We start from the raw sequence: 60,948 nt of genomic DNA, 5'->3' as shown, positions 1-60,948 counted from the left end.
AGTTCGTTTAGTGTTCTACTTCTACACTGTAGGTAATAACAGGCTATTTTCTACACTTACCTAAATTTTGCAATTTGAATAATAGGTAATGAGCAACTTATACCCGACATCACGAAAAAATATTGGCTCTCCCATAGAAAACATCGACATCTGATCAGCCAAAAATATTAATTTTTTTCGTGACTTCATTGATGGTCCCATAATAAAAGTTGCTCAGTATAACCTCTATTATTGATATATACTTGGTCAAGCAGATCTTGTCAGTAGAAAAAGGCGGCAAATTTGAAAAATGTAGGTAGTACCTATGTATTACAAACTTTTACTCAAATTGTCAATAAAGAAAGGATTTTCTTTCTATTGTAATCCAGCCCTAGTAGCACGGTCGCATTTTTATCATTTATCACCATGCCTGTCACGTTCTAACAAGTATGTAAGTGCGAAAGTGACGGGCATAGTGATAGTGGATAAAAAATGGAACCGTGCTGAGCCCCTGCACTAGCTATACGTTATAGTTTTCAGTATGAATAAATACGAATTGAGGATAAGCTCTCTATACCTGCTTCTTTGATGTGAACATTTGAATAGTGTGAGTGACAGAAAGTACCTAGTATAAGCCTTTTGGATTCATCCAATACCACATCACACTGTCAATATTAACATCTGTCACTTTATTTCAGGCAAAATCGCACCTATATTCTGGCACATTGCGTCTTACTTCAAATAAATGGTGTAGGTATACAACTTTTTAAGAGAGACAATATTTTATGATTATTTAGGACATAAAGTAAGTATTATACCTACAGTCAAAACATGCATTTATCGTTCAAAATCTACCTATGAAAATCTTAACAGTCATACAGTATTCATATCACATTGTTCAATCTTAACATACTTTCTACTTTCTAAAAGTACACGTTAAAACGATCCGTTATAATTTAAGGTAGCTTAAATAAAAGTGATATAGTGCATTTTATCTATTACTATCTGACATGGTCTAAGAGATATGAATAAACCGATCGGTACATAACCAACAGTAAATGAAATTTGTAGGCGGCGTAGAGGGCATTTGCCTACTAAGATCTACCCGCTTTAGTTATGGTGCTGCTAGATTTATTTCTATTTTCACTTAAATTTGAGCTAAAATTGTCCGTCTTGCTCTATATCTTCTAATGGGTTCGAAACTTGCAAATGTAAGAGTCTTCTAATGGGTTAGAAAATTAAATTGTTAGAACGAAAATGTTGGCTGGGAAGAGCGGGGTCTCCTGTCTCAGGTATATTATACTTACTAGGAGACTCTATTAACTGTATTGTTAAAACTAAACATTTACCTAGTCTATTTTTTTATTCGGTAGACTGACATGACAGTTAATAGTATGAAATGACATTTCATGTTCATACTATTAACTGTCATTTCAGTCTACCGAATAAATAAATAGACTTTAAATAAATAATTTTTCATTTTTTCATTTTCAGAAACTTGCAAATGACTAATGTAAGTGAACATTCTTACTACTACTCCGTGTCTGATTTATGAACATCAAAATAATAAAGAGTCAAATATTGCGTACCTTATTGGTTGTAACTGAGGCATATAAAATTTAAAAATATAAATTTATCAGTTACAAGACAATAGGCTCTGTATTCATAGATACAACACTCTTCGAGGATCGGCGGTGGAAACTCTTCTTCTTTGCAAACTTGGGTTTAGCGTACCAAGATGGTGGGCTTACGACACTGTCTTCGAAACTCTTCATGCTAACACTTCTCTGGGACCCTTCCCTCTCCGAAACCCTGGAGGAAATCGTCTTTACGGTGCTGGAAGGTGGTTTAGCACTTTCCTCCGTGTCATATGGAATATCCTTCATCTGGATCACTTCCACATCCGTGTCGCTAAAATCTTTACTCGTCCGTTTCATTTTCGTAGTCTCTGCCTCTGTATACCCGATCGTTTTAGTATAAGTACTCATGCGCCTGGATTTATCTCTGAATAGTAACTTCCTAAATTCCTTCCGGAACTTTGGATGGGTGATTATGTAAATGAAAGGGTTTATACAAGCGGCGGTCTTGCAGAACAATGCCGGAATCATAGAAGTTATCGGCGTAATTAAATCCTTCTTACCGAAGATGCCCATGAGCGCCACGATCGCGTAGGGGGTCCAAGATACGAAGAACAATGCAATTACAACTATCACTAGAGCCGCTAGTTTGATTTCGGCTTTACGTTTGACTTGTTCCTTGACGTGCCTGGAAGAGAGCCGTTGTTCTTGATTTTTGGTTTGAACATTTCTATTGCAGACGACAACGCAGAGTATTTTGAGATAGCAGAATGTGATGGTGAAGAAGGGTGCGACCCAGGCGGCGCAGAAGAATGTGAAGATGAAGTAGCGGGGTGGGATTTCGTCAGTCAGATAGTCAAAGCTGCAGCTGGTGAGGTAGCCTTCAGGGACGTAGCGGCCGTAGCCGATGTCCAGGGCGGGGATGGAGGCGAAGACGGCGGCGTAGAGCCAGGCGCCGACGGCGAGCAGGCGCGCGCGCACGGCGGTGAGCGCGCGCAGCGGCTCCAGCGGGCGCACCACGGCCCAGTAGCGGTCCAGCGCGATGGCGGCCAGCGTCGCGATCGACGTGGTGCCCGTCAGCCCGCCGACGAACCCGTAGATCACACATCCTGGGAACAATACCTCCAATAAAATATTTGTTTAAAATTTCAGTAGGTTGTGCGAGTTGCTGTCATTGGTTAACAGACTTTACTTATCTGATTATTGACAAAATCTTAACTTGACTTGTCTTATATGCACTTATTTACACTGGGTAATATTAAATCAAGTCAGGTTATAAAAGTTCTACTAGTCGTTCCTGACAAAATATTGACTCGAGTTGTATGACATACCGGACATAAAGTAAAACAAGCTTGTTTAACGCTTTTCGTACATGTTCATGAATATATTACACAAAGCCAACATGAAATGTTAACCTCATATATTTAATTCATTTTGAAATATATAATATGTCATTCGCGTAAAACAAACACTCGACTCCTTTTAGTATCGCACCAACCGTAAGAAGTACGCTTTCAACATTACTCTTTTCATTACTCTTTTTACTTGCGTGTAGGGTAATGACAGGAATTTTCCTGACATGTCAGGAATTTTGGCCTTTTGTCAGGAATGGGGACGGAACACGAAAATGTCAGGAATATTTTGAATTGTTAGACTTCTTTATAAAGTACCCTTTTATTTGTAAAACATTAATAAAACGCGGCGGCTATCGGCTCAATCGGGTGCCCATCGCTAACGGCATATCATCATATGTGAACTTACCGGTTTTCCCCAAAGCCGGTCCAAGATTGAACGAGTTGAATATGAAGACCGGCGTCTTAGCCAGCATGAAAAAGTCGCTATGCGGCAGATTTTCCATCAGGATGTTGCCTAAGCATATATGCATCCCTTTTATTCACACCGTACTTACATCTACACGTACGTTTCTTTCGTCAGAAAATGTCTATCGCTACTCCCTGCTTGCTTTAAATATCATATGTGAACTTACCGGTTTTCCCCAAAGCCGGTCCCAGGTTAAACGAGTTGAATATGAAGACCTGCGTCTTAGCCAGCGTGAAGAAGTCGCTAAGCGGCAGATTTTCCATCAGGATGTTGCCTAAGTATATGCATCCCTTTTATTCACACCGTACTTACATCTACACGTATGTTTCTTTCGTCAGAAAATGTCTATCGCTACTCCCTGCTTGCTTTAAATATCATATGTGAACTTACCGGTTTTCCCCAAAGCCGGTCCCAGGTTGAACGAGTTGAATATGAAGACCGGCGTCTTAGCCAGCATGAAGAAGTCGCTCAGCGCCAGGTTGGCCACCAGGATGTTGCCTGGAGTGCGCAGCGTGCGGCATCTGAAATGGGCTTGTTAATGTTACTTAAGACAGAAAATATTATGTTAATATTTTTTATTTGAAGCAGTCAAGTTTTTTTGATATGTTCTGCTGTGTGAGCTAGGGAATATCAATAACACAGACAGATTCTGTAAACACACTCGGAAGGCCGATTTTAATTCAACAATTCGTTTTGATCATGTTTTGATACGCTCCAAATGAAATCAGAGTCGTGTCATTAGGCATCTCACGCTCAGCGAGTGCGAGTGATCGTCAAGGTCGTATCAAAACGAGATCAAACCCATAACAAATGGTTAAATCAGAACCGGCATCCGTGTAACATTGGTTCGTAGATAGTCAATATCAAAATATGGTTTAATATCTAAAAATGCCGGCTTGATGTGATACAATTTTACATAATTATAGATTCAATGTACCTGTCTATAGAATCCAAAATACGTAATCAGGCCTCCTGGTGCACAAAAATAATTTCATTCGCCAATATATTATAAATATATCAATATTTACATAGTATTTTCTGCGATTTAAGAATGACTCACGTTAGACCGGGCCGTGTCCGGGCCGGAGCTTCGTTTTTTATGGAAAGCATCACGTAATCACCTGTCATCTGTCATAGAAAAGTAAGCGCGGGAAGCTCCGGCCTGGACACGGCCCGGTCTAACGTGAGTCATCCTTTATTACGTACCTATTTGACCTTTCGTAAGTACTTATCGTATAATTAAATACATTCGTTTCTCATGATAATTAAATGCTAATAACATCAGCATAAATCAATAATATTGAAATATTAGCCACTGCGATAATCTATATATATAAATGCAAGTGTCCTGACTGACTGACTGACTGACTGACTGACTGACTGACTGATTCATCAACGCAGAGCCGAAACTACAAAAGCTAGAAAGTTGAAATTTGCACACTAGGTTGAATTTATAAAGTGTACAAGAGATAAGAAGCGATTTTGAAAAATTCAAACCCTAAGGGGGTTAAAAAGGGGATGAAAGGTTGTATGGGGTGCAAGTTTTATTTTAAGCTAGGAATTTAAAACTTTGTAAAAATGTACTATATTAAAAAACAAGAAAACTAATTTCTACGTTTTCGAAAATTCATCCCCCAAGGTGGTGAAAAAGGGGTTGAAAGTTTGTATGGATATCAAATATTTTTGGGAGTGTTGGACTTGAAACTTTGTATATGGAGATATTATTATAAGACGGGAAAAGTAATTTCAGCGTTTTTGAAAATTCATCCCCTAACAGGGTTAAAAAGGGGTTGAAAGTTTGAACCCATTACAAATGCTTTGAAACTTCTTAGAAAGACATAATAGCCGATGACAAAAAAAAGGAATTGCGACGTTTTAGGTAATTGAACCCCTAAGGGGGTAAAAAAGGGGATGAAACTTTGTCCTGGGGTGCAAATTTTATTTTAAGCTAGGACCTTGAAACTTCGTAAAAAGGTACTAAATTAAAAAACAAGAAAACTAATTTCTGCGTTTTCGAGAATTCATCCCCCAAGGTGGTGAAAAAGGGGTTGAAAGTTTGTATGGAGATCAAATATTTTTGAGAGTGTTGGACTTAAAACTTTGTATATGGGGATATTATTATAAGACGGGAAAAGTAATTTCAGCGTTTTTGAAAATTCATCCCCCAAGGTGGTGAAAAAGGGGTTGAAAGTTTGTATGGAGATCAAATATTTTTGTGAGTGTTGGACTTGAAACTTTGTATATGGGGATATTATTATAAGATGGGAAAAGTAATTTCAGCGTTTTTGAAAATTCATCCCCTAACAGGGTTAAAAAGGGGTTGAAAGTTTGAATCCATTAAAAATGCTTTGAAACTTCTTAGAAAGACATAATAGCCGATGACAAAAAACAGGAATTACGACGTTTTAGGTAATTCAACCCCTAAGGGGGTAAAAAAGGAGATGAAACTTTGTCCTGAGGTGCAAATTTTATTTTAAGCTAGGACCTTAAAACTTCGTATAAAGGTAATTAATTAAAAAAACAAGAAAACTAATTTCAGCGTTTTTAAAACTTCTTCCCCCGAGGTGGTAAAAACGGGGTTGAAAGTTTGTACGGAGATCAAATATTTTTGAGAGTGCGGGACTTGAATCTTTGTATTTGGGGATATTATTAGAAGACAGGAAAAGTTATTTCAGGGTTTTGTAAAATTCATCCCCTAAAAGGGTTAAAAGGGGGATGAAAGTTTGTATGGAGTTCAAATTTTATTTTAAGTTAGGAACTTGAAACTTCGTAAAAATATATGTTATTAAAATACAAGAAAATTCATTTCAGCGTTTTTGAATTATCATCCCCTAAGGTGGTAAAAAGGGGGTTGAAAGTTTGTATGGATATCAAACATTTTTTCGAACGCGGGACTTGAATCTTTGTATTTCGGGATATTATTAAAATACAGGAAAAATAATTTCAGCGTTTTGTAAAATTCATCCCCCAACAGGATTAAAAAGGGGTTGAAAGTTTTAATCCATTACAAATGCTTTGAAACTTCTTAGAAAGCCATAATAGCCGATTACAAGAAAGTAATTGCTATTTTTTGGAAATTCAACCCCTAAGGGGGATAAAAAGAGGATGAAAGTTCGTCTTAGGGTGCAAATTTTATTTTAAGCTAGGAACTTGAAACTTTGCAAAAAGGTATTAAATTAAGATACAAGAAAACTAATTTCAGCGTTTTTGAAAATTCATCCCCTAAGGTGGTGAAAAAGGGGTTGGAAGTTTGTATGGATATCAAACATTTTTTCGAACGCGTGACTTGAATCTTTCTATTTGAGGATATTATTAGAAGACAGGAAAAGTTATTTTAGCGTTTTATAAAATTCATCCTCTAACAGGGTTAAAACAGGGGGTTGAAAGTTTGTATAGGGTTTAAATTTTATTTAAAGCTACAAACTTGAAACTTCGTAAAAATGTATTTTATCAAAAGAGAAGAAAACTAATTTCAGAGATTTTGATAATTCATCCCCCGAGGTGGTGAAAAAGGGGTTGAAAATTTGTTTGGAGGCCAAACATTTTTTTGAGTGCGGGACTTGAATCGTTGTATAAAGGAATATTATTAGAATACAAGAAAAATAATTTCAGCTTTTAAAAAATCATCCCCTAAAATGATTAAAAAGGGGTTGAAAGTTTGTATAGGGTTCAAATTTTATTTAAAGCTAGGAACTTCAAACTTCGTAAATAGGTAGTTAGGTAGTAGGTTTTATTAAATAGAGGACATGAAAATCTTCTAAGGGGGTTTAGAGGGATTATATCGAGGACAATTTTATTCAGTTAGGGGCTTGAAACTTCGTAGGTTGTGAAAGACAAAGTCTCATGCGTTGTATAATATTAATAATTAACAAATGATTAACCGTCCTACCGCAATCACTTGCTGCACAATGTTCTAAGCTAATGTAGAATATATAACCACCAATATACAAATCCACGCGTACGAAGTCGCGGGCAACAGCTAGTTATAAATAATTTTCTCTGCGAGTGCGGCAAACTTACAAAATTTTCCACTGCTTATTTGCTAAATATTTTTATTTTTCTCAAAAACATCTGCTGCATTTTTAATCTAGCTTAAGTAGGTACTTTCTTAACCCTTATACCGCTAAGTATAAGAACATGTTTGAGCCCAAAGATGATTTCGATAAGCGCCTTATGCTCATCCATTCTTATGTTGAAATAACAACCACTTTGCGGTATTACGTTCCATTACTGTACGGTTAAGCTTTGGATTCCTCCGAAAGCGGTGCCGTCATAAAGCGGCCGTCATATAGCGGCCGCAAAAAGACGGCCATCTTTACGGTGACGACATGTGGAAAGTACCACGGCGTCATAACACACCGTCAGCCACCAAGGTCAAACGAAACATATCCAGGAGAGAAAATGGACGACCTAAATCAAGGTCATCCATTTTCTCTCCTGGGTACGTTTCGTTTGACCAAAGCTTTAGGTATTTTTTGGGGCGATAAATTCATATAACTGTCTGTCGCTTTTCGGTGAAGGAAAACATCGTGAGGAAACCGGACTAATCCCAATACGGGCCTAGATTACCCTCTGGGTTGGAAGGTCAGATGGCAGTCGCTTTCGTAAAACTAGTGCCCACGCCAATTACTGGGATTAGTTGCCAAGCGGACCCCAGGCTCCCATGAGCCGTGGCAAAATGCCGGGACAACGCGAGGAAGATGAGATGATGAAATTCATATAACTGTGAGCTATATTTCTGGAAAGTGTTAACAGCTAAGTATTTTACTGTTTCGTTTGAAAAGCGAAGTATTTGATGTCGAAATGTATTGTTACTTAAGTACACAAAAAAGTAGGACGTGATCCGCCAAAACCCGAAATAAAAACTGTTAAAAACCTTAAGGTAAAATAACATCTGAATGCAAAATTTCTATTTTGTGCAACGTAGCTACTTCGTGACTTTATTTATCGCACACGGTGTGCTAATAATGTCAATCAATACATATGAATATCAATATAATCAATACATATTGTAAAACAAAGTGCTCTGCTGCGTCTGTCTGTCTGTATGTTCGAACTCAAAAACTACTGAACGATTTTCATTCGATTTTCACCTGTCAATAGAGTGATTCTTGAAAAAGTTAAGATGTATAATTTGTAAAGGTTTTGTGTATATTGGTTGAACTACCCGTACGAAGCCGGGGAGTCGCTAGTTAAGATATTCATGGAAATTTTACGATTAATACAAGCTTTTCGTCAATTAAATCTTTAAAGTCATACAGTTTTAGGAAAGTTTTAAGACGCAAGTCTTTCATTTGAAACCGAAAATAACTTCACGTGACGTAACTATTGATTACAACAAGTTAATTTAACACAATAAAACGTTTACTGCCAAGAGAGTAATTTATCGTTGTAACAGACTAACAGACGAAGTGTTATTACATCGTTTACTAAGTAAATACCTATGATGAAAAAAATGTCCCTTTACCAAATATTTTCTTGCGAATTGTAGTCAAGTAAATACGCGAATGAACGATACTCGTATTGGGTGAGATGACAATGTCAACGGCTTTCCAAGAACACGTAGGTAACTGTGATTCGTTTAGATACGAGTAACTATATTACCTAAACAGAATGCCTATGCTCCTATATAAGTAAATAAATGCTTTATTATTATAGGTACGGGCAAGGAGTACCTATATGCCATAAGTATATAGTTGTAACAGAGTTACTGCTCACCTGATGAAAGGAAACAACAAAGGACAGGACACAAATTACAGATGTAAAATGTCATTCAATAGAACTTGCAAACTATGTAAACAAAAGTTACTAGTAAATTGACATTCAGTGTCAATTTTAGTATGGCGGTTTGTTTACATAGTTAGCAAGTTCTATTGAATGACACTTTAAGAGTACATACTTACCATAAAATGTGCCTACTTTGCTCCAAAATTCGAAATTTATTTTAAATTTTAATATTAATAAAATGTTGATATATATCAGGGATGTTGCGAACATCCGCATCCGCATCTGCAACCGCGGAACTTCCGCATTATTTTCAATATCCGCATCCGCATCCGCATCCGCATAAAATCGATGCGGAGCTTATGCGGATGCCGATGTCGAACAAGTCGGTACTACAGGAACGTCTTAGCGGCGGCGTAAGTAATTTCGTCATTACCTATAACACAATCGTCTAGATCCAGAAAAGTCGGCGAAGTTACTGTTTATTAAATATAATGCACCTATATTCTTGCTCAAATACTAAACGTTTCGTTTTTTTTAATTAAAAAGTACTAAAAATGTAATATTTGACGTTTTTTAAGTACCTAATCTTGACATCCGCATCCGCATCCGCGGATGTGAGCCTTTAAATATCCGCATCCGCATCCGCATCCGCGGATGTCAAAAAATCTGCATCCGCAACATCCCTGATACATATGGTGATTTAAATTAGACCATACCTACTATCATCATGTTGTAACATAGGTAAATGTGGCTGTGCTGAAGTTTCATAATAGTTCCGATATACGATAACACAAAACCAAATTATTTGTGCAGGTAGGTAGTTATATTAATTAATGCCTAATCAAATACCAACCGAACATGTGATAGGTAGGTATATATAATTGTTATTGAGTAGGTAATTGACTTAAGCATAGCTATTTTATTTATACAGCTGTCTCTAAAAACGTACCTATAACGACTAACTTCCATTCTTCCATTGTTATTAGTCATTTCCATTCGATAAGTGGTCGCGTCTAAAGATGTGGAAGTACAATTTATTCGTAGTTTTAATATATCTGTGCGCAAGGGCTATAAGTTTTGAATTTTTTGACGATACAGATCTTGGGCCAGAAACATGTTGTGAAGAAGAGAATAAATCAGGGGTAGATTCATTGCCGAAAGTATTTGATGCAGTAATTAACGGTACCAAAAATGTTCTAGAAAGTGACCTATTGCCTGATTCAAATAGCAAAGGTAGGATTCATTTTTATTTATTTTTATTACAATACAAAATGAGTCACTTTATTATGGAAATTTCCATATAAAGTGACTGAAAGGCGACACTAAAATTGTCGTTCCTCTTCATTTTGTCTTTTTCTGAAAATGGCAAATAACAACAAACGAATAGTCGTTGATAGCAATGGCTGTTAGATTTGGCAGACATATAGGTATATGAATAGCGTCATTACATTATTTTGAGCACATCGTTCAAGTAGCTTCTTTAGCTTCTGACCGTACTTCAGCATTATAATTATCTTTAATACTTATCAACAAAAGTTTTATCAGACTGCTCATCAAAAAAGTACGCCGATTTTAACAAAAGCAATCCCAATTTCAGTTGTAAGTACCTAATTCACTATATTCTCTATCGGTGCTCTTAAAGATAAGAACGGAGCACATTTTAGGTAACCAGCCGTATACTTGAAGGCTATTTAAAATGCTCTCAGACTGCCAAATAGATTGTCAGAGAACAACATCTCTTATCTTTGTACTGTTAAGGAATTTGTATTTAACACCACAACATTTATGTTATTTTCGTACCTTGTCACAGTGTCAATAGTATGAGGTCCCTAATAGGGACTTTCATATTGATTGTCACTGTAACAAGGTATAAAATCGTACTGAAATTAAATTCCTTGACTGTAACAAGATGAGTATAATAACAGTTTTTTTATAGCGATAAATGGGCCATTTTATTTAAAGTTGTCCCCTCCACTTTTTTTTAATTTGTGAATTTCTATGTTATTTCTACTCAGAATCACGAGCTCTTTCTATCCTAATAGGAGAAAAAAAGTGTCCTAAGGTTTTTTCCCATTCCGTTACCATTTTTCATAGACTTTGTATGGCGGTCATGGAATGGGAAGATCGAAAAATGTATGGAAATTTTGGGACACCTTTTTTCTCCTATTAGGATCAAAAAAGCTCATTATTCTGAGTAGAAATAACATAAAAAATCTCAATTTTGAAAAAAAGTGTAGGGGACAACTTTAAATAAAATGGCCCAAATGTGGAAATCTATAATACCTATATTGGAAACGGATTTCTGGTCGATTAATCGTTTGCTGAAGCATGCGCTTAAATGCATTGATTACCGAAACCATCATATTTCCTAATTTTTTAAATAAGCATCGTAATCAAGATTTGTGATCCTATTTGAAAATTTGTCAATCTGTAAACAAAACAGACTTTCGGAAAGATAAGATAAGATAAGATAAGATAACGTTTATTTGCGTGAATTATGGTAATTAACAGATGTTAAATAGTTTATAGTCACGACATAATTCAGCCGAATAACGGCATGCAAATATTACAGCCTTAAACACTAATTATCAAGCTTATAAATCATACCATCAAACTATTCATCAAGAATTATCATTAGCATTTGGAAAGTTCACATAAAATAACAACAATGACAAATAATATTAAATGAAGCTATGTCAAGGTTAAAAAAAATAAAATTAATAAAATACATTCGTTCAATTGTCAGCATGCACAAAACAAAATGGAGATACATTAACTCAACATGCATTTAGGTAACTTATTTACATCTATATACAACCCATATTTTTTGTGTAATATTTGTTAAATCTGAAAAAAGTATGATAGCAAATATCTTTCTTATATTTATTTAAAAAGTAAATAATCATATAGAAATGACTGTACTCAGGACCGTTCCTTCAGGGACATATATAGACATATATATAGATATAGACTCTATAGTATAGAGGTATTAAAGTAGGTAACTGCGAAACAGAGTACCTAATATCAGGGATCGGATACCGGTATTTTTTGTATGGGAACGGAAACGGTATTTTTTCGTTCTTTGCTAATTACTTTATTTCTAATTGGGCAATCTAATAATACGAAGTCGTAACCTAAAAACACAACTGAGTCCTACATTTCGAGTATAAAATAATTCGAAAAATATGGTTATTTCTAAGTTTTTGCAAAAAACCGGTTCCGATCCCTGCCTAATATAATTTGTATAAAAAATCTTATTTTAAATGATAATGTAACTAATTATAATATTTACAATGCAGTAAAATGCCATCTAAATGAGGTGTGAAATAGGAACGTGAATTTAATGAAGCCATCAAAAGATTAGTTCAAAACTTTGTCAACTAAATAATAATCTTTCAAAGTTGTCGCAACAATTCCGTGGTTAAAGTTCGTGGTTAACAAGGTACGATAACGGTAGGACCCTCGTTAAGAACTCATTTCATCTGTTAAAACTTAAAACAGAGGGGCTACCGCGAAAAGCGAATATCGCAAATTGCGGGGATCTTTCTCTTTTACTCCAATGAAGGCGTAATTAGAGTGACAGAGAGAAATTCCCGCAGTTTGCGAAACTCGGTTTTCGCGGTAGCCCCTCAGATATTTTACATTCAATTTTACGACAAAATTCATAACCATGAAGCCGATTCTGTTTTAATAATTTGATATGGAGAATTGGGCTTATGGTTTCCATTTCATTTTGATACCTACAGCCTTGAGTCGACGTGCGCCATTGCACAAATTAGCATGAGTTGCTAAACTGAATGGTCTAACGCGAACACCGAAGTTCACAAATTGCGGACATCTCTCTCTGTCTCTCTAATTACGCCTTAATTGGAGTAAACGAGAAAGATGCCTGCAATTTGCAAACCTCGGTGTTCGCGGTAGACCCCCAGGAGTCGACTCGTATCAGGCATCTCGTCCACACTTGTTGGTGCACGTGAGATGCCTGGAAGCGTACACAGTTTGTAATCGTTTCTTTAACCAGAAATGTCTCTTTTGACACTGATCCATTTCAAATTCATAACGTGTTATTACAATCATAATAAGCATTATGATGACACGACTCAAGATAATAACAAAATAAGATCATAACCTTACAAAACTCTTAAGACTGTATTCAGTCTACAACAGAGTCTTCAACAGAGGCCTTCAACAGAGTTGTACACTGGCCCACAAAATTATCTAATGGATACATTTTACGCGCCCAAAGCATTTTACTCGTATTTGTGTCATTAAATTGAATAATCTCTTTATCTTTAGGTAAACATGACGAGTTGAAAAGCACCAAGTGTGTTGGTGACACACTTCTGGACTTCATACAATGCGAGGTGGCATCGAAGATAGAAAGTTTTCGGCATGATCATGGCAAGGTCTCGTTCCCCAAAACACGGCCTGGGGTCTTCAAGCGGCACGATTTAAACTCCAAGATCCAAGGCAGCCTTGAGGAGTGGATTAAGGAGTTTATCGAGAACATGGTTCCAGATACAAATTGTACATGTGATGAATAAACTATTTATGTATACTTATATAAATTGATATTAAATTGAACTTACCCATGTATATTTTATATATATGTAAGTAGTCAAGGTACCTACCTACGTCTGGTTGATTTTATTAAATATTGAAATGAATATACCTATCTACGAAATACACAAACTTTTGCAATATATAAAATTCAAAACACAAATTATCTCGGCTTTGAAAAGGTCTAAATAGAATAGCCCAAATTAAATTAAATTAAATTCCAAATTAAAAGAACACAAGTCGGCATCATTTCATACGACCGGTCTGGCCTTGTGGGTACCTAGTTAGTGTAGTTACCAGCAGATTTCTGCGGTGCCGCGCCGCTCGGCGGCAGCGGCGTCGCACCGCTGACATGTGGCTGGGCCCATAGATAGAGCTAATTGTTAAGGCTCCGTTAACGATTTTAAAGCCAAAATGTAAAATTGATAGATTTAGTCGTTGAAATTGTACTCCTTTTGTTACGTAATATCTAAATAACAAGTATTGGTTTCTGTTAACACGTCTTCTCATCTTGCCTTTTAATAATAAGGTCCCGAGCGTGCGTCACCGGCAATACGTGACGAGAAGGGGCAGTATTTAAAAATTCATCATAAAATTATAGTTATAAATTATAAAAAAATATGTATAAGAACAGTTTCAAGAAATGTTGTAGATTGTTTAAGTATCAATATTACGTTGAAATTAAGTCGATTTTCACGAAAAATGTTCACTTGTTTTGAAGTAATTTCTGGTGAAAATTGATTTCGTATAACTTTCATTTACTCTCGTTCAGTATCATATAACAAAAATGTAGTCTATGCAAGTTGGAGTATAGGATATGTGCAATGATCGGAATAGGTAGTGCCATTTGGGGTGAATGACCTCAAACATTGTACTGAACATGGATAAGACTCGGGATTCCTAGACTCTTGAATATTGCGTTTATGTATATAGTTGCTATACAATATTTTTTGGATAAAATGTAAGAAATTGAATGGTACCCTTACTTTTATCGTTTTTGGAAGTTAAAAAAAACTTAAATTTAAAATTTTCAGGTCCTGTATTTTTGTAACATTTCCGTATTTTATTTTAATATCCACATTATTATGATAAATTGCTCATTTGCTATCTATTTTACTAGATTTTGTTATAAAATTCAACATGTGTCATCATTACTCATCATCCCTATTGAAGTAGGTAATATGAAAACCCGGGGTGAAAAGGTATATCCATAATAAGCTTACGCACCGAAGTCCCGTGAAATGGCACTACCAATTCCGATCACTGGATATGTGTAATACAAAATTACCATTTTTAGCAGTCCAAACTTTACGAAATTTACAAATAAGATCGACTAGATCAGTACTTTACGCGCGTTTACCTAAACGTCCATCAGAAAAAATATCATTACTAATTTAGTGAGTCAGTTTTCAAAAAAATGATCTGTACAAATGCAAGATAAGAAGACGTGCTAATAGATACCAGTACTTGTTATTTCTATTACGTAACAAAAGGTGTACAATTTCATCGACTAAATCTATCAATTTTACATTTTTGCGACTAAAATCGATACCGGCCTCTTAAGATCCAATGTAACTCAGGCATATTATACTCGTAAAGTAACAATGCATTATTAATTTAAATTATCAACATTTTCATTGAAAAGAGTTTGCAATCGAAGTTAATTTCTTGGCAAAGTCACGGCGCTCTATTGTTAACTTATACCTTATTACTTATTCCGAGATTTTTATTCAAAATGTTCTCCAGAAATTTCCTTTCTAATTTCCTTTATCGTAGCTTCATCTCAGTATTGATTTCTGACATATTGTCAGTAACGAGGTCAACTGATAAACAATGCCTGCTAAATGGAAATTAGTTTTCAGCGACAATGGTGGGTATTTAATTATTGTCCTCGGGATCTTGCTTAAGATCGTCGGTCGTCATTTGTATTATCTATTTTACTGTCTCCACATCAACCTTATACATACCTACTCGTTTTCTGCAATTAATAATATTCTGTCAATGCCCCCTTGTTGTAAAATTGTAAAATGGCCCCTTAGTGGTAAGATTGGGTAGTTAAAATGTGACGTCCCACGGGTAAAGGTACCTTATGGCCGTTGGCGCTTACGCTATTATTAACGCCGCTCCGCCGCCGCGCGCTATTATTATTGCGGCGCTATGCGACGTAAGCGCCAAGTGCCATAAGGTACCTTTTGCCGTGGAACGTCACAAATAATGTTAATTAGGTGTCTCAGGGTATATATTAAGCTAAGGTACCTAGTTTATTTTTCCTTTTTTTGCTTCTAAAGAATATAATTTTCATTGTATATGCTTACTAAATAAAGCCAAGAAAAAAATCGTTCATTTATATAGTTTCAGAATAATTCATATCGAGGAAAACTCCGCAAATTAAAAATCTAATGACCGAGTCACACTAAGACGATTATCATTTCGCGCAGCCACCGTACTTATACCCAAAATAGAATTTCAGCACTTTCTAATTATAATCGTAATAAATTATAATGATTTACTGTAAGATATTTTTTTTAGTTTTATCATTCTCTTATTTTAGAAGTTACAGGGGGGGGGACACACATTTTACCACTTTGGAAGTGTCTCTCGCGCAAACTATTCAGTTTAGAAAAAAATGATATTAGAAACCTCAATATCATTTTTGAAGACCTATCCATAGATACCCCACACGTATGGGTTTGATGAAAAAAAAATTTTTGAGTTTCAGTTCGAAGTATGGGGAACCCCAAAAATTTATTGTTTTTTTTCTATTTTTGTGTGAAAATCTTAATGCGGTTCACAGAATACATCTACTTACCAAGTTTCAACAGTATAGTTCTTATAGTTTCGGAGAAAAGTGGCTGTGACATACGGACGGACAGACAGACGGACAGACGGACAGACGGACAGACGGACAGACAGACAGACAGACAGACAGACAGACATGACGAATCTATAAGGGTTCCGTTTTTTGCCATTTGGCTACGGAACCCTAAAAAGCGATTTTTAATAAACTGCAAATTCTGCGAAACGAAGGTATCAAATGAGATTAGCATTATTAACAAGACTGCATTGTGTATCATAATTTGTGTGAAAACAAAAGCCCAAAGGTAGATAGATACTCGTAAACGTTTTTGCTTTATATTTTTTACCAAAACATTCACGCTCTCGTTGACTAAACAAGCTAGCATAAAACTGAAAGGTGCTGGTACAGGCTAGTTAATAAATATATTAAATAAACCTTACTTGAAATCATGACGGTTACTTTAACAGAGTTTACTGACGATGCATCTAAAGATTCTTGGCGTTCAAAGGGTTAAGTTCTAAAATATTTTTGGCAAGATTGTTACTATTACCACATGAAATTAGTGCGCTTGTGTGATCTATTTAAATGTGTCTGTGGAGTGTGGATTGAGTTAGGTACGCTGTTCGATTTTCTGTTTCAATGAGTAGTAGTAGATTTTCTGTTTCAAATAAATGTAGTAGGGCTAAATTTAAAAATGAGTTAAAAAATACGTTATTAAAAAATATACCCTAATATTAAAACTGTACTTATTCATGAACCTTTACCTGAATTTTTTTTTGTTAAAATAATTTCAAATGTTATGACCTACTTGTCTTTTCGCTTTTTGGATAGGTAGTATGTATTTAAGTTTAGTATTTAGTGCATTAGTGCATAGCATAATATGTATATTTAAAACTTAAAAATGAGCGCGATCTCGCCAACAAACTGCAATCGCAGTTTGGCGAGGAATATATATTGTTAAAAATTGTTGTGTACTTTGTGATAAATAAATTAAAAAAAATTAAAAATAAACAAAAATAAAACCAAAATAAAATAACTTAATATTATATCTTTTTAAAAAAAAGGGAACCGCCTTCAAAAAACCAACCCACTGAAAAGTACAAAATAATTGTTATATGGCACCCCTTTACGTGTCCAGTCCCTATCCCACGGCGTAAAGCAATTTTTTGCCAAAAAGTAATTAATACCTAACAATAAGAAAATTAATAATCATCCGGGTAATTACTTAGTTTTTGAAGTCGGTGCCAAACCAAAATTTTTGAGAACCGATATTTTAGACAACGAAGAACGCTGTACTTACTTGCATTATAAAGACATACTTAGTTTACTCATTAATTTAGTTCTTGTAGGTACTACGTACTCGTATTGTTTTTCTGATTGATAGTAAAGACTGTTTTTGTTGGTTTGGCACCGCCTTCAAAAACTAAGTAATTACCCGGATGATTATTAATTTTCTTATTATTAGGTATTAATTACTTTTTGGCAAAAAATTGCTTTACGCCGTGGGATAGGGACTGGACACGTAAAGGGGTGCCATATAACAATTATTTTGTACTTTTCAGTGGGTTGGTTTTTTGAAGGCGGTTCCCTTTTTTTTTAAAAGATATAATATTAAGTTATTTTATTTTGGTTTTATTTTTGTTTATTTTTAATTTTTTAATTATTTTTTGTTTATTTTATTTTATTTTTTACTTTTTAGTGATAGGTAGATATATACTTCATTTATTTTAGGTTTTGGGCTAAAATACTAGTTTGTTAGGCTCTCCATTTAGTCTACTAATGTTGGTGATGGCCTAACTCGATGATAATCGCGACACAACATAATATGACGTTTTGGTGCTAAACGATTTGTATGTATATTCCTCCCACTCCCACTCCCATTCCCAGTCCCAGTCCGAGTCCGACTCCCACTCCCACTATTTTATCTAAATCGGTTTTAGCAACATAAATTTGTTGGTAGGTATACCGATAGCATGGCCACCTACCGGGTCCAATTGGTTTTTCAAACCATCCATGTACTGTACACTAAAACCTTCTCCAGAATGTAACAAACACTTTTCTGAAAACCGCATCAAAATCGGTTCAGCCAAACGCGAGATAATCACGAACAAACATACACACATACATACGTACATACATACGGGTCAAACTGAGAACGTCCTTTTTTTAAAGGCAGTTAGAAAAAAGTTCATCGACCCACCTAGTGGAACTCCGCAACATAGGCACACGACGACAAGTCGGTTAACCAAAACAAAGTGTGCCTATGTTGCACCAAACCTAAGTTCCACTAGGTACAGCAAGGGTTCAGCATCAGCTCTATCTTGGGTACTGCTCTCCCAAGTGCTCATCAAGATGTGACAGATTACGAAAATAGCGTGGGCCTATGTTGCACCAAACCTGAGTTCCACTAGGTACAGCAAGGGTTCAGCATCAGCTCTATCTTGGGTACTGCTCTCCCAAGTGCTCATCAAGATGTGATGGATGACCAAAATAGCGTGGGCCTATGTTGCACCAAACCTGAGTTCCACTAGGTACAGCCAGGGTTCAGCATCAACTCTATCTTGGGTACTGCTCTCCCAAGTGCTCATCAAGATGTGACGGATGGCCAAAATAGCGTTGGCCTATGTTGCACCAAACCTGAGTTCCACTAGGTACAGCCAGGGTTCAGCATCAGTTCAATCTTGGGTACTGCTCTCCCAAGTGCTGATCATGATGTGATGGATGACCAAAATAGCGTGGGCCTATGTTGCACCAAACCTGAGTTCCACTAAGTACAGCCAGGGTTCAGCATCAGCTCTGTCTTGGATACTGCTCTCCCAAGTGCTCATCAAGATGTGACGGATGACCAAAATAGCGTGGGCCTATGTTGCACCAAACTTGAGTTCCACTAGGTACAGCCAGGGTGAACCCTGCCAACCAGGGTGGTTTGGTGCATCAGCTCTATCTTGGGTACTGCTCTCCCAAGTGCTCATCAAGATGTGACGGATGGCCAAAATAGCGTTGGCCTATGTTGCACCAAACCTGAGTTCCACTAGGTACAGCCAGGGTTTAGCATCAGCTCTATCTTGGGTACTGCTCTCCCAAGTGCTCATCAAGATGAGACGGATGACCAAAACAGCGTGGGCCTATGTTGCACCAAACCTGAATTCCACTAGGTATATCCCGAGTTCCACTAGGTACAGCCAGGGTTCAGCATCAGCTCTATCTTGGGTACTGCTCTCCCAAGTGCTCATCAAGGCGTGTCGGATGGCCAAAACAGCGTGGGCCTATGTTGCACCAAACCTGAGTTCCACTAAGTACAGCCAGGGTTCAGCATCAGCTCTGTCTTGGATACTGCTCTCCCAAGTGCTCCTCAAGATGTGACGGATGACCAAAATAGCGTGGGCCTATGTTGCACCAAACTTGAGTTCCACTAGGTACAGCCAGGGTGAACCCTGCCAGCCAGGGTGGTTTGGTGCATCAGCTCTATCTTCGGTACTGCTCTCCCAAGTGCTCATCAAGATGTGACAGATGGCGAAAATAGCGTTGGCCTATGTTGCACCAAACCTGAGTTCCACTAGGTACAGCCAGGGTTCAGCATCAGCTCTATCTTGGGTACTGCTCTCCCAAGTGCTCATCAAGATGAGACGGATGACTAAAGCAGCGTGGGCCTATGTTGCACCAAACCTGAGTTCCACTAGGTACATCCCGAGTTCCACTAGGTACAGCCAGGGTTCAGCATCAGCTCTATCTTGGGTACTTGCTCTCCCAAGTGCTCATCAAGGCGTGTCGGATGACCAAAACAGCGTGAGCCTATGTTGCACCAAACCTGAGTTCCACTAGGTACAGCCAGGGTTCAGCATCAGCTCAGATCTATGTATACTAAAACCTTCTCCAGAATGTAAGAAACACTTTTCTGAAAACCGCATCAAAATCGGTTCAGCCAAACGCGAGATAATCGCGAACAAATATACATACATACATACATACTTTTTTTTTTACTGTGCAAAGTTTAAATAATAAATAAATAAATAAATACATACATACATACATACATACATACGGGTCAAACTGAGAACCTCCTTTTTTTTTTGAAGGCGGTTAAAAAGAGCACTTTGGAATCATAACGGCAAAATACAGTAAAAATCGAAATGCGACGAGTAAGTACAGTTAGATACGAGTACATACAGGATGTTTATCATATTCTTGACTATACTCTGAGGGGTGAATATGTAGATACTGAATAAGTTAATCTATAAGGGCGACCCCGAAATAGCGAAAAAAAAATCTGCTGTTCCATAGAAATCATTGACATATGATTCGCTGAAATTTATGAGTTTCTTTTGCGTTTTACGGGGTTGGCCTCATGGTAAAAATTGATCAGTATGACCTTCATTTAATTTACCCTGAAGAGTATGATCAGACATAATGGATATTTCCACTTTCATAGTTTCATAGTTAATAATGGGAGACCGAGCTTTGCTCGGAAAACATATAAAACTCAAAAATGCGCGTTTTCCCAGAGATAAAATCTAGCTAGATCGATTTTTCACCCCCGAAAACCCCCATATAGCAAATGACATCGAAATCGTTAGAGCCGTTCCCGAGATCCCCGAAATATATATACATGTAAATATATAAATAAATATACAAGAATTGCTCGTTTAAAGGTATTAGAATATGCAACACCATTGAAATTCATTAAAACAAAAACACATAAATCACTTAAGATTTTGCTAAATTAAAAAATACATCGTAGGTAGGTACAATAATAATTCACAAAAATAGCGAAATTTTACTTCTTTCTGTAAATGAAAGTGCATAAAACGAATGAAAAAGTCATAAAAGCTCCCGTTTCCTAAAATACGACTGTTATTTTAATTCGAACACTCAACCCCGGGGGAAATTATTTCTTCTTATCTCGAATAGTGTGGCTTACATAAAAAAAACTGGCAAAGCACGAATTGAAATCAAACAAAAGGCCGATCCATAGCACTGACAGGCCAATTCGAGTTTTAGTTATTCGATCTGTTTCCAATCTGGTACTGATCTGGCAGTGTCAAAAGTGACGTTTTTGGTAGAAGAAATGTCACTTTTTGCGCTCTTTGTTTTTATTGCGGCGACGCCAGGCGAACAGGCGATGGATAAGGCACGAGCGTAAACATGTTACATGCATTTACTAAGGAGAAAAAGTTAAATTTTATTCACATTTTTCTATCTAATGACGGTTGGCAGTTTAAAATTAAGTATCTGGCGATAGCGAAAACTACTTAAAGATAAAAGATAAAAGATAAAAGATAGTTTATTCAAGTAGGCATAATTACAATGCGCTTATGAACGTCAAATAAAGCTAGGTAGACCGGCTCCAACCCTACACCTCTGCCCCGAGAAGATTTAAATCCCCCCTCAATTGGAGGAGGGTATCCCAATATGGGACCGGCAACAAACTCGGCGGGACACATCTTTTCAAAAATAATTACATCTTATAATTAACATGCATTACGAGAAAATAAGGGAAAAAATACAATTTAAATTACTATAGAATTCATGCAATTATACACATAAGGTGTAATAGAAATTTGATTTAGAAAATATACATATGTACATGGAATCATACAAAATCGTAGCTCTTTCAGAAAACATATCAAATTCTTACAAAAGGAAAAGAAAATAAAGTTATTAAAAGAAATGGGAAAACATATTATATAAATCTGATTGATTATTATTAATTACCAACATATAATATTTGATGTGCTTTCCTGCTTACCTGAGCTGTGTCACCTATAACTCTATACATAATACAATGTTTTTAATTGCTACTACTTTTTATTAGTTAGTTTCTGGTTTGGACCATGCATGTTTGTCTGTCAAGTAGTCCTCGACTCTGTAATAAGCTTTTAACATCAATGACTTTTTTAAGTAATTCTTAAGAGCTGGAAAGGGTAATCTTAAAGCATTCTCAGGTAACTTGTTATAAAAATGAATGCATTGCCCAACGAATGACTTTTGTACTTTACGGACACGAAACTTTCTGATAGCAAGCTTATTTCTATTTCTAGTGTTAAAGTTATGGACATCAGAATTCTTAGTGAAGGAGTCTAGATTCTTAATAACATAAATAATACTATCATATATGTATTGGGAAGCTACAGTTAAAATATTAATTTCTTAGAACATTACAGGTCAAATAAAAATTCTTAGCACGAAGAATTTAGTACACTGACCCGTAATTTCTTATCTGTATTGCTGTTCCGTCCATGTTGCTGGCGGGTCGATGCCGTTGTGTGAGCGGGATAGCAATAGGTATAAATACTATAAATATGACGCGCGATAGAGATAGGAAATGGTAAGTTAATGTACGAAATTCTTCTTGTTTAGCGTCCTTACTTTAAGGCTTCGTCACACAGGCGCGTTTTCCGGGCGCAGCGTGAGCGGGGCGCGCCGCTTTTACATACAAAACGCTCACGCCTCGCCCGGAAAACGCGCCTGTATGCTGAACCCTTTAAGTAAATATAACATGACACGGCGACGGCTTGCGATTGATATTTTTAATAAGTTTTGATTCAATCAGAAGTACGCCAGGTTGAATGTATTTTTAAGGAGCCTGCATTTTTAATAAAACTAAGCGTACCTAACATAACGAAAATGACCTATATTTTCTCAGCTGTTGGTCCGGAGGGTCTAATCGACTAGGTAGGTACCTCGTAGGATCGCAGATTAGGTCTCAGGTCGCAGGTGGCTGGTAGTTGGTGGTATAAGCACTGAGGGCTGTTTATGTCTACAATAATTCGAACAAGACTTAACTTATTAAACTAACGGTACTACCACATTACTCATAAGAACAGATGGCTCCGAACTTTAGCAAAATTTAATTAGTTTCATTAACGCGACTGCTCCGCCATTTCGTATTCTGCGAAGTGCGAGGTTCCTGTACAAGATGAAATCTTAGACGTGGTACTCTTAACCTTTTATTTGATTTGCTCAGAAAAAATCTGCGAACGAATAAAGAATATTTACGCACACAATACAAGATGTTGCCTGTAATACGAGCAAATAATAAAAACTCCTCAAACTATTAAACTTTTGTTAAACAACTTTTAAAAATTACGAATCCTTTAGCTTTAGACTATGTCTTTTTCATACAGACTAAATATTGCCTTCAATGTACGCTGACATCAGTTTGTTTGACGTTGCTTGCCACGCCTTAAACATAACAAAATTAGCAGTACATTGCGTCTTAGAATAAACTTTAAAGTGTGATAGAAATCAAAACATAAGTTATTTTTAAAAGTTGATGAACAAATATTGGTCAGATTGAGGAGTATAGCCTACTGTTTAATTTATTGCTCCTCATACAGGAAACGCCCTGTATAAGAATAGATCATCAAAATAAATGCTTTTTGTTTTTTCGGTATTTAGCGTTTATTTTTTATTACGTAATATAAAGAAAAATCATCAAATTTAATGTGTCTACTTGTATTTGTACCTAATGATCTCTATTCGAATATTATTTCATTTCGATATTAAACTTTCGTGAGACATATTTTAACCTGTTTAGACGACAACGACGAAGAAGACGACGACGAAGGGCCCGAAACATGTTATTGGCGACTAAAAATTCAAGCGAGTGAAACCGTTGTCGTCTAAACATTATTTCATTTCTTATAATTTTTATATTATTGATTTTTTTTTCACAAAAAGGTGAGCTGAATTGTGAGAATCCAGATCTTAATAAAAGTTTATTAGCTACCTATATAATAAAGCGGTCGTGGGTGGAGGCCCTAAACGACGGCGTTGCATGAACAAAATATTTCCTTTGGTAGGATTGGTCCTTAGGACCCAAAGATGGATTTAAGAAGTGGAGCCACCGTGATTTTAGATGTAAAATTGTAGGTATTGTGTCTCAAATTTATCTTGTTATCTATATTGTTTAAGCTACTAGCCCAAGTTTATTATCGTTTTCATATAAATCGGGGATGCCGAATTCATTTATGATATCACAATGACACCATTCCGAAGTAAAAACACATAAAATACGAAAAAAAACATTTTTTTTAAATTCCTCTTCACGCTTAAACTGCTGAACCAATTTAGTTGAAATTTCGTATAGAGATAGTTTGAGTCCCAGGAAAGAATAATGGATACTTTTAATCTCAAAAAGAATCCCTTAAAGGTGTGAAAAGGGAGGCGGAAATTTGTATGGGGATTAAATAACCGCTGAACCGATTTAGATAAAATTTGGTATAGAGATAGTTTGAGTCCCGGGGAAGAACATATTTTCGTCGTTGAGTACACTCGACTATAATAAGATCGAAACGAAACTGAAATCAATAATCTTGCTAATTTGACTTGACGCAAGTCCAAACAAAGACAAATGAATTACCTACTTTAAGATTTCGTTTTACTTTGAGAAAAGGTTTGAGTTTTGTTTCTTTTTAAAAATAAAGGAATGATGAGCCAGCTTAAGGATTTAAGGTAGTTTCCCTCCAGGGCCCGACTTATCTTTCCACACTGTATACAAGAGACGACATCTCGAAAAAAAGGTTTCCGCACCTCAGAGAAGTGCATGCATTTCTTTGCTTTTAGTACGTCACCGACCGACCACTGACGAGATGCCACACATGTACAGAAAATTAAAAAAAAAATTAAAAAATGCCTTCGTGCGTGTTAAAAAGTTGCAACAATAACACAAGAAAATATAATAAAAGGGATGGAATAACATTTCACCGGTAAGCAATGGAATAACTGTTGATTTACTATTATTTAGTTTTCAAGGTCGTAGAAAAATTATTGTATGCAACGTTGTTTAACTGAGTTAAAAAACACTCGTGGCGTCTTTATTAACAATTTTCGGCTTCGCATGCATGCATGCACTTCTCTGAGGTGCGGAAACATTTTGTTCGAGATGTCGTCTCTTGTTATATACCTCAATGTTCAGCGTTTAGCTTCGTGACAATTGCCAGCTTAGGCCCGACCCGAGTGACAAACGTCAACGTAAAACAATAAAAAACTCTTCGTCGAATTGTTTGAGTGTCAGCGTTCTGACTAATTGACCCAGGGGTTTCTGTACCTACTAGCATTCGCATGGCAATTAAACATTTTTTATTACTCTTTTTTTAACTGGGTCAGATGAGAAACTGAATACATCAATTTTTGTGTTTCGCGTAGATATTTCCAAATGAATTAAAGCTAATATGATTAGAAAGGGCCGAAAGGGAATGGCGCAGACCAATTGGGTTGCTTTGCATTCTTGTTTCGCGTATATATTTTAAATTCTCCTCCTGCCAAGCGGCATCGCCTTAGACAAAAGTGTATACTCACTGCACTCACTTAACCTACGAATTCAATTTCAAAAAATTAAAAAGTTAAATTAAGCTTCACTTCTATCATTAACTAATTAACGGTTAATTTTGATTCTATAATTAGTTAGCGTTAGTATTTACATCTGCAAAGATTATTACTAAATGAACTATTACTAATGATTTTCTTGGCAACTCCACGCGTGATCCCAGATCTACGAGTAACGACGATGAAGATGCTAATTAGTTTTGAACTAATAATAGTTCTTAGCAAATCTTGGATTAATCTTTATTGCAGAAAAATAAACTTTATTGCACAAACAAAAAAAATGTACAAATGGCGAATCTAATGCAAAAAATGACTTCTTCTTAAGATTCTATTTTTAGATACGTATGGGAATAGTATCTTGAGACTCCTAGCCGAGTCCTGATATTAAGTTAAAATTTTCGAAAATAATCGCTCTAAAAGTTAAAAAGTGTCTCCTCTACTATAAATGAAAATCAGGTTAGTTGAGCCATTTTATTGCCATGCCATGAGCCAAATTAGACAAATGCGGTATTTTATTTGTAAACACAAATGGCAATGATAAATTGAGACGAAATGTTTGGCGGGTTCCTTGTCTGATTAGGTACCTACATGTCTTATGTTGCCCTTAATACGATTTATTTAGTTTTCGTGACTTGTTTTCAAAACATGCCTACGAAAACAAGCACGGCCATCGCTCAAGATATATTCAACCAAAAGTTATCACTTCGGTGAATAAAAGTTAAAAGCTTTTGAGGATATAAACAGGTAACGGTTTTATCACATCAGTTATTAGAAAAGGAGTACCTACCCCTTTATGCGGGTAAGGGTTCAAACAGAAAGTTAGCTTTATGCCCCTTATCCTTGGGTATTTCCGTAGCAGAGACTATAACCTAATTGGTTTATATGATCATATTAATCCTATTATCACTGATAATACTCATTCTAATAAGCAAACAACTGAAACAAGTTTTTAAACGATTTGGTTTCGTATTTTCATTTATCAACATACGTGGCCACGTATGAAGGTACGAGAGGAAATGAAAGCAGCCGGCCTGATGTGATGCCTATCGGACTCAAGCTAAGTTATGTTAAGTACATAACTTATGTACCTATATGTGGCAATACGTACCTAATCATTCTAATTTCATCTTTTTATTTTCTTACAGCACTCGTGGTCTCATGATAAATAACATGAATATTTATGTAAGTATAGAACCAACACAAATTTTTCCTGTTTGTTATGAATTATATACAGGCACCTAACCTTTATAGCCAAATTTATAGGTAATATAATATAATATTATTATATTTACTAGGTATTTTAAAAGTATTTTCTTATTTTATTCGGACGACAGCTTAAGAGGCCGGTATTCACTATCCATTTTAGCCGGAATAATGTAAAATTGATTAACAAAAGGTGTGCAATTTCAACGACTAAATCTACTTAATTTTACATTTTGGCTCTAAAATCGTTAACGGACTCTTAATCGCATATTTAGTTGGGTTTGTATATGGAAAGCCCTCAACACCCAATTTAGATTTATTTCTTGCGTAATTGGACTAAGTGCATAACTAAACATATCCCTTCTCGATGTTTTATTCTGAAAACATCGTGTTTCCTTCGAAATATCGCAATGTTTATGATCGAACACGCGTGGGTTTACTAGTTAATAAGAATCTGATTTTACGAGATAGTTGATGACAATTTCATACCTATGCGAATTTATGCGATGCATAAACAAGAATCATATTCAAATCTAGGTGATTAAGGTTAATGACAACAGTGTGTATGTAACAAGTTTTACGAGTTGCATTAGTAATAACTCGTCACCATAATAAGAGTTGCCAAAACAGTGACTAGCCACAAACAGTTATAAATAGGTACAGCAAAAGAGCGTGTCAATACTGACCTAAAATACATTACGAGCACGAGAGCATTTCCAGTAGTGCCCACCAGCATCATGGCAATGTACAGTGTGCCGAGGATATAGTTCGACAACGGGTCTGGCGGCGCGAAGCGCAACCAGTGGCTGTTGATCAACAGCAAATAGTCATCCGTGAACAAATAGTTTCGCCATAGCTCGACCGGCCATCGCCTTTTAAATTCCTCTATCAGAGAATTCTCATCATTGTCCGAAGACTCCGACAGCCCTGGGGCTGGCCTTCTGACCGGATTTTTCGGTTCCGAACTTCTTTTACTCCGCACAAACAAATCTTTATTCAACTTTAAAATATAACACCATCTTCTACGCCTTTTCCACTGTTTCAAATGATCTAATGAACACAAGAAATAATCACCAAAGTAATTGCACTGTTTGTTTTCGAGTTCGAAAATTACACACGAATATTCACTCTCACTTATAAGAAGTTTTTTTTCTTTGGTTTCGGGAAGAGTGTTTAGATTCACGCACTGTGTGGTTATTAAGATTAAGATAAATTCGATCTTTATTGCTTTTGACATTGTTTGGAGAGTTTGGGAGGCATTGGGAACGCGGGTGCGCGAGTTTTCCGAAGAAAGTGCTCCCTTAAAGCGGGAGATACGTCGATGTCGACGGCGGCTCACCGACTGAGGGCCCCGCCGCGCTGGACTCCCTCACATTAGTGCTTCTCAGTAATAATGCCACCCACATAATTTCTACATTATAATTAATAGACTTTATACCAAAGTTCAACATGCAGCCAATAATGTCATTAACATATTTTGAACTGTCCGTAAACAAGTATATTTTTCAATCACGTTGCAATAATGGGTTTTAAATATTTTGTAATTAGGTCGATAATTCATTACCTAGCTTGCTTTTTTGGTTCATTTGAAAGTCAATCTTGTTCACTTTCTCCTTCTTAACGAGTAAATTTCGGTAATGGTGTTGATATACTATTAGACGACTAATCAAAAGGCCGCCACGGTTCCTACAAGATCCCAGGCTAGGCTACCCCTCGAAAGGATCTAATAAGTAGGTAGGTACGTCAAAAAAGTCACACTGCGTTATAATTACACGTTGAAATGACAGCACTTAGTTTACACGTTTTTTTCATTTCATTCACTTTCAATTTGATCAACTTTAAATTCAAACGAAAAGTGGTACCTACCTAATATCTGTTCAACATCTATCCAACTAAGCTATCAAAGATTGTAAAACAAGAAGTGTATACCTAATAACCTCATGTTGGCAGGCATTTGGCAGGCAAGTTAAATGGTTCGGTTTATTCAACGGCGGATTTTCGTTTTGCCCCTTTCCGGCCTAGGGATTTATTTTTCTATTCACTCGCTACACATAAAGGAATGTAGGTACACAAACCATTGCAACCTAACTCCTGCGGTGACAGCATGGGTCCATTTTTATCGCCTATCACTGTGCCTGTCACATTCGCACTTACATACTTGTTAGAACGTGACAGGTATGGTGACAGGCAGGTGATAAAAATGCGACCGTGCTGAAACAAATCTCGTAGTTATACGAGATACAAAAGTCACACCGAGAATAACCCGAATACTTTGAAGCATGCGGAATAATATAAAATTCATAGGATTCTGCAAATGTCACATTTTTATGATAAAATTCCATGTATGATTTCATGTTGACAACAACATCGAAGGATAACATTGTTATATTAATAAGTAGGTAATTTGTTATGGCGTATTTTAAGATCTATTTTATTTACACAAAAATAAAATAAATTTTAGAACCTTGCAGAAAAATTGTCCTAAGAAATAAAAGTTTAATGGGATTACCAAATTCTCATAAATATTTTCGTATTGTAATGGCTCGTCAACACGATGGGCCAACGCCGGCCACTCCAAGGGACGCATTTATGCGTTAGAGGAAGCAAGTGATATTGCTATCTCATTCTACCGCATGGCTGCGTCCCTTGGAGTGGCCGGCATTGGCCCATCGTGTAGAGGAGCCATAAAATGCTATAGAACCTCTAAACTCTCTGTAAACATGCACTTTGTAGGTTTTATATCCACTTAGGTAGTTAGGTGAAGGTAAACCTACAGAGAAGCTAATACAGTACAAGCCGTGTAATAAAAAGAAAGATCCCTATCCAACCTTGTTCGTGTAGTAGTCGTGCCAGTTGCAGTACAGCCCGCTACACTAGTAGTACATTCACATATTGGGTAAGCTTTGTTATATTGGCAAGTGTCAATTTTCTCACTGTCCGCTAGACGGGAAACCTAGAAGTTAGTTGTCACGAACAGTTAGATATAAATGAATATCAACTAGTTTGCTGTTCCCCTAACCAATCTGGGGACAGAAGGATTTAGAACCGCCTTTTATAGGAAAAGTAACCAAGTCATGAATACAATTTAGTTTGCTTTTTTACATTAGTTTTGTAATTCCCAAATTGAAACACCTTTACCTCTGTTATGACTTTAAATATTTATTTATTTGTCGCTAATTTCTGCAAGCGACTTTGTCTACATAAATAATCCTTAGCCCCGTATCGAATGTAATAATACTAATAATCCTGCACCCCCTAGGTATTTTATTTTCTTAGGGAAAAAAATCTAAAAGATTTAACACAAATAGTGATGAAACCAGGGTATTACTATAACTAGGGTATTATAACTTACAACTGTGAGTGTCCTAGTCTAAACGTGTCTTTCTACTTATTTGTCAGTGCCTCGTTTAATGGAAATTGGATTTCTCGGAGAAATGCTACCTATATTTGCAGCATTTGAAAACGTACCTACAAGATAAACCTCTCTTATGTTAATAGTCTACAAAGAAACTGTTATATTACTTGGTACGCTCGCTTTTACTTTTGATGTCAAGTTTCACGAGATTGAATTTTGAAGCAGTATTGTCAAGTACATATGTATGTAATCAGTTCTAGTTTAGTTTACAAGAGTACTGAAACGGATATAGCGTCTGAAATATACCTATCGGAACACACATTCTAGAAATCGTCTATCAATTACAATTCGTTTGTAAATCAAACTTGAGAGTATTCTGATTTGCATATCTTAGAGTGACTGTAACAAGGACGAAAGTCATTATAACATTAATAACAAAAGATACGAATTGACTAACTAATTTGACTAAACAAAAATGACAATAGACGTACAAGTCTATGTCATTTGTGCGTTTAGATGATTTTATCATCAGTAACTATCTTCACAAATGTACCTACTCGTATGCACAGGCTTCCCATGATAATCTCCTATACCGGAGAACAACTATAAATAGTATAAATAGGTACGCAAAGTGATTTCCTAAATGTATTTTTTCAAGAAACTCATTGCTGTGAGCCTTAACGCTATAGTAGGCTTCCTATCAGGCCAATTCGAACGTGCACCTGACATCAAACCGATATTTCAATCATATTGACCGCGTCAATTTGGCTCTGACTTGTCCATGCATGTATTAGTGCAAGACGCCCGCGCGGATAACAGCTAACTGATATGATAATATATGATTCCAATATCATTCAAATATCGGTATGATGTCAGGCATACGTTCGAATAAAATTGGCCGGTTATAGTTCTGTTTATAGTAGATTGTTAACCAAGGGGTGAAAGGCACTCATTTCAGCCTCGGACTATTGGTGCTCGAACGCAGTGAGAAACTACCTAAACACTATTTTCATTTCGAATACGAGGAAAGTAAAAGGCATGTGAATTTAAAAAACATGACTGAGTATAAATTTTTATACAGCTTCTCGAGGGAACTTTCAATTAACAATTTAGGTAAAACAGCTTGTATGACGAATGTGTCTTTGGTTTTCATGCCTCACGTCCAAAATTAACAAAATGGCTGACCAATTTCTATCCAACATGAGTAATAATGGAGTTCAACAAAGTACATTGTGCACGTAGCGGGAAAGGCAAAGCTAATGGATGGCGGTGACCCACACATTAACGTTAATTTCAATTATTGTCACCTCTTTGTGCACAGACTACTAAACATCACTGATCAAATTGAAACTGATGTTAGACATTTTATTTGAAATTACATTAGTAATTAAATTTAACGGTATTAAATACTTACTTTTCATGCGTGACTAATTTCAGAGAATTTAGACGCGATAAGTCTCCATTTTCAAGCACTGACACGTGTGTCAATTCAATCACTGATAAAAACAAACGAGAAAAAGCGTAAAATTATTTATTATTTATTTTAGTGTGAAAAATATTTTGAAGAGCTTTTAAATTCACCTTTTTTAATATTTTTATAACCACGAATGTAACAAAATGTACCTATAGCCAAAATTTGTAGATTACCTTTATATTTATTAATAAAATTGTCCTCTGTAGGTCGTCTAGCTGTATAATGAAACAATTTAAAAAATGTCTATTACTCGCTCTTTGTACGCCAGCGTGGAATACCAGACTTTATGAGCAACTGAGATGAAAATGAAAGCCAATTAATCAAATTGCAGCATGTTTTTACGAAGCTCGTTTTAAAAATGGATGGAACACGACCTATTGGCTATGTGTACGACAGTGACACCGGCTGGTGGGTCTATATTAATTATAGGATTTATGCAAAGATGTTATGATTATTAATGAAGCGAGGCAGAGGCCGACCTGCCACTACCTGGAATAGCATAATCGAAAAATACCTTAAAGCTATTAATAATGTAGAATAGAATAGAATACATTTATTCGTAATCACACAAACAAGACAATACATAATATAAAAGAAAACATGAAATAAGATTGAGATGCCATGAAATGGCCTCATCTCAGCATGTAGACGCAGGGACAACACAAAATAGATGGTTGTGGCGAAAACGTACGAGAAGGGTTGACCCCAAGTGATATGGGAACATAGCCAGGAGAAAGAAGAAGTTATGTTATCATTATTTTATTTTATTTTATTTTATTAGAAGACCAACAGCTTTAACAAACTATATAGTTATAACTAGGATACAATCATGAAGCCAATAACAGGTCTCCCTAACAGATACAATTGAAAATATTACGGATTTGCTTAGGTACTAGGTTATAGTAGGTATTACACAATTGTGTGTGCGTCGACTGTGTGTGTGTGTGTGTGTGTGTGTGTGTGTGTGTGTGTGTGTGTGTGTGTGCGTGTATGCGTGCGTGTGTGTGTGTGTTCACTCCTCCACTTGATTGTTATTAATTTTTATCGCAATTGCAGCTTTAAACGATTTTTTATTTTTGTGCACAAATGGATCAATATCGCAAAACTGATTGTTGTACGTTTTTGAAATTCTATATAATACTGAATTCCTGCCATAATTAGTATGATAGTTAGGTAAACTAAGAAGACGTTGGTGCCTAGTATTTACTTTAGGTGTGAAGTATTTGATCTCAGCTATAAGGTTAGTACAATCTAAATCACCTTTGACAATATCAAATAGTAAACCCATATCGAGCAATACCCTCCTATCCTCTAGGCTCATTATATTGTACCGCTTGCAACTAATCTTATAACTTATGGATGGCTGTTTAGTACGGTAATTCAGGTATCGTAAGAACCTCTGTTGCAGTCTTTCAATTCGTGATTTGTAGGTAATGTAATTAGGAGACCATATATTGGATGCGTACTCTAGGACACTACGTACATAGGTAAAATAAACCACTTTGATACAGTCAGGGTCGTTAAATGCCTTACAGACTCTCATCACGAACCCCAAATTCCTGTAAGCTTTGTTTATTATATTATCAATGTGATCTGACATCAACATTTTACTATCTAATAAGACTCCTAGGTCTCTAATTGATGTAACTCTTTCTAAGCTAGTTTTATTCATAGTGTAATTAGCATGAATCGGTGATGGCTTCCTAGAAAAACTGATTACTTGACATTTAGATGCATTAACCGTTATTTTGTTTTTGTTGTAGTATTGTGAGAGAGAATCTAAGGTTTTTTGTAAAATGTTACAGTCAGAGGTATCTTTGATTTTGATATATACTTTTTTGTCATCTGCATATAACAGATGTTGAACAGGTGATTCAATACAAGTGTAAATATCAAATATATATGCATTATAAAACAAAGGTCCTAAATGCGATCCCTGAGGGACGCCAGATGGGACATAAATATGATTAGATCTGTAACCACCAATAGTGACGAACTGTGACCTGTTGGAGAGATAAGATTTTATCCATCTTAGTAGACAACCATGTATGCCTAATTTTTTTAATTTGGCCAACAGGATGACGTGGTCCACTCGGTCGAAGGCTTTCTCAAAATCAGTGTACACCACGTCAACCTGTCCACCTCTCTCCATGTTACTTAGGACATAATTAGTAAATTCTGCAAGATTTGTAATTGTAGATCGTCGCCTAAGAAAACCATGTTGGTTAGAGCTGACGCCTTGCATTATTGTAGGATAAATGTGATCGTATACTATTTTCTCGAAAATTTTACTGAATATGTTTAATATTGAAATAGGGCGGTAGTTTTCAATATTTGTTTTTGATGATTTTTTATGTATTGGGACAACATTGGCCTCCTTCCATTTATCGGGAAATATGCCCTCTGATAAGGATCGGTTTATTAATATCGATAATGGAATACTAAGAGTTATACTCGTGTTTCGTATAAATATTGGCGCAATATCATCCGGACCTGCAGATTTAGTAGTGTCTACCTTACTCAGTAACGCGGCCACAGTGCTAGTGGAAACGGTAACCCTCCCAATTGTGTGCTCATCACCCATAGTGGGGATATTTAGGCTACTTAAGTCATAGTTATCGCTCGGTTCAACGTACATGGTTTTGAAAAAATCGATAAAGCCATTACAGATATTAGTCCCATCACAAAGAGAATCGTTTTTATACGTCATGGTTTTAGGATAAGAGGAGCATCCACGCATTGATTTTATGTAGCTCCACATTTTTTTGGGTTAACTTTAATTTGTTTTTGAGACAATAATATGAAATCATTATAATTTTTAACTTCCAATTTATTGATTTTTCGTCTCAAATAGGAGAATTCACGATAATCGAGGTCATTATGATAACGTTTCCATTTTCTATGGGCCTTCCATTTGCGACGTATTAAACTTATCAAATTTTTACTATACCAGGATGGGTACTGTTTAGAGTTGGGATTAGACTGTACTTTGGGAATAAATAAATTAATACATTCACGTATTCTTTCGTAGAAACATTCTACAGCTGAATTTAATGAATCGATAGGGGCAAGCAATTGGTACCAGTCTATTTCACGAATATAATTGTTTATTTTGTCAAAGTCACCTTTATAATATAATATTTTTGTGTAATATTTTTCTTTTAAAGGCAAGACCTGTAGGTCGTAAGGCACGATGGAAAAGCAAGGATGAGCTTTGTCCTCATTTAAGATTGGATTAGATATGTTATTAATGCATAATGAAAAATTGCTAAATACAAGGTCAAGTGTGTTCCCGCTTATATTCGTGATTATGTTCCGTTGTTCTAGGCCAAGATATGAGAATTCCTCTATAAGTTCAGTACCAGATCTCTGAATTTCGGCAGAACCTTTTTTTAAATAAATTGGTCCATCACTAGTCCATTGTATGCATGGTAGATTGAAGTCGCCAACGATCATAAAATAATCCTCAGTATTTTGCCGGTATACCTGGGCTACTGTTTCAAGTACGTTCTTAACATCATTGGGTAGCGTGCGATAGTTAGGCGGTAAATATACTGCGGCTATATTAATATTATATTTTGAACCAAATGTACTGGAGGGTCCCGTTACCCATAGTAGTTCTGTAGGTGGAGTAGCCCTCTCCACTCGTAACGTAACTCCCAGTTCGCGACGAGCGCACACCATGACTCCTCCACCCATAGTTACATTCATCAGGCCTAAATCTCTATCCAGTCTAAAAATGTCGTACTTAGAGTTACATAGTTCGCTATCAAGTATACCTGCATGAAGCCATGTTTCGGTTATTATTAAAATATCGTAGTTACGTAATAAAATATTTCTGTAAAAATCTGTCGTTTTTGTGCGCAAACCGCGCACATTTTGGTAATATATGTTTAGATACACGAACGTATATTATGAAAGTAATATATTAGTTCAGGGACGATTATGTACAATGCATACAACAAATTATTAATTATGCAATTTGCAGGTGACAGGCCATTACGACCAGACGCAGAACTTACTAGCACGAATAAAGTTTTTTCCTTGGGACGGATATTAATTCGATGAATTATGTTTACTTATTATATGAGGGTATTATATTCCGACTGACGTGACGCGAAGTCTGCTTATATACCTATCAGAAGACAAACATTATAATATAGTAAGAAAAACAAAACTAGACACAGTTTAATATAAGTATTTTTTTCCGCTTCATGAACTTAATTACTCTTTCGAAAGTTGGCAAGTGAGAAAATGACCGCTCCACAGACTGCAATTAAAATTTTTGCATTTTACGGCCAGCTATTTACGGCCGACCTGATAGTAGTGATAGTAAAATACGAGGGGTATTCAAAATATTCTCGGTATGAGAATGAAAACAAACAAGTACGAAAAGTTTGATATTTTTATTTTTCAATATACTCCCCCCCTATGTTCATACACTTAAAAGATCGATCAATTATTTTTTTTAATCCCTCGTAAAAATATTTTTTATCTTTCGTGTAAAAATGCTCCTCCACTGCCGCCTTCAATGCTTCATCGTCAGAAAATTTATTTCCACGCAGATCCTTTTTAAGATTGGGGAGCAAAAAGAAGTCGCTGGGGGCTAAGTCCGGACTATACGGTGGGTGAGTAACAGTTTTAAACCCACGTTCAACAATAGCTGCCTTGGCAATATGAGCAGTATGGACGGGGGCGTTGTCATGCAGAAGCAGAATACCTTTGGTTAACTTTCCTCGCCTCTTTTCTTTAATTACATCCTTTAATTGACGTAGAAAGTTAGCGTAGTACTGTCCTGTGATATTTACACCTTTTTCTTTATAATCGATTAGTAATACTCCTTCACAATCCCAAAATATCGTGGCCATGACCTTGCCAGCTGAAGGGATGACCTTCAACTTCTTGGGATGAGCTGAACCCTTAATGTGCCACTGCATGGACTCTTGTTTACTCTCTGGGTCATAATGATGAACCCAGGTTTCATCTCCACTAACTATTCTTTGCAGCACCTCATCAGGATTTTCACCGCACAGGTCAATAAAATCGGAACAACAAGCTACACGCATGTCTTTTTGAAGCCGAGTCAGCATTCGCGGAACCCATCTTGCACTTACTTTTGACATATTAAGATGGTCATGTATAATATCATGTACGGTACCAATAGAGAGATTGGTTACTTGTGCTATAGATTTTACCTTCACTCGACCATCTTCCAATATAAGTTTTTCCACTTTATCAATATTTTCTTGTGAAGTAGCTACTACAGGCCGGCCAGGTCTAGGGTCATCTTCAATACTCTCCCTTCCGCGTTTAAACTCGCTTGACCACTTTTGAATGGTAGATAAAGAAGGAGCAGACTCACGGTAAACACAATCCATTTCCTCTTTTATGGTTTTTTGATTTTTACCCTGTTTTGTCAAGAATTTTATCACGCATCGATGTTCTAATTTAGTTAACATTGTCAATTCGCACAGGATGTTCATGTTTGTTCAGCAATTGCAGAAAAACAAAAGACTATCTCGGTTCGAATTATACTTTTTTTTAATGTCAATGAATAAACCTTAGCGGCCAGTAACGAAAGAAATTTTAGAAGAGGTCGTAAGATATCAATACCGAGAATATTTTGAACGCCCCTCGTACCATACCTAACTGAAAAGTTAATCATGCGATATATATTAAATCGGAACACACAGACATGATCATAATGAGCGAGCGGTACAGTCACCATCAGATATATCGGAGCGGTCAAGGCGCTCACAAATATCTGAACACGCCTCTATTGCTAAGGCATTAGACTGCGTGTTCACATATAGTGAACACCTTGGCCGCTCCGATATATCTGATGGCGACTATACAATCGTCAACACAAGTATTTTTATGGGATCAAAGGGATTAATTTAAACCTCGAAATAGGGCAAGGGAGACCGTACGTGACAGGACCCTTTACACTTTGGGCGAGTCGCAGTGGGTCAAATGGAAGACATTTTCGTTTTCATCACAAATTGTAATCAGAAACCTTTCTAATCTTCCTAATGAAAAGTAAGACGTAAAAACTCAAAGCTGTACCTTTAATTAGCTAGATTAAAATGACGTTTGTAGCGTATATTATTATTGTTGTGTTATTTTAATGCTCGTGTGAGACTAATACCTATTTGCTAAACGAATTTTAGACTATAATTTCGATAAAATGTTGATGTCTTTCTCTTCAAAATAAGGTAAGCGTACTGGTGCTCGACGTGGTCCCAGTACATGTCATCTTGAAACTTAAGTCATTGTCAATAGAGGTGTCAGCAGGGTGTCATCTACTTGGCATTAGCATGTCGAGCACTAGTACGTTTACCTTACTAAACAAAAAGATTTCCATCGTTTAAATTTAGAATAAATATACGCCTGAAAATATAACTACACTGCACTGAATGTCAAGACTATATGAATCAAGTTGAAGGTTAAAACGTATGTCATTCTAGAAAATTATTTAAAACCATAGAGCAGCAATTACGGTTGTAGGTAACTTTCTAAAGTGACAATACTTCAACTTGATTCATATTGTCTTGACATTACGATCGCATTAGCATACATATCGCGCTTACGAACATAAAAGTAAGTAGGTACTCGTACATAATAATATGTGAGCGATGCACTTCCAAGTTATGTCAAATTAGGTAAGTAACTGTCAAGGTTTTATAAATAAATGACAATACACGATATTCTCAAAAGGGGACAGAAGGAGGTTATAACGGGACTAAAACCTACATCTGACACAACTGGAGTTCAATCGTCCATAGGCTACGGTAGCCGCTAACCATCGGGCGGGCTGTAGAATTAAGAAGGCAAACCTACGTCGTACAATAGGGCCAAAAATACATTCTCAAGTAATTCTTAGAAATATTTGTCTTACTTTTCAATAAAAATTACTTATCAGTAAAACTAAACAAAACATAAATTATCTTAAAATGTACCTTCAGCTTTGAAACATAAACGCAATCACGAACAAAATGGCGCAATAAAAAAATATCTTCGTGTTTTGTGCCATCCTGTATTTAAACGACAGAAAAGAAATCGTTTACTATTCTTAAAAGCTAGGGCAAATTTTATTATTCTCGTGACAATGTCTCACAACATATGTTCGGGGACATTTATAGGTAACACATTTTCTCAATAAGTGACATTTTGTAGTGTACTTAATACCTACAGATTGAATGGAATATGTGAAAAGAAAATCTGAAGCAATAAGTTTAGGGTGCGCACTCCATACAATTTCGACTGCGGGAAAGTTCAATTAATCTAAAATATATTCCATGTTTTACATTATTAACCGGTGTGCCATATATGTCCAGATAGTAGCGAAAAATAATATTTAAAATAGGATTAAGTTTTAAGCGAGTTTGAAACTTATGAATTAATAAAAATGCAAGGGTTTAGACTATATGCGTTGTCTATCAGTATTTATATAACGTGACTATTTTATATATTTGTATCGTCAGCCACAGAAGAAACTAAACAACTGATAGTCCTAGATTACCTAATAAAAAAAAGTTTAATATTGGTACTCCATTTGGACTTTTTTTATTATAATTCCAGGTAATATACTGAAATGGTGTAAAAATAAAAGTCATGGAAAGACAAAAGTAAACTGATACGGGTAATAAATAAAGTAAAAGTTATCCTTAACTACGTGTGATCAAGCCCATGCTGGTAATATATTAAATGGCCCTCGTACTCACGAACACGTCTAGGCTCAACATGTCTAACTAAACAAGTTCAAATGAAAGCACTTTTCAAATCCTAAAATATATAAAAATAAGCTTGCTATCAGAAAGTTTCGTATCCGTAAAGTACAAAAGTCATTCGTTGGGCAATGCATTCATTTTTATAACAAGTTACCTGAGGATGCTTTAAGATTACCCTTTCCAGCTCTTAAGAATTACTTTAAAAAGTTATTGATGTTGAAGGCTTATTACAGAGTCGAGGACTACTTGACAGACAAACATGCATGGTCCAAACCAGAAACTAATAAAAACTAATAGCAATTAAAAACATTGTATTATGTATAGACTTATAGGTGACACAGCTCAGGTAAGAAAGCACATCAAATATTTTATGTTGGTAATTCATAACAATCAATCGGATTTATATAATGTGTTATTCCCATTTCTTTTAATAACTTTGTTTTCTTTTCCTTTTGTAAGAATTTGTAATGTTTTCTGAAAGAGCTACGTATTTGTATGATTCCATGTACATATGTATATCTTTTAAAATCAAATTTCTATTACACCTTATGTGTATAATTGCATGAATTCTATAGTAATTTAAATTGTTTTTTTTTAATGCATGTTAATTATAAGATGTAAGATGTGTTCCGCCGAGTTTGTTGCCGGTCCCATATTGGGATACCCTCCTCCAATTGAGGGGGGATTTAAATCTTCTCGGGGCAGAGGTGTAGGGTTGGAGCCGGTTAGCTTTATTTGACGTTCATAAGCGCATTGTAATTATGCCTACTTGAATAAACTATCTTTTTATCTTTTATCTTTATTATTTAGTCTACTACACACAAAAACAAAATGATTAGTAAATGACACTAAATCGCAGTTTGCCAGATCCATTTGTTGATAAGATAAGATGTTCTGAATGAGGTCTATTTAATTACATTGTTTTGTTTCTCACAAGTATGAGAATCAAGTTGGTACTTAAACAGGATAGTTTAAATTACATACCTACTGTAAAATGTGCCCATTTTACTTTGCTCCACTGAGTAATTGAGCTCCAACAGTTTTTATAGATATATGAAAACTTTATCACAACCTTATTTAAGTTTTATAAAATCATAGTAGTGATGATTTACTATTTAATAAAATATTTGTTTTAATTTGAACTTTAATAGCTGTCAATAAAGTTGAATATCATATCCGCCATATATTATGGCTCCGTATTAAATCGATATACTTATGTTGCGAACGCAACCTTTATTTGTATAAAATCTCAATACCTATATTCCTAATGCAGTAGCTAAACGCGGCCGTCGGGCTCGGCTAGTATTCGGCAGCTTTTTCTTAAGCACCAATAGGAGCGCTCCACATACTATGTATCGCGGCCAATTAGAGGCACCTAAATTTAAACCACCTTTTGTACTATTGAAATTATGCAAATCACTCTCTCATCAGCCTTCATACAATATCCACCACTTCTACATTTAACCGTTTTGGCAAGAACCCTTGTAAACCAGTACTTGGAAAATTATATCAGTTTACTATAAGAATTGAAGCTTTTTATTTGAGTCGTCGAGCTCCTGACCTGCACGGCGGCTACATTTGGTCCTTCGCAGCCTTCAAGACAAGGGCAGATTTGACCAACAACGGGTTCATCGTGGAAGAGGACTTTGACCATACTTCGAAACCGTCTACGTTGTCTTCAGTTTCTTCGGCTTAGAAAGAACACGCAACGGACGTTGAAAACAAGGGGTCCCAGCGTCTACCGGCAAAAGGGAGACGTTCGTTGGACATCCACCACATCAAGGACTTCAGTTCCAGTACATCGCATCACCTGAATACGTAGGACTAGACAGAGTGAGTTCGTTCCAATTTCCTTCCATTTCCCTTCTATACCTATTTATCTTGGAATTAAGAATAGCTCTGTACGTATCAGGCACAAATAATTCATTTTTCATACACATCAATTGCAAAATACGTTTAAAATCATAATTTATTTCGATAAAATAACTTAGCTTCATATAACTTCGTAGTTAAAATCTTATTACATATTAAAAAGCCGTCTCCATAGCTTATTATCATCGCCTCAGTAACATAATTTTTTTGCTAAATCATCACATGCCGCGCGCAGCTGCTTATCTACTCCGCTTCTTTGTTCTCGTCAGTTGCATTTTAACTCGTTAGTGTTCACACTTCTCTTGCACATATCAACATACCTAACACAATATAATAATTTTAAAAATGTTGTAGCACATTTTACGATCAGGAAAATGTCCCAGGGCATGACATATTAATCCCCAATAGTTGACAACTTGATATTCTTGCTGTCACATCTATTGATAATAGCGTAGGTAAGTTTAAAGCTGGCATGTAGTGGGACAGAGGACAAAAGCATGACGACTATTATATTTAGAAGAAATTAAATTTTCATGTATACAATGAGAGCCATTTTAATTGCTCTTACTAGTATTTCATTCTGGAAAGTGTAATTTACGCTTGGCTGAATAATTTTAAGATCTTTACGAATTTCAGTGTAATGGCGCGTGGAATAGGAATTAATTATTATACAGAATGAAGCAATTGTTTGGAACAAGGCTACTAAAAGGCACATACATATCTAATACCTTTAAATTAGCAATTCTTGTTTATTTATTTATTTATTTATATATATATATATATATATATATTTCGGGGATCTCGGAAACGGCTTTAACGATTTCGATGAAATTTGGTATATAGGGGTTTTCGGGGGCGAAAAATCGATCTAGCTAGGTCTTATCTCTGGGAAAACGTGCATTTCCGAGTTATTATATGTTTTCCGAGCGAAGCTCGGTCACCCAGATATTATTATACTAAATTAATTAACTAACTACTCGTACATGTTAGGGTTATATCTTAGGGGTGGGCCTTATTTAAACTACATATATTACATTGAGCTATTAATAATTATGTACCTATATATACCTACTTAGATGACTTTTTAATATGACTACTTATTAAAACGAAAGGGGATGAAGTCACATGACCGCTTCTCAGTACATGTAGTCCCCATTTTATTTAGAAAAAATTACACAATTTATATATGGAAATAATTTTGTTTTGTAGGAGGAAAAACTTGTGTGGACTATGTTTTCGCTCCTAACTCTTATAATAGAAAAATCTGAAGAAGTGAAATGAAAGGGCCCTGCCATGGTCAATATTTAAAAAAATGTGTTTCCATAATTTCAATATTGAGAGAGAAAAATGAGGACTACGTTTGTATGGCCAAACGGTCCTCCACTCTCCTCTTAATATGTACATACCTACTTAAACTTAAAACTTTTACCTGAAATACATGAACAGAACGATGACATTTCCCCAGCACCCAGCAGTGGAGAACAGCAGATAGATGCCTCCAATTGTCTTCTGCAGCCAATCAGGGGGCGGCGCGAACTGCAGCCAGTGCTCGTTGATCAAGTCCAGGTAATCATCGGTGAAGTACCCACTCGCTCGCCAGCGCGCCACCGGCCACATCCGCGTGAAGTTGCTCACGAGTACAGCGTGAAGCTCGTGCTTTTCAGAGCCGTTAATTTTAAAATCCTTATCGGCGACCCGTCGTTCGATTTCCACTGTTTTATTTACGTCACGCTTGTGCCGTGATTGCATTCCAGCTTGCCGATAACCGCGCAACAAACAAACGGATCGCGAAAACAGATCTTTTAAATCCGCTTTTCCCGTAAACTGATTCTCGAGGTCTCCGTTGCAAAAAACGATTACGAGGAATAATTTAAATATGTAAATTAGTTTCATTTTCATCGTTACAGCGCTAGACGTCTGCTTGGTGGGTTTGATAAATCTTTTATGGACAGTGCTCGGGCAAGACTGGATTCAACCAAAGCGCTTGTAGTTGTAGACCACGATGCTCTAGGGACTGTTTTAGTTCTATACTTAAGTGGATTAAATTGGACGCTTTGAACAAAATCCTTACCGCAATTGCTAATAAAGCCATTTATTAGGTTGATTGATTGATCGCATATTGGATTGGTACTTTATGCAATTTGTTTCAATCTACTTACTTAAATCATTCCTGACTAAATTATATAGTACCTACCTGTTTTGTCAATACCCTTGTAGGTAACTATTATAGATATTGTGCAATGTGCAGGTCAAATACCTTTACATTCTCCTTTGCGTGAAAAATATACGCTCGGGTTTTAGTTATTCGATTTTTGAACTCGTATTGACAGTCAAGCAAAAATAATATCACGTTTAATTAAGTTTATAACGCGCCAACCTCGAACGTCGGCCCGGCCGAATGAAACTCGCGGATTGGACCATTTCAATGCTGCACCGCATGAGCCAATCACACACGCCGCTCCCGCGCAGTTCGGCAACCGACGCGATACGAGTAATAACGTGACTATCTTATTTTGTAAATCACAACAGTAATTTAGTGCTAATTCTAATAAGTGTCCTATACCCGTGTAAAGTAGTTAGCAGAATACACGATTATACCGATATCTGTGTTGTTTCCACTTAACTTAGCCCTCAATCAACGAACCCCGAGCTAGCTGAGGCTACAAAATGGCTGCCCAAGTGTGAGGCTAAGTGAAAAAGTGGATTTTTTGTGCCGTGACTCATTAAAATAAACAATATAGTGTGATAAAATGCCGACGAAATCAAAGAGAAATCGACGTGTGTCGACGCCGACGCGAGAGGACGTCGAGCCCGCTCGTGAAGGTTCTTTCACCAGAGATGACGTCGCGACGCTAGTGGAGTCGTTACAACGGTCGCAAACCAACGCCTTCAGGGAACTGCTGGAAAGCGTCATCACGACCACTAGGCACCCGTCGTCGTCTGCTACATCGACACCGTTTCCAGTAGAAGGAGGAAATTTCTCTCGCTGCAAAGCTCGATTCGCTGGAAATTCCGATGAGTCCATCGAAGGTTTTATTGACGCCATTGAAGCCTACAAAGATTGTGCAAATATCTCGGACGATAACGCCATTCGAGGGTTATCTATGCTATTAACGCATTCAGCCGCAGATTGGTGGCAGGGCATAAAACCTGAGACAACTTCATGGGCCGAAGTAATTGACAGCTTGCGCCATACCTACGGTGACAATCGAGCTCCGCCGCGCATTTATCGCGACTTATTTGCTACACCTCAAGGCGACGAAAACACTCATATTTACGTCGCGAAGTGTCGAGCGCTGTTTTCAAAATTGCCGCGCAACGAGTTAACTGAGAAAATACAGTTAGACATGGTATACGGACTTCTACACAAACGAATACGTAAACGTGTTAAGAGGGAAGAGTGCGCAACGTTTAAGATATTGTTACAAAAGGCGCGCGCTGTCGAAGAATCGTTGAACGAGAGTACAACCGATACAAAGGCCGCCGCCGCCGCTTCCAAGAACGTGAGCCACGCCTCGCCGAGTCGTCCCGCCGTCGTGTCAAAGCCGCCGCGCGCTGCCGCGAGCGCGAGCGCCGCGCCGCCGCCCCGCGAGCCCCGTGCGCCTCCGCCGCGTCGTCCAGATGATAACAGTGATAATAACAATACCGCGTCCGCCGCGAAATCTAAATCGTATAGTAAGAAGTGCGGGTATTGTAAACGTTACGGTCACGTAAAAGAAGAATGTAGAAAGTTAAATAAAGACTCTAGCACGTCTAATGATAATAATAATAACGCATCAGATGTTAACGTGTTACGTTGTTATGGATGTGGTCAAATAGGCGTTATACGCATAAATTGCGAAAAATGTAATTCTACATTCTGTACTGTCAACTGCAGCATGGATTCGTCCAATCCAGGGTTAAAGGGCACTGGTAAGCAGACTAAGAAGCTCTCCCCGGTGAGTAGTTCTCTTATCACTATACCTAATGTTCAAAATGATAAGCTTGACGAGACCTTTTTGTCTCTCACTGATTTTCAGCATGCACTTCCTGCAAATTTCTTTGGTGACGGTTTAGTAGCAAGGCCGGTGACGCCCCGCGCCGCCGACAGCTCCCAGGACGACCCCGTAGTTGTTCAACAATCGTGCACACTTTTTGCAAAGTCCTTTATTGATAACAGTGATAAGCAAGTTAATAGTTCCCATAGTAAGGAAATGTCATTTTGCACCGTGTCAAACAATATTTGTAACATCCCTGTGCTGCCAGAGCAGGTCATTGACGCCAAACCTAGGTTGACTACAGCTGTTTTCGAATCAGCTGATAACAGTAATAATAATGGTCACAATATAACTAGTTACAGTATGTCATCTTTGGGTCACAGTATAGATAATTCCAGTATGTCAACCAAACCTTGTGAGGGAATTATATTTTCAGCTGTGGATTTTTCAGGGACAAACCAGAAGGTTGAGGACTCCAAGGAGCCTGCACCTGTAACCCAAGTTGACCAGAATGACACTGAGGACCCCGTGTTGGAATTATTTGAGACATATGAGGAATACACAAATAGACATCAGCGGCCAATTTTAGGGATCGGAATCCTGGATATGCAAGGTATTGCCTTATTGGATACAGCTGCAAAGAGAAGCTTGGCTAGTCAAAAGCTCTACTCACTGTTACTTGAGAGAAAGCAACAGTTCTGCGAGAAGCAAATGAGAGTGACATTAGCCGATGGTATACCTCAAGTTAGAAATGTGCTCAAAATCACCTTAGATGTCAAAGTGAAGGATAGAGTAATACCTCAAGAGTTCCTTATCTTACCTGAAGCTGAAGAAAATGAAACTTTACTGGGAATCGATTTTCTGAAAGCATCCCGTCTCGACTTGGACTTTGACACCCATACTTGGTGCTTTCCAGGTGGTGAGAGGTATCCCATACAGTATGAATCTGACATGCCAATGCAATTGTCAATTGCTGCAAGCAATATACTTCATGCTGAAGAAGGATCAATGCTCAGCGAAGGTGAAAAGATGGAATTAGCCGAAGTGTTAGAGAGGAATAGTGCAGTCTTCAGTCTAGGGGGAGCGCCCACTCCAATTGTTGAACATCATATTGATACAGGAGACCATGCACCTATATCTGTACCTCCATACCGGCTCACACCTGCAAAGAAGGAAATAATGAAAGCGGAGATTGAGAAGATGCTCCGGGAAGGGATAATAGAGGAATGTGAATCTGCTTGGACCTCACCGGCAGTTCTTGTCCCTAAGAAGAATAACACTGTCCGATTCTGTGCTGATTATAGAAAGCTGAACAGCGTCACAAAGACAGATAACTATCCCTTACCCTTAATTGATGAGCTGCTGCAGTCGACAGGAAGACATTGCTACATAAGTACCATAGATCTGAGATCCGGATACTGGCAAGTAAGTGTGAATCCAGCTGATCGAGATAAGACTTCAGTGATCACACCATTCGGTACTTACCGTTTTGTACGGATGCCATTCGGTTTAAAGAATGCACCTGCAACCTTCCAGCGGTTGATGGATAAGTTCAAATCCGGTGCCAGCTTGCAAAATACTACAGTTCTAGCTTACCTGGACGATCTCCTGGTTATATCTGACAGTTTCGAGAAACACCTGGAAGACCTGCAACTTGTGTTTGACCGACTACGTCAGTTTGGCTTAAGAGCAAACCGAGAGAAATGTGTTTTTGCCTGCAAAGAGGTCAAGTACCTTGGACACCTCATCACCCCTGACGGTATAAAGCCAGATAATGGGAAAGTTGAAGCTATTTTAGCCATGAAGGAGCCAAATAATCTCAAGCATCTCCGGACATTTCTTCAAACCTGCGCTTGGTTCAGAAAATTTGTTCCAAATTTCTCAGCGGTAGCTCAGCCGCTTACCAAGCTTACTAAGAAAAATGAACCATGGAAATGGCAAAACGAGCAACAACAGGCCTTTACGGAGCTCAAAACCAGATTAACTTCTGCTCCAATCCTGGTGCAAGCGGATTACAGCAAACAATTTATTCTGCGGACTGACTCGAGCAACTATGCCCTCGGAGCTTGCCTTATGCAAGGCGAAGGACATGATGAGCGTCCCATTGAGTATGCCAGCCGGCTGCTCACTCCAGCAGAACGCCGTTACAGCACAACGGAAAGGGAATGTTTGGCTGTGATCTGGGCGGTTGAGAAGTACCGGCCCTATATTGATGGTCATACAGTTTTAGTGAAGACGGATCATCAGCCGTTGAAATGGCTGCTGACTCACAAGTCACCAAGTGGTCGCCTTATCCGGTGGGCACTTAAACTGCAAGGTTTTGACATCAAATATGAATACACACCTGGCAAGGCCAATGTCATAGCAGACACATTGAGTCGACCGGTCTGCGATGAAAACTCCAAAGAAGAATGTGGAGTCTGCTCTATTATTATTGATATTCCACAAGTTAACCCGACGGAACTACGTACTGCTCAGCTCGAAGATCCAGAAGTCGCCAAGATTGTTCAAGACCTGGAAGACTCTGATCTCATTAACTCAACCAGATGGCTAGAGAGAGGATATGTCATGGCCCAAGGGGTTCTCTACTATTATAATCCCAACTCTGAGTCTGAGGAAGCTCAGCTGGTAGTACCTAACTCTATGAAGGAGGCCGTCCTAAAAGAGTACCACGACGCCCCAACAGCAGGTCATCAGGGCGTAGAAAGGACTCTCGCACGCATCTGTCAAAAGTATTACTTTACAGGAATGCGCAAATACGTCACGGAATATCTAAAACTCTGTGAAGAATGCCAACGCTACAAGATAAGTAACCAGAAGCCTATGGGACTACTACAGACCCCAGTGCTTAATCAAAGAGGAGAGGTACTAGCCATAGACCTCTTTGGCCCTCTACCTGAAGGCGATAATGGAGAGAAATGGGTGCTGCTCATCGAGGACACGGCTACACGCTGGGTGGAGCTGATAGCCCTCAAGGACGCGACAGCAGACGTCTGCGCTCCAGCCCTTATCGAGCAGTACTTCCTACGGTATGGATTCCCAAGAAGAGTCATTTCAGACAACGGAGTTCAGTTTGTCTCAGCTGTGATGCAGCAGACCATGTTCTTGCTGGGGATCAAGCAGAATTTAATACCACTCTATCATCCTGAGGCCAATCCTGCAGAACGCAAGAATAGAGACCTCAAAACTCAACTCTCCATCCTAGTGAAGAACAATCATCGTGCGTGGCCCAAGTTCCTGCCAGCGATCAGGTTCTCGATGAATAGTGCTCTTTGCGCCACTACTGGATGCAGTCCAGCTCACATGATGTTCGCTCGAGAGATGAGGACTCCTTTTGATGCTCAACGTGATTTAAAGGCTATTCTATCAAAAGAAAACTTTCTGCCACAAATAACTCCTTACTTGAAGAAGTTTATCGATAACTGGGATGTTATCAAGGAGAAAGCAGAACGCCAGCAGGACCATAAGAAAAGCGACGCTGACCAGCACCGACGGCAGTCACCTTCGTTTTGCGTTAATGACCTAGTTCTGGTAGACACTCATTTGCTTAGTAACGCTTCTAAAGGTTTAACGAAGAAATTCATGCCAAAACGGGATGGTCCCTATCGCATTAGTAAAGTAATTAGTCCAACTTCTTATGTTATATCCGACATTCAAACCAATACCGACCTGGGTAAATACCATAGTTCTGATTTGACACCATTCACACCAGGTCAAGGTATTCCTTCGGTGCCTGTCCAACCACGGCGACTGCGTGGTCGCCCTCGTAACTTAGCGCGAGATGTTAGTGTTACCAAGTCCCCAACGGGTCGTTCTGGGAACTTGGAGGGGGAGTGTATAACGCGCCAACCTCGAACGTCGGCCCGGCCGAATGAAACTCGCGGATTGGACCATTTCAATGCTGCACCGCATGAGCCAATCACGGCTCCGGATCGCGACGCACCGCGCGTGAGCGACCGGATACAGATCGACACACGCCGCTCCCGCGCAGTTCGGCAACCGACGCGATACGAGTAATAACGTGACTATCTTATTTTGTAAATCACAACAGTAATTTAGTGCTAATTCTAATAAGTGTCCTATACCCGTGTAAAGTAGTTAGCAGAATACACGATTATACCGATATCTGTGTTGTTTCCACTTAACTTAGCCCTCAATCAACGAACCCCGAGCTAGCTGAGGCTACAAGTTACATTATTAGATTGATTGGGTATGATTACACATACCTAACGGAGACAGACACACGCAATGATCAGATTTGAAAATAACAAAAAATATATAGGTAAGTATAACTGAACGTTTATTCATTCAGACATCGTAGCCTCGCCATCGCCTAGAAAACTAGCAATTTTGATTATTGCGCTAAAGGGATGTGTACCCAATCAGCTTTAATGATTACCAAAAGCTCTGTAGTTACAAATTGTTTTAGTTATTCCTTTAGAGCAACTACGCTGCACCGAAGTTGCTACAAAACTTACGATAGTTTATTAATCAGCATTAGCACTGAGTTTCACCTTAGGACTGCCAACCACTACTTCGAAAGTGTGAGGATCGAAAATAACTTAATGCATTTACACAACATAATAATAAATATTTCTGATAAGTTATTTAACCTTGGTAGATAGAACACCGACAGGTGGTAGCTACACATTCTGCTCACGTGCGAAATTTACCGCAGGAATAAGTTATTAAGCTGACTTAAGTAGGTGAACAGGGCCGGTATTCAGCAACAAGACGAATTTAATCTGATTAACTGTGCGTAGCATTCTCTGGTGTAGCATTGGAGTATACCAGAGAGCGAGTGAGTGAGCCCAACATTTACGTTACGCTTTCGAATTAGAAGGAACGTTAGAGAATAGTGTACTTCGGTAGGTGTGAAACTTGTGAAGCGACTAGACACTATAATACAGTAAATTTATACATTTAGCGTTTGCGTGAAATCCGGTAGTTCTGATTTTGTGCAGACTTATTTATAATGTTGGCCCAATTAATAATCCAAGTTTAACCTTGAGCGCCGAACGCAACTTTGTCAAAAATCGAATAAACCGCGGAAATTTCGGTTTTATTTTAGATTGGGCTTGTATAACCCTAAAAGACTAGTTTTTGATAGTACTTTTTCAGGGCGTTTTTAAAGATGACTAAATTTGTTACAATACGACACTAGAAATTATCTCTGTAGATTGAATAGTTTCCGAAATAAAGCCTTTCAAAAGTTTTTAATTTTTTGAAATTGATTTCGTAGGCTAAGTATGCAGTGAGTATGCACTTTTATCTCAGGCGATGCCGCTTGGCACGATTGTTCCTAGGGTCAAACAAAGCTGATTTGGCACGGTAGGCACGAGATCGTACCGTGCCTACCCCCCAAAAAGGGAGGAGAAAGGGTTGGATCCCCAGGTCTAATCTATGCTATATTTCTTCTACTCTTAGGAACTAGGGCAAGTTATATATAATTTTCATATAACTTAGGGATGAAAATATGTATTACAATATACTATTGTAGGTATGTATTAGCTACAGCATGTAATTGGCGCCGACGCTGTTCATAGCGTCACATTGTATAAAAATACCTACAGACGAATAGCGTAAGTCATTAATCGCAGACCAAGGCGGAAGCTGAATTGTGCAACTCATAAGCTTCCTAGTTTATACTCAAAATCGCCATTGGTGAACTTAGACATAACACATAAAATACATAAATACAATTTCTAATTGGTTGATCCTTATATACCAACAAGTAGGTATGCTTTAGATACGAGTAAAACACCCATAATAATGTTTCGTCAGCTACACGATATACAACGCGTACTCCTATAATTCCCTACATTCAGGGTGAAGAATGTAATAACACTCAGTAAAGTTTAAGTCTTTTTTAACCGGTTTAAAAAAGACTTAATAAATAAGGAAAGAGAAATTGGGTCCCTCGGACGAGGAAGTGAAATTTGCCTGCGCAACAAAAGCCGCAAACTTATACGGTCGTTTTGGTTCTATTTACAAGTAACGTAAACAGGAAGGGAGTGTATTCGACGTGGCGAAGGACGTGGATTTTATGCTGTTTACTAGAGAAACCATACTAAACAATAAAATTGTCGCAAACGAAACCTGTACATACATACCACGCGACCAAAACGTCGTAAACGCCGTAAAATTCATGGCGCTTACGCGTTTAGATCGCGAGTTTCACGCTTCGCTTTTATTTATTGATTTATTGTTTATTAAGAAACAAACGGTTGTATACATTTACATTTACAGAAATATTATGATAATATAGTTAAACCTACAGTTTCCTTAATTAAAGATACGATAGCTAATTACATTTATAATACTTCAACCAAAAAGATCTGAGCTGTAGCTAAATTTATTAATCCAGGTACAGTCGAAGTCGCAAAATTTTACATTATTATATTATTGTTAGTATTTCATTTTATTATATGTAAGTATATATCTATATATATAAACGTGAAAGACCTGACTGACTGACTGACTGACTGACTTTTATGGTTTGTTGTCAAAATACTGGTTCTCTGTGCCGATGCCGGCTCTATGCGTAGTAATAATAGTACAATCCGGCTACAAGCTCTTTCGTCGCTTCTTAATCTTGTGTTTGTATGCCATACTCCACTTACAGAAGCTCGGTAGAGCAGAAGAAGCAAAGCTCTTCCTTTCTGACAGTATCTGAGAGAAGTAAGTAAACAAATACGAGAGTTCTTGGCCTATGACGGTCTCCACAACCAACAAATTTATAAGTAATAAGACTCACGAGTGTCAGATTTACCACCAGTAAAATCATTAATAGAATAGAAAATCAGGATGCAATGCAGTATTTAGTTAAGACCAGTTAGTTATTGTTCAAAGTAATGTATTTATTATAGGGACAACTACAAGGTTTAGAATATAAAAATGGTAAACATTATTTAAGTAATATATTTATATAAGCAAATTGTAAGTAAAAGTATATTGTAAATTTACTGAACAATTAATCGGCTTTATTACCACATAATTCACAAAAATCTTAATAATTGTATTGCTAAATTAATTAGTCAAGTAGGTACGCTGCGTAATAGATATCGGTGGCTTATAGTTAGTACTGGCTACCTTACCGTACACACTTGACATAATTTAAAACAGTAATAAAGATCTAGCAATAAGCTACATGATGTATTACACCGTAATCAGTTGGAATATACGTTACATAGCAATTGTTAAAAGGTCATCAAAGGTTGTAACGTACATACCATCAGACTATAACACAAAGAAAACATAAAAGTCATAAAAACACAATAAAATGGATACTTAGCTTCGTTTGTCGTTGTTAGCTCTCCAACTGAGAAGTGAGCCACAACTGTCAGACACCCGCTTATATTCGATCAGACTTCACCCCTTCCACCACTTCTTGGTAGGAATAACAAGTAAGATGTTTCCTGCACATCCGGTTATCATAATAATTCAATTTAACAAATGTATTTGCTACATTTTAATTTAATTTATTATAGAATAATTAATCGCAAATTAATACGAATTTAATATCATGGCTTATTATTATAAGATACTTTATTTACGTTACTAATGTTCTGACAGTTATGGTCAAGAAATATACATGGAGGGTAGTTGTGTAATTAAACAGCAGTTCTAACTTATTATTTCGATATACGTATTAGCTTAGCAAAAGTGGACTATTTCGTGAAAATGTAAGTGTGATCTTTGTTTTATACTACGTATCTCACACGGCCATACTGACAGGTGCTTCGTTCTCGAAGTACCTTATTTCTGCAATCATATTAAACTTAGTAATATACAATTACTATTTTTATTAGTCAGATACTATTTCACTTATAACATTAATCAAGTGAGGCTCATAGGCTCTGCAGCATATCCCTATATTGTTACTTTTTCACTTATTACATCAAGTGAGAGCTCGCAGGCTCGGCAGCAATAATCCTAATTACAATCACCATGCTACTGGCACTTATCACATCAAGTCAGCCTCAGTAGCATGTATCACCCTGGGTTGGCTACCGGGCCACTTATAACATCAAGTGGGGCACACAGGCTCTGCAGCAGGTCCCTATATTGCTACTTTTTCACTTACATCAAGTGAGAGCCCGCAGGCTCGGCAGCAATTATCCTACTTACAATCACCATGCTACGGGCACTTATCACATCAAGTCAGCCTCGGTAGCATGTATCGCCCTGAGTTGGCTGCTGGTCCACTTATAACATCAAGTGGGGCACACAGGCTCTGCAGCAGGTCCCTATATTGCTACTTTTTCACTTACATCAAGCGAGAGCTCGCAGGTTCGGCAGCAATTATCCTACTTACAATCACCATGCTACGGGCACTTATCACATCAAGTCAGCCTCCGTAGCATGTATCGCCCTGAGTTGGCTACTGGTCCACTTATAACATCAAGTGGGGCACACAGGCTCTGCAGCAATTATTAATCGGTTATTATTTTGTCAAATTAGCTTTTTAACTTTGTGGTGTACACTGGAAGTTCTCAATCGATCGATAATCAACTCATGTCTCATTCACATACGTAAACTTTAATTATTATTATTTGTATCTCCTTAGATTTCACGGGCCTATAATCCCGGTCTTTTGTTAGGCTTGCGTGGGGATATAGATCCAACACGTAATTTTTTATTTATTTTTATAATACATAAATTACCTTAAGTATATAAAACTTCTTAGTCCCATAGCAAGCTCAACTAGCTTATGTTTTGGGCACTAGAAGATGATAGACATGTATAAATATATTTATGCATATGTACATAATAATATGTCACATATTGATACTTATATACATAAAAATCATTCACGGCTAAGGAACAAATCCTTCCGATGAACACACAAATAGATGTACCCACTGGATATCGAACCCGGGTCCTCCAGTTAATTTGACATGTAAATTTCTAATCCAAGATCTCCAATCCCCGTAAAACTTACTAAGTTCTTGTGCACTAAGTTTACAACCACAATAAATAATGAATTTAAAAGTGGAAAAAAAAAATTAAGCTTTATATCATCATTCGCAAACGTTTCCGTTTAATACAAAATTAATTTGGCATTCAGAAGGCAGTAGACGGTCGGAACTAAGGCATAGTTCAACATGGAGGTGGTCAGTTAAGGAGGCTGGCTCAACTGGACTCGACTGGAAATAGCTGGTAGTAACCGCTCAAGATCGCGACAAATGGAAAATAAATCTGGGAGCCCTATGTCAAAAATAAATTTGTACTCCTGCCATGAGATTTCAACCTTTATAAATTAAACTGAATTCCTATGGTTTTTATATAAACCTAATGTAACAGAATTTTAAACTCCGTTCGGCCATCCCACAAAACAACTACCCTAAAAGTCATTAATCAGAATTATCTAGAATGTATTCAATATGTCTATAGATCTATCTTTTATTTAGCTGAAGCTTTGGTGGTAAAAAAAATGTGGTTACATATAATAGGCAACGTACTTCTCTTTATGAAATGTTGTTTTAGAGCTTCCATAGTAACTGTCTTTAAACCCAAATTTAGCAGATAACGCGATATTCTGCTAGTTGAATCTTAATTGTACAAAATAACTTATCGTACAAAGGCGGATTTATCGTACAAAAGTTATTCTCTAGGAGGTCTAGGATGTTCTGGGTACGATCAACCTTCGTGTTTGTTATGCTATCCCGTTGTCCGATGGACAACAGTGGCATAATTCATTCGAAGATGTATTATTTATAACAATCATGCTTCATTATGGCAATAGATTAGGTATGAATTTAAAAAAATGCATATAAGTTAAATACTATAGTATCAGGATTATACAATCGTTTTATAGCTCATTCACTCACTGTAAACATTCTATCTACATTCCGCTTGGCTTTATTGGCTGTCTTGTGTTTTCTCGTATGTACCAAAATTAAAGCAAACAATAAAATGAACCAGAAGATCATAGGTACAAAATTGCCATTGTATTAGGCATTTCATTACCGCCGCATATTTAATTACCGCCAGACCATGTAAATGGTGGTACATATACCCAATTGCATATGTGAGTTTCTACGAGAACTGGTAATGTATAAGTATATAATGGTTTAAAATATTGTATATACATGGTGTTCACGAGGAATGTGACTTTAACCACGCATTTCTGAGGTCAAAAGAAGGGGAAAAAAATGTAATGCGTTTAGGTCAATTTCGCAAAAAAAACAAAAATAATGTTTTTTTTTTTTCAATTTTTTCTAATGTATTTATACATTAAATGTTATTGGTAAACCTGTCACTTAAAATGCATTTTTACATATTTTTATTTTATTTTCGTACCTAAGTCATAGTTACTTGTCACTTTTTGACATCTATCAATAAGGATATTTAGACTACGTCCCATAGTAGCAAACTTCGCCATCAATGTAACAATAAAAACTAAATTATTATGAATTTTTTTTTATTGGTATTAACTCCGAAACTAGGCGAATTTCAAAAAAGTTTATAGGACATTTTTGTCTCTAAATATGATCAGGAATACGCTGCTAAAACTATTCGGCCTCCTCATGTTATACCGTGTATATATTTTTTATATTCCTTACAGATCACCTAGATGAATTGTCCTAAAGCAGTGTTTCTCAAAGTGTGGGTCGCGAAAAAAAAAAATTTAGTGGTCATAAAGGGCCGTGACACCATAAAGTTTGAAAAACACTGTCCTAAAGGAATACGTTATACACATTTATCGTACTCTGTTATTGTTTTTTTTTAGTAAAGTATTTTTATTACCAAGAGAATATGTGCTTTTTATTTACTGACTAATTTGCGTGTGCAAAACACTATCTTTCAACTTTCAGGGTTTTAAAACATAATTTATTAATACGGGAGTCGAATTAACTAGTCTACTATTTTTATGGCGTAATTGTCTAAGGTTGTCACTGAGATATCCTTTTTTTTTTGTAGTCATATATATCCATCAATCAGTAAATTTATCAAGCTAACTGGAAGCATATTTTCAAAAACGCTTTTATGCCAAACACGTATTACTATCTGTACACAGAACCCGCAATAAGCACTGTAGGTGCAAAATTGTAAATAAGGGCTTGTAAATGAAAACCAAAAAGCGTGTGAACTTTATCCTTATAGTTTTAAAACGACCAGACAATTTAATGTTATTTACTGTTTTATACTTATTGAAATAGTAACTGGTGTTATATAAATATTTATTCGTATCAATCGTAACAAAAATAAGAAATAATGTGACTAATAAAATATATAGGACGTATAAGGGTATTTCCACTTAACTGTATACCGTTAACGGCCGTTTAGGAAAAGTGACAAAGCAGACGATAAATATCATAAACGTGAGAATTAAATCAGATTCGTAACTAAACCGACAGCTGAATGTGACTTGATACACGTACCTAACTAAGACACGCGGTAAGTTACAATTAAAATTCCCATCGTTATTAACCGCCTAAAATTCAAACGAAGTGTCTAATGCAGACCTCAAAATCTTTGAATGAAATTCGAGTTATAGCTAACTGATCACGATTAAAATATTTATCCAGGCTATAAATAACGTTATTCCAACGTTTAGAAACTTATCCAAACCAAAATGTTGTCAAAGTGTTCACAAATAACCCTTTTAAGTATTATTATTCAATTTAGTCATTAATTAAATCGTCATTTAGAATAGTTTAAACATACCTATACAGTCCTATTTTTAAGTATAACCAAGTTTTAACATACCAGAAACAACATCATTCATCAGTCATCCTTCCAGACAGGCGCCACTCCGTAGCGTCTCACAGGTGCGGTAGTTTCTGTTTCGCGAAGTACTTTTGAGCTGCTTGCTGCTGTTCTCCATAAAAAGCATCATGCTTAGTATACCAAATATCTTGTTTCACCTGGGGTTTTCACTGAAAGTGAAACACCAGTGTCCTTGTGTCCAGGATAGCGCGGCTTACAGTGTCTGTTTGGAGTTGGATAGCGTCCCGCTGTTGACTCGTACTGCTCCTGAAACATTAGTTTTGTAGGCATAGAATGTGTGTAACATCCCACTTCTGATGTCAGATTTACCACAGTAAAATCATTAATAGAATAGAAAATCAGGATGCAATGCAGTATTTAGTTAAGACCAGTTAGTTATTGTTCAAAGTAATGTATTTATTATAGGGACAACTACAAGGTTTAGAATATAAAAATGGTAAACATTATTTAAGTAATATATTTATATAAGCAAATTGTAAGTAAAAGTATATTGTAAATTTACTGAACAATTAATCGGCTTTATTACCACATAATTCACAAAAATCTTAATAATTGTATTGCTAAATTAATTAGTCAAGTAGGTACGCTGCGTAATAGATATCGGTGGCTTATAGTTAGTACTGGCTACCTTACCGTACACACTTGACATAATTTAAAACAGTAATAAAGATCTAGCAATAAGCTACATGATGTATTACACCGTAATCAGTTGGAATATACGTTACATAGCAATTGTTAAAAGGTCATCAAAGGTTGTAACGTACATACCATCAGACTATAACACAAAGAAAACATAAAAGTCATAAAAACACAATAAAATGGATACTTAGCTTCGTTTGTCGTTGTTAGCTCTCCAACTGAGAAGTGAGCCACAACTGTCAGACACCCGCTTATATTCGATCAGACTTCACCCCTTCCACCACTTCTTGGTAGGAATAACAAGTAAGATGTTTCCTGCACATCCGGTTATCATAATAATTCAATTTAACAAATGTATTTGCTACATTTTAATTTAATTTATTATAGAATAATTAATCGCAAATTAATACGAATTTAATATCATGGCTTATTATTATAAGATACTTTATTTACGTTACTAATGTTCTGACAGTTATGGTCAAGAAATATACATGGAGGGTAGTTGTGTAATTAAACAGCAGTTCTAACTTATTATTTCGATATACGTATTAGCTTAGCAAAAGTGGACTATTTCGTGAAAATGTAAGTGTGATCTTTGTTTTATACTACGTATCTCACACGAGCATGTGATATTTCTGTTACGAAAACCTATTTCCAAGGTGAATGCCAAAACTTCCGAACCCCAAAAAAGTGAAACCTTTGTGCCACTTCGGAAATTCACACGCGTGAATTACATTCGCGTGAATTTTTGAGCTGACATCAGTAGGTCAATTCAAACTTACGATTTGATATCAAAATTATGTAATTTTGTTATCTTTCACCCGTGCGTCTCGCTCGCGCCATAAGATGTACGGATAAGTACAAGGGAAATACACACGCGAATGATACCTAAATGACCTTATTTAGACAACAAAATGTATTCAAATAGGCCCCCTGAGCTTAGCTGTGCTAGCTAAAGAGTGTCAAATAAGGTAGATGTCGGTAAGAAGTTCAGAACTTTCGAGGGTAAAATAAATGAAAGATTCTGAAAAAGTTATTACGAGTACATTAGACCGAAACGATGTTTAGTTAGACTAATGGGATAGGTATCTTTCAAGTGCATTATGTAGCGGTATCGGTCTTTAATAAATTTTATCAGACGGTGAGCCCTGATCCTTACTAAACTATACCTGAAGCGGCGAACGAAGATTCTTGTGAAAGTTCCTCAGGTTCTTCCATGTCCCTTTTGGATAGATGTTATTTAAAAATAATTAAAGTAATAGGTTTTATCGTATTTTTATTACTCAATAAGTAGTTACATTTCTAAATACAAAAATGTTTTTAAGGTAGGTACCAAAAAAGCCTAAAAACATTTGACATTGACAATTACTCTATACCAAAATGAACTGTCATAGGGATCATTATTCGCCGCGTCAGGTATACAATGCGTTCGTTAGATGAGAGGTATATCGAACGTAGGTATGTTGTTTAAATATAAACCAATAATAAAATAGTCCTTCAGATTTTAGTATAGTGCCGACCTTTTATCTTCGTGCCGTCTCGTTATCATTATAGAGGTAGAAAATTGACGTCAAAACCAAATACTAAATAAATAATTCAATCTTGATGTTTGTCCTAAAATTCGTTGAGTATTATCAGAATTGGTGCCAATTTTCTCCAATCACTGTCTCCCAGCCCACTAAATTAAGATGATCGATTAGTTACGATGATATCCATTTTATATTTCAATTATTATTCATTCGAGTACAAATAACATAAAAGTTATGGAATTAACTATTTATGAATTTAAGATGCCTTATCATTTTTTTTAAATTTATTATTCATAAAAACAACTTGGAACTATAAAGTTTACAGAAATTCCCGCCAAACTGTGACGTTTGATGGCGTTTGATTATTCGATGTTGTCATCTCTTGTGTTAATACGTGCTTGTACCTAGAATAACACCGCATGTATTTAACTTAAAAAAGGTTCGAAAAAGGACGAGACTGACAACGCAAAAGACTCAAAAGTCTTTTAAGCGTAGTGTCCCGTGAAGTTGAGTCGACTTTTTCAAACTTAGATTTGTTAGACTAGAGTTCTTAAAAAGTCTTCACGCGGGGGTAGTTAGGTAGCTACTAGCTACTTGTTCGTTTTTGTAACAGCTTCTTAGCTAATAGGGTGCAGGCGGTGCTACGGTGCCATTCACCACCGCTAAGCAAGTCGAAGTATTAGCCAAACCACAATCTTTTAACCCCCTTTTATAAAAACTTTGTTACGTTTTGCCTCTTTTTAACAAAGAAACAGGGACAATCGATTATCAACGGCAAGTTAAATAAATAAATATTATAGGACATTTTTACACAAATTGACTAAGCCCCACAGTAAGCTCAAGAAGGCTTGTGTTGTGGGTACTCAGACAACGATAGATATAATATACAAATACTTAAATACATACAAAACAACCATGACTCAGAAACAAATATCTGTGCTCAACACACAAATAAATGCCCTTACTGGGATTCGAACCCAGGACCGCGGCTTCACAGGCAGGGTCACTACCCACTAGGCCAGACCAGTCATCAGTTAGATTTGACAGACGTTTATGATTTTTATATAACGCTATTAGCGTATATTATGTGCGCACGACATGTAAGTAACTGTATACGAGTCAGTGTGTGTTTAAGGTCTTTAGGAAACGAATGAATGCATTTTGGTGTAGCCTTGGTTCAAAAATCGGCCAAGTGCGAGTCGGACTCGCGTTCCAAGGGTTCCGTATATTAAGTCCGACTCACGCTTGACTGCACATTTCTAATACGTTTTTCTGTCATTTATAGGTAAAGAACTATTTTGTGTATTTTTTCGTAGACCCAGTAGTTTCGGAGATAAGGGGGGAATGGTAATTTTTTGCCTATTTTCTTGAATAACTGCTAAACTATTTACCCTAAAATTATAAAAAAAATATATGTATTTGAGATTCTTGCAATGAGCTCTTTCATTTGATATGTAACACGATATAGTTTGAAAAACTTTATTTTTTAATTTTCTCATTTACCCCCCAAAAATGGCCTCCATATTTAAAATTAATTTATTTACGTTACACGTCGATCTTTGGGTCACAAACTTACATATGTGTGCCAAATTTAAACCTAATTGGTCCAGTAGTTTCGGAGAAAATAGGCTGTGACAGACGGACG

At 36.8% G+C, this 60,948-nt stretch overlaps 1 protein-coding gene across 1 annotated transcript; it reads right to left on the bottom strand.

Moving 5' to 3' along the window:
• Positions 1–1,567: 1,567 nt before the first annotated feature.
• Positions 1,568–28,336, bottom strand: LOC134649508 (opsin, ultraviolet-sensitive-like). The gene is made up of 3 exons (XM_063504265.1): positions 27,678–28,336; positions 3,768–3,898; positions 1,568–2,665 (listed from the first exon to the last, which is right to left on the bottom strand). Exons 1-3 carry the CDS (start codon positions 28,226–28,228, stop codon positions 1,620–1,622), a joined length of 1,728 nt encoding a protein of 575 aa, XP_063360335.1. The 5' UTR covers positions 28,229–28,336; the 3' UTR covers positions 1,568–1,619.
• Between the last annotated feature and the right edge of the window lie 32,612 nt (positions 28,337–60,948).

The sequence above is a fragment of the Cydia amplana genome, chromosome 7, assembly GCF_948474715.1.
Source record: "Cydia amplana chromosome 7, ilCydAmpl1.1, whole genome shotgun sequence".
NCBI lineage: Eukaryota > Metazoa > Arthropoda > Insecta > Lepidoptera > Tortricidae > Cydia > Cydia amplana.
The sequence above is the reverse complement of the archived record's forward strand: the minus strand, read 5'-3'. Positions and strand labels throughout refer to the sequence as shown.

Coding starts and splice junctions, on each gene's coding strand:
- LOC134649508 (XM_063504265.1), bottom strand. CDS start 28,228: ATGTCAAAAGCAATAAAGATCGAATTTATCTTAATCTTAATAACCACA. Junction 3,899..27,677: donor GTGCTCGTAATGTATTTTAG/GTCAGTATTGAC, acceptor AGCCCATTTCAG/ATGCCGCACGCTGCGCACTC. Junction 2,666..3,767: donor ACCGGCTTTGGGGAAAACCG/GTAAGTTCACAT, acceptor TATTGTTCCCAG/GATGTGTGATCTACGGGTTC.